Here is a 72,089-nt window from a genome sequence, read left to right as displayed (position 1 = left end):
GGACCAAAAGGGGTTATAATATGGGCATGGGTTGTAGGTGGTTGGGTGTTGGCATAGGTTGACCAATATTAGGTCATGTGCAAGTGTTGGGTATGGGTTTGTACCAAAAGGGGTTATAATATGGGTATGGGTTGCAGGTGGTCGTTTATTGGCATGGGTTGACCAATTTTCGGCTATGTACGGGTGTTGGGCATGGGTTAGGCCCAAAAGGGGTTATAATACGGGTATGTGTTGCAGGTGGTCGGGTGTTGGCACAGGTTAAACAATATTAGGTCATGTACGGGTGTTGGGGATGGGTTAGGACCAAAAGGGGTTATAATATGTGTATGGGTTCCAAGCGGTCGGGTGTTCGCAGGGGTTGACCAATATTAGGTCATGTACGGGTGTTGGGCATGGGTTAGGAACAAAGTGGTTATAATATGGGTTTGGGTTGCAGGTGGTCGGGTTTTGGCACGGGTTGACCAATATTGGGTCATGTATGGGTGTTGGGTATGGGTTAGGACCAAAAGGGGTTATAATATAGGTATGGGTTGCAGGGGGTCGGGTGTTGGCACGGGTTGACCAATATAAGGTCATGTACAGGTGTCGGGCATGGGCTAGGACCAAAAAGTGTTATAATATGGGTATGTGTGGCAGGTGGTCGGGTGTTGGCACGTGTTAACCAATATTAGGTCATGTACGGGTGTTGGAGATTAGTTAGGAACAAAAGGGGTTGTAATATGGGTTTGGGTTGCTGATGGTCGGGTGTTGGCTCAGATTTAGGACCAAAAGGGGTTATAATATTGGTACGGGTTGCAGGTGGTCAGGTGTTGGCATGGGTTGACCAATATTAGGTCATGTACGGGTGTTGGGCAAGGGTTATTACTAAAAGCGGTTATAATATGGGAATAGGTTGCAGGTGGTCGGGTGGTGGCACGGGTTGACAAATATTAGGTCATGTATCGGTGTTGGGCATGGGTTAGGACCAAATGGGATTATAGAATGGGTATGGGTTGAAAGTGGTCAGGTGTTGGCATGGGATGACCAACATTAGCTCATGTACAGGCGTTAGGCATGGGTTAGGACTAAAAGGGGTTATAATATGGGTATGGGTTGTAGGTGGTTGGGTGTTAGCACAGGTTGACCAATATTAGGTCATATACAGGTGTTGGGCATGGGTTTGGACCAAAAGCGGTTATAATATGGGTAAGGGTTGGAGGTGGTCGGGTGTCGGCACGGGATGACCAATATTAGCTCATGTACGGGTGTTGGGCATGGGTTAGGTCCAAAAGGGGTTAAAATATGGGTATGGGTTGCAGGTGGTCGGGTGTTGGCACAGGTAGTCCAATATGAGGTCATGTATGGGTGTTGGGCATGGGTTTGGACCAAAAAGGGGTTATAAAACGGGAATGGGTTGCAGGAGGTCAGATGTTGGCTGGGGTAGACAATTATTAGGTCATGTACGGGTGTTGGGCATGGGTTAGGACAAAAAGGGGTTATAATATGGGTATGGGTTGCGGGTGGTCCGGTGTTGGCACGGGTTGACCAATAATACGTCATGTATGGGTGTTGGGCATGTGTTAGGACCAAAAGGGGATATAATATGGGTATGGGTTCCAGGTGGTGGGGTGTTGGCACAGGTTGACCAACATTACATCATGTACAGGTGTTGGGCATGGGTTAGGACCAAAAGCGGTTACAATGTGGGAATTGGTTGCAGGTGGTTGGGTGTTGGCATGGGTTGACCAACATTGGGTCATGTATGGGTGTAGGGATTGGGTTATGACCAAAAGGGGTTATAATATGGGTATTGGTAGCAGTTGGTCGGGTGTTGGCATTGGTTGACGAATATTAGGTCATGTATGGGTGTTGGGCATGGGTTAGGACCAAAATGTGATATAATACGGGTATGGGTTGCAGGTGGTCGGGTCTTGGCACGAGTTGACCAATATTAAGTCATGTACGGGTGTTAGGAATGGGTAAGGACCAAAAGTGGTTATAATATGGGTATAGGCTGCAGGTGGTCGGTTGTTGGCACGGGTTGACAAATATTAGGTCATGTATGGGTGTTGGGCAAGCGTTAGGACCAAAAGGGGTTATAATATGGGTATAGGCTGCAGGTCGTCGGGTGTTGGCACGGGTTGACCAATATTAGGTCATGTACGGGTGTTGGTCATGGGTTAGGACCCAAAATGGTTTATAATATAAGTATGGGTTGTAGGTGGTCGGGTGTTGGCATGGAATGACCAATATTAGCACATGTACAAGCGTTGGGCATGGGTTAGGACCAAAACTGGTTAAAATATGGGTATGGGTTGCAGGTGTTCGGGTGTTGGTGTAGGTTTTCCAATATTAGGTCATGTACAGGTGTCGGGCATGGGTTAGGAGCAATAGGGTTTTAAATATGGGTATGGGTTGCAGGTGGTCGAATGTTGGCACGGTTGACAATTATTAGGTCATGTACGGGTGTTGGGCATGGATTAGGACCAAAAAGGGTTATAATATGGGTATGGGTTGCAGGTGGTCGTGTGTTGGCACAGGTTGAACAATATTACGTCATGTATGGGTGTTGGGCATGTGCTAGGTCCAAAAGGGGATATAATATGGGTATGGGTTCCAGGTGGTCGGGTGTTGGCACGGGTTGACCAACATTACATCATGTACGGGTGTTGGTCATGGGTTAGGACCAAAAGGGGTTACAATATGTGTATGGGTCATAGGTGGTCGGGTGTTGGCATGGGTTGACTAATATTAGGTCATGTACGGGTGTAGGGTATGGGTTATGATCAAAAGGGGTTATAATATGGGTACGGGTTGTAGGTGGTCGGGTGTTGGCATGGGTTGACAATTATTAGGTCATGTACATGTGTTGGGCATGGGTTAGGACCAAAATGGGATATAATAGGGGTATGGGTTGCAGATGGTCGGGTGTTGGCACAGGTCGACCAATATTAGGTCATATACGGGTGTTGGGCATGGGTTTGGACCAAAAGGGGTTATAATATGGTTATGGGTTGGAGGTGGTCGGGTGTTGGCATGGTATGACCAATATTAGGTCATGTTTGGGTGTTGGGCATCGGTTAGGACAAAAACAGGTTATAATATGGGTATGGGTTGCAGGTGGTCGGGTGTTGGCACGGGTTGACCAATATTAGATCATGTACGTGTGTTAGGCAAGCGTTAGGACCAAAAGGGGTTATAATATGGGTATGGGTTGCAGGTGGTCGGGTGTTGGCACGGGTTGACCAATATTAGGTCATGTACAGGTGATAGGCATGGGTTAGGACCCAAAGGGGTTATAATATGGGTATGGGTTGCAGGTAGTTGGGTGTTGGCATGGGATGACCAATATTAGGTCATGTACATGTGTTGGGCATGGGTTAGGACCAAAAGGGTTGATAATATGAGTATGGGTTGTAGGGGGTTAGGTGTTGGCATGGGATGGCCAATATTAGGTCATGTACAGGTGTTGGCCATGGGTTAGGACCAAAAAGGGTTTAAATATGGGTATGGGTTGCAGGTGGTCGGGTGTTGGCACAGGTTGGCCAATATTAGGTCATGTACGGGTGTTGGGCATAGGTTTGGACCAAAAGGGGTTATAAAATGGGTATGGGTTGCAGGTGGTCAGATGTTGGCAGGGGTTGACAATTATTAGGTTATCTATAGGTGTTGGGCATGGGTTAGGACCAAAAGGGGTTAAAATATGGGTGTGGGTTGCAGTGGTTGGGTGTTGGCACGGGTTGACCAATATTACGTCATGTATAGGTGTTAAGAATGTGTTACGTCATGTATAGGTGTGTCGGGTGTTGGCACGTGTTGACCAACATTACGTCATGTATGGGTGTTGGGCATGGATGAGGACCAAAAGGGGTTACAATATGGGTTGGGTCACAGGTGGTCGGGTGTTGGCATGGGTTGACCAATATTAGGTCATGTACGGGTGTAGGGTATGGGTTATGATCAAAAGGGGTTATAATATGGGTACGGGTTGCAGGTGGTCGGGTGTTGGCACAGGTTGACCAATATTAGGTCATGTACGGGTGTTGGGCATGGGTTAGGACTAAAATGGGATATAATATGTGTATGTGTTGCAGGTGGTCGGTTGTTGGCACGGGTTGACCAATATTAAGTCATGTACGGGTGTTGGGCAAGCGTTAGGACCAAAAGGGGTTATAATATGGGTATGGGTTGCAGGTGGTCGGGTGTTGGCACGGGTTGACCAATATTAGGTCATGAACGTGTGTTTGGCATGGGTTAGGACCCAAAGGGGTTATAATATGGGTATGGGTTGCAGGTGGTTGGGTGTTGGCATGGGATGATCAATATTAGGTCATGTACGGGTGTTGGGCATGGGTTAGGACCAAAAGGGTTTATAATATGAGTATGGGTTGTAGGTGGTTGGGTGTTGGCATGGTAAGAGCAATATTAGGTCATGTACAGGTGTTGGGCATGGGTTAGGACCAAAAGGGGTTTAAATATGGGTATGGGTTGCAGGTGGTCGGGTGTTCGCACAGGTTGGCCAATATTAAGTCATGTACGGGTGTATGGCATAGGGTTGCAGGTGGTCGGATGTTGGCAGGGGTTGACAATTATTAGGTTATCTACGGGTGTTGGGCATAGGTTAAGACAAAAAGGGGTTATAATATGGGTGTGGGTTGAAGGTGTTCGGGTGTTGGCACGCGTTGACCAATATTACGTCATGTACGGGTGTTGAGCATGTGTTAGGAACAAAAGGGGATATAATATCTGTATGGGTTGCAGGTGGTCGGGTGTTGGCACGGGTTGACCAACATTACATCATGTACGGGTGTTGGGCATGGGTTAGGACCAAAAGGGGTTACAATATGGGTATGGGTCGCAGGTGGTCGGGTGTTGGCATGGGTTGACCAATATTAGGTCATGTACGTGTGTAGGGTATGGGTTATGATCAAAAGGGGTTATAATTTGAGTACAGGTTGCAGGTGGTCGGGTGTTGGCACGGGTTGACCAATATTAAGTCATGTACGGGTGTTGGGCATGGGTTAGGACCAAAATGGGATATAATATGGGTATGGGTTGCAGGTGGTCGGGTGTTGGCAGAGGTCAACCAATATAAGGTCATATACGGGTGTTGGGCATGGGTTTGGACCAAAAGGGGTTATAATATGGGTATGGGTTGGAGGTGGTCGGGTGTTGGCATGGTATGACCAATATTAGGTCATGGACGGGTGTTGGGCATCAGTTAGGACTAAAAGGGGTTATAATATGGGTATGGGTTGCAGGTGGTCGGCTGTTGGCATGGGTTGACAAATATTAGGTCATGTACGGGTGTTAGGAAATGGTTAGAACCAAAAGGGGTTATAATACGGGTATGGGTTGCAGGTGGTCGGTTATTGGCACGGGTTGACCAATATTAGGTCATGTACGGGTGTTGGGCAAGCGTTAGGACCAAAAGGGGTTATAATATGGGTATGGGTTGCAGGTGGTCGGGTGTTGGCACGGGTTGACCAATATTAGGTCATGTACGGGTGTTGGGCATGGGTTAGGACCCAAAGGGGTTATAATATGGGTATGGGTTGGGTGTTGGCGCGGGTTGACCAATATTAGGTCATGTACTGGTGTTGGGCATGGGTTAGGACCAAAAGGGTTTATAATATGAGAATGATTTGTAGGTGCTTGGGTGTTGGCATGGGATGACCAATATTAGGTCATGTACAGGTGTCAGGCATGGGTTAGGACCATAAGGGGTTTAAATATGGGTATGGGTTGCAGGTGGTCGGGTGTTGGCACCGGTTGTCCAATATTAGGTTATGTACGGGTGTTGGGCATGGGTTTGGACCAAAAAAGGGGTTATAAAATGGTATGGGTTGTAGGTAGTCGGATGTTGGCAGGGGTTGACAATTATTAGGTTATCTACGGGTGTTGGCCATGGGTTTGGACCAAAAGGTGTTATAATATGGGTATGGGTTGCAGGTGGTCGGTTGTTGCCATGGGTTGTCCAATATTACATCATGTACGGGTGTTGGGGATGGGTTAGGACCAAACTGGGTTATAATATGGGTGTGGGTTGCAGGTGGTCGGGTGTTGGCACGGGATGACCAAGATTACGTCATGTACGAGTGTTGGGCATAGGTTGGGACCAAAAGGAGTTACAATATGGGATTGGGTTGCAGGTGGTCGGGTGTTGGCACGGGTTGACCAATATTAGGTCAAGTACGGGTGATGGGCATGGTTTAGGACCCAAAGGGGATATGATATGGGTATGGGTTGCAGGTGGTCAGATGTTGGCATGGGATGACCAATATTAGGTGATGTATGGGTATTGAGCATGGGTTAAGACCAAAAGAGGTTATAATATGGGCATGGGTTGCAGGTGGTTGGTTGTTGGCACAAGTTGACAATTATTATGACATGTAAAGGTGTTGGGCATGGGTTTGGACCAAAAGGTGTTATAATATGGGTATGGGTTGCTGGTGGTCGTCTGTTGGCATGGGTTGACCAATTTTAGGTTATGTACGGGTGTTGCGCATGGGTTAGGACAAAAAGGGGTTATAATACGGGTATGTGTTGCAGGTGGTCGGGTGTTGGCACGGGCTGAATAATATTAGGTCATGTACGGGTGTCGGGGATGTGTTAGCACCAAAAGGGGTTATAATAAGGGTATGGGTATCAAGTGGTCGGGTGTTGGTAGGTGCTGACATATATTAGCTCATGTACGGGTGTTGGGCATGGGTTAGGAACAAAGGGGTTATAAAATGGGTATGGGTTGCAGGTGGTCGGATGTTGGCACAGGTTGTCCAATATTAGGTCATGTACGGGTGTTGGGCATGGGTTTGGACCAAAGAGGGGTTATAAAATGGGTATGGGTTGCAGGATGTCGGATGTGGGTAGGGGTTGACAATTGTTAGGTCATGTATGGGTGTTGGGCAAGCGTTAGGACCAAAAGGGGTTATAATATGGGGTGGGTTGCAGGCGGTCGGGTGTTGGTACGGGTTGACCAACATTACGTCATGTACGAGTGTTGGGCATGGGTTATGACCAAAAGGGGTTACAATATGGGTATGGGTTGCAGGTGGTTGGCTGTTGGCACGGGTTGACCAATATTAGGTCATGTACGGGTGTTGGGTATGGGTTAGGACCAAAAGGGGTTATAATATGGGCATGTGTGGTAGGTGGTCGGGTGGTGGCACGGGTTCACCAATGTTAGGTCATGTACAGGTGTTGGAGATGGGTTAGGAACAAAAGGGGTTAGAATATGGGTTTGGTTTGCAGATGGTCGGGTGTTGGCACAGGTTCACCTATATTTGGTCATGTATGGGTGTTGGGCATGGGTTAGGACCAAAAAGGGTTCTAATATTGGTTCGGGTTGCAGGTGGTCAGGTGTAGGCACGGGTTGACCAATATTAGCTCATGTACGGGTGTTGGGAAAGGGTCAGGACCAAAAGGGGTTATAATGTGGGTATAGGTTGCAGGTGGTGGCACGGGTTGACAAATATTAAGTCATGTATGGCTATTGGGCATGGGTTAGGACCAAAAGGGGTTATAATATGCGTATGGGTTGAAAGTGGTCAGGTATTTTGATGGGATGACCAATATTAGGTCATTTATAGGCCTTGGGCATGGGTTAGGACCAAAAGGGGTTATAATATGGGTATGGGTTGTAGGTGGTCGGGTGTTGGCACAGGTTGACAATTATTAGGTCATGTACGTGTGTTGGGTATGGGTTTGAAACCAAAAGGGGTTATAATATGGCTATGGGTTGTAGGTGGTTGGGTGTTGGCACGGGATGACCAATATTAGGTCATGTACGGGTGTTGGGTGTGGGTTAGGACCAAAAGGGGTTACAATATGGGTATGGGTTGCAGGTGGTCGGGTGTTGGCACGGGTTGGCCAATATTAGGTCATGTACGGGTGTTGGGCATGGTTTAGCACCAAAATGGGTTATAATATGGGTATAGGTTGTAGGTGGTCAGGTGTTGGCACAGGTTGACCAACATTAGGTCATATACGGGTGTTGGGCATGGGTTTCGCCCAAAATAGGTTATAATATGGGTATGTCTTAGAGGTGGTCGGGTGTTGGCACGGTATGACCAATATTAGGTCATGTACGGGTGTTGCGCATGGGTTAGGACAAAAAGGGGCTATAATATGGCTATTGGTTGCAGGTGGTCGGGTGTTGGCACGGGTTGACCAATATTAGGTCATGTACGGGTCTTAGGAATGGGTTAGGACAAAAAGGGGTTATAATATGGGTATGGGTTGCAGGTGGTCAGTTGTTTGCACAGGTTGACCAATATTAGGTGATGTACGGGTGTTGGGCATGGGTTAGGACCCAAAGGGGTTATAATATGGGTATGGGTTGCAGGTGATCAGGTGTTGGCATGGGATGACCAATATTAAGTCACGTACGGGTGTTCGGCATGGGTTAGGACCAAAAGGGGTTATAATATGCACATGGGTTGTAGGTGGTTGGTTGTTGGCACAAGTTGACCAATATTAGGACACGTATAGGTGTTGGGAATGGGTTTGGACCAAAAGTCGTCATAATATGGGTATGGGTTGCCGGTGGTCGGCTGTTGGCATGGGTTGACCAATTTTTGGTTATGTTCGGGTGTTGGGCATGGGTTAGGACCAAAAGGGGTTATCATGCGGGTGTGTGTTGCAGGTGGTCGGGTGTTGGCACATGTTGAATAATATTAGGTCATGTATGGGTGTCGGGGATGGGTTAGGACCAAAAGCTGTTATAATATGGGTATGGGTTGCAAGTGGTCGAGTGTTGGCAGGGGTTGACATATATTAGCTCATGTACGGGTGTTGGGCATGGGTTAGGAACAAAGGGGTTATAATATGGGTTTGGGTTGCAGGTGGTCGGGTGTTGTCATGGGTTGACCAGTATTACGTCATGTACGGGTGTTGGGTATGGTTTAGGACCAAAAGGGGTTATAATATAGGTATGGGTTGTAGCGGGCCGGGTGATGGCACGGGTTGACCAATATTAGGTCATGTACAGGTGTTGTGCATCTAGACCAAAAGGGGTTATAATATGGGCATATGTGGCAGGTGGTCGGGTGTTGGCACGGGTTGACTAATATTAGGTCATGTACTAGTGTTGGAGATGGTTTAGGAACAAAAGGGGTTAGAATATGGGTTTGGGTTGCAGATGTTTGGGTGTTGGCACGGGTTGACCGATATTAGGTCATTATGGGTGTTGGGCATGGGTTAGGACCAAAAGGGGTTATAATACTGGTACGAGTTGCAGGTGGTCGGTTGTTGGCACGGATTGACCAATATTAGGTCATGTACGGGTGTTTGGCAAGGGTTACGACCAAAAGGTGTTATAATATGGGTATAGGTTGCAGGTGGTCGGGTGGTGTCACGGGTTGAAAAATATTAGGTCATGTATGGGTGTTGGGCATGGGTTAGGACAAAAAGGGGTTAGAATATGGGTATGGGTTGAAAGTGGTCAGGTATTGGCATGGGATGACCAATATTAGGTTATGTACAGGCGTTGGGTACGGGTTAGGACCAAAAGGGGTTATAATATGGGTATAGGTTGTAGGTGGTCGGGTGTTGGCACAGGTTGACCATTATTAGGTCATGTACGTGTGTTGGGTACGGTTTTGGACTTAAAGGGATTATAATATGGCTATGGGTTGTAGGTGGTTGGGTGTTGGCACGGAATGCCCAATATTTGGTCATGTACGAATGTTGGGCATGGGTTAGGACCAAAAGGGGTTACAATATGGGTATGGGTTGCAGGTGGTTGGGTGTTGGCACGGGTTGACCAATATTAGATCATGCACGGGTGTTGGGCATGGTTTAGGACCAAAATGGTTTATAATATTTCGGGTGTTGGCACACGTTGACCAATATTAGGTCATATACGAGTGTTGGGCATGGGTTTGGACCAAAATGGGTTAAATATGGGTATGTGTTGGAGGTGGCTGGGTGTTGGTACAGTATGATCAATATTAGGTCATGTACGGGTGTTGCGCATGGGTTAGGACAAAAAGGGACTATAATATGGGTATTGGTTGCAGGTGGTCGGGTGTTGGCACGGGTTGACCAATATTAGGTCATGTACGGGTGTTTGAAATGGGTTAGGACAAAAAGGGGTTATAATATGGGTATGGGTTGCAGGTGGTCGGTTGTTGGCACAGGTTGACCAATATTAGGTCATGTACGAATGTTGGGCATGGGTTAGGACCCAAAAGGGTTATAATATGGGTATGAGTTGCAGGTGGTCAGGTGTTGGCATGGGATGACCAATATTAAGTCATGTACGTGTGTTGGGCATGGGTTAGGACCAAAAGGGGTTATAATATGGGCATGGGTTGCAGGTGGTTGGCTTTTGGCATGGGTTGACCAATTTTAGGTTATGTTCGGGTGTTGGGCATGGGTTAGGACCAAAAGGGGTTATAATACGGGTATGTGTTGTAGGTGGTCGGGTGTGGCACAGGTTGAACAATATTAGGTCATGTACGGGTGTCGGGGATAGTTAGGACTAAACGGGGTTATGATATGGGTATGGGTTGCAAGTGGTCTGGTAGTGGCAGTGTTGACCAATATTAGCTCATGTCGGGTGTTGGGCATGGGTTTGGAACAAAGGGGTAATATTGGTCAACACTGCCACTACCAGACCACTTGCCACTACCCGACATGAGCTAATATTGGTCAACACTGCCACTACCAGACCACTTGCAACCATTAATATGGGTATGGGTTCCAGGTGGTTGGCTATTGGCATGGGTTGACCAATGTTTGGTTATGTTCGGGTGTTGGGCATGGGTTTGGAGAAAAAGGGGTTATAATATGGGTATGGGTTCCAGGTGGTTGGCTGTTGGCATGGGTTGACCAATGTTAGGTTATGTTCGGGTGTTGGGCATGGGTTAGGACCAAAAGGGGTTATAATACGGGTATGTGTTGTAGGTGGTCGGGTGTGGCACAGGTTGAACAATATTAGGTCATGTACGGGTGTTGGGGATGAGTTAGGACTAAACGGGGTTGCAAGTGGTCTGGTGTTGGCAGTGTTGACCAATATTAGCTCATGTCGGGTGTTGGGTATAGGTTAGGAACAAAGGGGTTATAATATGGGTTTGGGTTGCAGGTGGTCGGGTGTTGGCATGAGTTGACCAATATTAGGTCATGTACGGGTGTTGGGTATGGGTAAGGACCAAAAGGGGTTATAATATAGGTATGGGTTGCAGCGGGTCGGGTGTTCGAACGGGTTGACCATTATTAGGTCATGTACAGGTGTTGTGCATGGGCTAGGACCAAAAGGGGTTATAATATGGGCATGTGTGGCAGGTGGTCGGGCGTTGGCACGGGTTGACCAATATTAGGTCATGTACAGGTGTTGGAGATGGGTTAGGAACAAAAGGGGTTAGAATATGGGTTTGGGTTGCAGATGGTCGGGTGTTGGCACGGGTTGACCTATATTAGGTCATGTACGGGTGTTGGGTATGGGTTATGATCAAAAGGGGTCATGTACGAATGTTGGGCATGGGTTAGGACCCAAAAGGGTTATAATATGGGTATGAGTTGCAGGTAGTCAGGTGTTGGCATGGGATGACCAATATTAAGTCATGTACGTGTGTTGGGCATGGGTTAGGACCAAAAGGGGTTATAATATGGGCATGTGTGGCAGGTGGTCGGGCGTTGGCACGGGTTGACCAATATTAGGTCATGTACAGGTGTTGGAGATGGGTTAGGAACAAAAGGGGTTAGAGTATGGGTTTGGGTTGCAGATGGTCGGGTGTTGGCACGGGTTGACCTATATTAGGTCATGTACGGGTGTTGGGCATGGGTTAGGACCAATAGGGGTTATAATATTGGTACGGGTTGCAGGTGGTCGGGTGTTGGCACGGTTTGACCAATATTAGGTCATGTACGGGTGTTTGGCAAGGGTTAGGACCAAAAGGGGTTATAATATGGGTATAGGTTGCAGGTGGTCGGGTGGTGTCACGGGTTGACAAATATTAGGTCATGTACGGGTGTTGGGCATGGGTTAGGACAAAAAGGGGTTATAATAAGGGTATGGGTTGAAAGTTGTCAAGTATTGGCAAGCGATGACCAATCTTAGGTTATGTACAGGCATTGGGCATGGGTTAGGACCAAAAGGGGTTATAATATGGGTATGGGATGCAGGTGGTCGGGTGTTGGCACAAGTTGACAATTATTAGGTCATGTACGTGTGTTGGGTATGGTTTTGGACTAAAAGGGGTTATAATATGTCTATGGGTTGTAAGTGGTAGGGTGTTGGCGCAGGATGACCAATATTTGGTCATGTACGGATGTTGGGCGTGGGTTAGGACCAAAAGGGGTTACAATATGGGTATGGGTTGCAGGTGGTTGGGTGTTGGCACGGGTTGACCAATATTAGGTCATGCACGGGTGTTGGGCATGGTTTAGGACCAAAATGGGTTATAATATTGGTATGGGTTGCAGGTGGTCGGGTGTTGGCACAGGTTGACCGATATTAGGTCATATACGAGTGTTGGGCAGGGTTTGGACCAAAATTGGTTATAATATGGGTATATGTTGGAGGTGGTCGGGTGTTGACACGGTATGATCAATATTAGGTCTTGTACGAGTGTTGCGCATGGATTAGGACAAAAAGGGGCTATAATATAGGTATTGGTTGCAGGTGGTCGGGTGTTGCCATGGGTTAACCAATATTAGGTCACCTACGGGTGTTGGGCATGGTTTAGGACCAAATGGGTTACAATATGGGTATAGATTGCAAGTGGTCGGGTGTTGGCACGGGTGGACAGATATTAGATCATGTACGGTTGTTGGGCGTGGGTTAGGACCCAATGGGGTTATAATATGAGTATGGATTGCAAGTAGTCCGGCGTGGGTTAGGACCCAATGGGGTTATAATATTAGGTAATTTACGGGTGTTGGGCATGGGTTAGGACCAAAAGGGGTTGTAATATGGGCATCGGTTGCAGGTGGTTGGTTGTTGGCACAAGTTGACCAATATTAGGACATGTATAGGTGTTGGGCATGGGTTTGGACCAAAAGGGGTTATAATATGGGTATGGGTTGTAGGTGGTCGGCTGTTGGCATGGGTTGACCAATTTTAGGTTATGTTCGGGTTTTGGGCATGGGTTAGGACCAAAAGGGGTTATAATATGGGTATATGTTGCAGGTGGTTGGGTGTTGGCACATGTTGAACAATATTAGGTCATGTACGGGTGTCGGGGATGAGTTAGGACTAAAAGGGGTTAGAATATGGGTATGAGTTGCAAGTGGTCTGGTGTTGGTAGTGTTGACCAATATTAGCTCATGTCGGGTGTTGGGCATGGGTTACGAACGAAGGGGTTATAATATAGGTTTGGATTGCAGGTGGTCGGCTATTGGCACGGGTTGACCAATATTAGGTCATGTACGACTGTTGGGTATGGGTTAGGATCAAAGGGGTTATAATATGGGTATGGGTTGCAGAGGTTCGGTTGTTGGCACGGGTTGTCCAATATTAGGTCATGTACAGCTGTAGGGCATGGGCTAGGACCAAAAAGGGGTTATAATCTGGGCATGTGTGGCAGGTGGTCGGGTGTTGGCACGGGTTGACTAATATTAGGTTATGTACAGGTGTTGGAGATGGGTTAGGAACAAAAGGGGTTATAATATGGGTTTGGGTTGCAGATGGTCTGGTGTTGGCATGGGTTGACCTATATTAGGTCATGTACGGGTGTTGGGCTTGGGTTAGGACCAAAAGGGGTTATAATATTTGTACGGGTTGCAGGTGGTCGATTGTGGGCACAGGTTGACCAATATTAGGTTATGTACGGGTGTTGGGTGAGGGTTAAGACCAAAAGGGGTTATAATATGGGTATAGGTTGCAGGTGGTCAGGTAGTGGCAGGGGTTGACAAATATTAGGTCATGTATGGGTGTTGGGCGTGGGTTAGGACCAAAAGGGGTTATAATATGGGTATGGGTTGAAAGTGGTCAGGTATTGGCATGGGATGACCAATATTAGGTCATGTACTGGCGTTGGGCATGGTTTAGGACCAAAAGGGGTTATAATATGGGTATGGGTATGGGTTATAGGTGGTCGGGTGTAGGCACAAGTTGACCAATATTAGGTCATGTACGTGTGTTGGGCATGGTTTTGGAGCAAAATGGGTTATAATATGGCTATGGGCTGTAGGTGGTTGGGTGTTGGCACGGGATGACCAATATTAGGTCATGTACGAGTGTTGGGCATGGGTTAGGACCAAAAGGGGTTATAATATGCCTATAGGTTGCAGGTGGTCGGGTGTTGGCACAGGTTGACCAATATTAGGTCATGTACGGGAGTTCGGCATGGGTTAGGACCAAAAACGGTTATAATGTGGGTATGGGTTGCACGTGGTCAGGTGTTGGCTTGGGTTGACCGAAATTAGGTGATCTACGGGTGTTGGGCATGGGTTTGGACCAAAATGGGTTATAATATGGGTATGGGTTGCAGGTGGTCGGGTGTTGGCACGGGTTGACCAATATTAGGTCATATCGGGTCATGGGAATGGGTTAGGACCAAAAGGGGTTATAATATGGGTATTGGTTGCAGGTGTTCGGGAGTTGGCACTGGAAGACCAATATTAGGTCATGTACGGGTGTTGGGCAAGAGTTAGGACCAAAAGGGGTTATAATATCGGTATGGGTTACAGGTAGTCGGGTGTTAGCACGGGTTGACCAATATTAGGTCGTGTACGGGTGTTGCGCATGGGTTAGGACCCAAAGGGGTTATAATATGGGTATGGGTCGTAGGTGCTCGGGTGTTGGCATGGGATGACCAATATTAGATCATTTACAGGTGTTGTGCATGGGTTAGGACCAAAAGGGGTTAAAATATAGGTATGGGTATCAGGTGGTCGGGTGTTGGCACAGGTTGTCCAATATTATGTCATGTACGGGTGTTGGGCATGGGTTTAGACCAAAAAGGGGTATTAAAATGGGTATGGGTTGCAGGTGGACGGATGTTGGTAGGGGTTGACAATTATTAGGTCATGTATGGGTGTTGGGCATGGGTTAGGACCAAAATGGGTTATAATATGGGTCTGGGTTGCAGGTGGTAGGGTGTTGGGACGGGTTGACCAATCTTACGTCATATACGGGTGTTGGGCATGTGTTAGGACCAAATGGGGATATAATATGGGTATGGGTTGCAGGTGGTCGGGTGTTGGCATTGGTTGACCAACATTACATCATGTACGGGTGTTAGGCATGGGTTAGGATCAAAATGGGTTACAATATGGGTATGGGTTGCAGGTGGTCAGGTGTTGGCATGGGTTGACCACTATTAGGTCATGTACGGGTGTTGAGCATGGGTTAGGACCAAAAGGGGTTATAATATGGGCATGGGTTGCGGGTGGTTGGTTGTTGGCACAGGTTGACCAATATTAGGACATGTACAAGTGTTGGGCATGGGTTTGGACTAAAAGGGGTTATAATATGGGTATGCGTTGCAGGTGGTCAGCTGTTGGCGTGGGTTGACCAATTTTAAGTTTTGTACGGGTGTTGTGCATGGGTTAGGACCAAAAGGGGTTATAATATGGGTATGTGTTGCAGGTGGTCGGGTGTTAGCACAGGTTGAACAATATTAGGTCATGTACGGGTGTTGGGGATGGTTAAGGACTAAAAGGGGTTATAATATGGGTATGGGTTGCAAGTGGTCGGGTGTTGGCAGGGGTTGACCAATATTAGGTCATGTACGGGTGTTGTGAATGGGTTAGGAACAAAGGGGTTATAATATGGGTTTGGGTTGCAGGTGGCCGGGTGTTGGCACGGGTTGACCAATATTAGGTCATGTATGGGTGTTGGGTATGGGTTAGGACCAAAAGGGGTTATAATATATGTATAGGTTGCAGGGGGTCGGGTGTTGGCACGCGTTGACCAATATTAGGTCATGTACAGGTGTTGGGCATGGGCTAGGACCAAAAGGGGTTATAATACGGGCATAGGTAGCAGGTGGTCGGGTGTTGGCACGGGTTGACAAATATTTGGTCGTGTTCGGGTGTTGGAGATGGGTTAGGAAAAAAAGGGGTTAGAATATGGGTTTGGGGTTCAGATGGTCGGGTGTTGGTACGGTTTGACCTATATTAGGTCACGTACGGGTGTTGGGCATGGGTTAGGACCAAAAGGGGTTATTATATTGGTATGGGTTGCTGGTGGTCGGGTGTTGGCACGGGTTGACCAATATTAGGTCATGTACGGGTGTTGGGAATGGGTTAGGACCAAAAGGGGTTATAATATGGGTATAGGTTGCAGATGGTCGAGTGGTGGCACGGGTTGACAAATATTAGTTACTGTATGGGTGTTGGGCATAGGTTAGGACCAAGAGGGGTTATGATATGGGTATGGGTTAAAAGTGGTCAGGTGTTGCCATGGGATGACCAATATTAGCTCATGTACATGCGTTGGGCATGGTTTAGGACCAAAAGTGGTTATAATATGGGTATGGGTTGCAGGTGGTCGGGTGTTGGCACAGGTTGACCAATATTAGGTCATGTATGGGTGTTGGGCATGGGTTTGGACGAAAAGGGGTTATAATATGGCTATGGGTTGTAGGTGGTTGGGTCTTGGCACAGGACGACCAATATTTGGTCATGTTCGGGTATTGGGCATCGGTTAGGACCAAAATGGGTTATAATATGGGTATGGGTTGCAGGTGATCAGGTGTTTGCAGGGGTTGACCAATATTAGGTCATGTACGGGTGTTCGGCACGGGTTTGGACCAAAAAGGGTTATAATATGGGTATGGGTTGCAGGTGGTCTGGTGTTGGCATGTGTTGATCGAAATTAGGTTATCTACGGGTGTTGGGCATGGGTTTTGACCAAAAGCGGTTATAATATGGGTATGGGTTGCAGGTGGTTGGGTGTTGGCACGGGTTGACCAATATTAGGTCATGTACGGGTGTTAGGAATGGGTTAGGACCAAAAGGGGTTAAAATATGGGTATGGATTGCAGGTGTTCATGTGTTGGCACGGGATGACCAATATTAGGTCATGTACGGGTGTTGGGCAAGAGTTAGGACCAAAAGGGGTTATAATATGGGTATGGGTTGCAGGTGGTCAGGTGTTCGCACAGGTTGTCAATATTAGGTCATGTACGGGTGTTGGGCATGGGTTTGGTCCAAAAAGGGGTTATAAAATCGTATGGGTTGCAGGTGGTCGGGTGTTGGAACGGGTTGACCATTATTACGTCATGTACGGGTGTTGGGCATGTGTTAGGACCAAAAGGGGATATAATATGGGTATGGGTTGGAGGTGGTCGGGTGTTCGCACGGGTTGACAAACGTTACGTCATGTACGAGTGTTGGGCATGGGTTAGGACCAAAAGGGGTTAAAATATGGATATGGGTTGCAGGTGGTCGGGTGTTGGCATGGGTTGACCAATATTAGGTCATGTACAGGTATTAGGCATGGGTTTGGACCAAAAGGGGTTATAATATGGGTATGCGTTGCAGGTGGTCGGCTATTGGCATGGGTTGACCAATTTTAGGTTATGTACGGGTGTTGGGCATGGGTTAGCACCAAAAGGGGTTATAATACGGGTATGTGGTGCAGGTGGTCAGGTGTTGGCACATGTTGAACAATATTAGGTCATGTACGGGTGTTGGGCATGGGTTTGGACCAAAAGGGGTTATAATATATATATGGGTTGCAGGTGGTCGGGTGTTGGCATGGTTTGACCAATATTAGGTCATGTAGAGGTGTTGGGCATGGGCTAGGACCAAAAGGGGTTATAATATGGGTATGTGTGGCAGGTGGTCGGGTGTTGGCACGGGTTGACCAGTATTAGGTCATGTACGGGTGTTCGAGATGGGTTAGGAACAAAAGGGGTTAGAATATGGGTTTGGGTTGCAGATGGTCGGGTGTTGCACGGGTTGACCTATATTAGGTCATGTACGGGTGTTAGGCACGGGTTAGGACCAAAAAGGGTTATAACATGGGTATAGGTTGCAGGTGGTCGGGTGGTGGCACGAGTTGACAAATATTAGGTGGTGTATGGGTGTTGGCCATGGGTTAGGACCAAAAGGGGTTATAATATGGGTATGGGTTGAAAGTGGTAAGGTGTTGCCATGGAATGACCAATATTAGGTCATGTACAGGATTTGGGCATGGGTTAGGACCAAAAGTGGTTATAATATGGGTATGGGTTGCAGGTGGTCGGGTGTTGGCACAGGTTGACCAATATTAGGTCATGTACAGTTGTTGGGCATGGGTTTGGACCAAGAGGGGTTATAATATGGCTATGGGTTCTAGGTGGTTAGGTGTTGGCACAGGATGACCAATATTAGGTCATGTTCGGGTGTTGGGCATGGGTTAGGACCAAAAGGGGTTATAATATGGGTATGGGATGTAGGTGGTCGGGTGTTCACACGAGTTGACCAATATTAGGTCATGTACGGGTGTTCGGCTTGGGTTAGGACCAAAAGGGGTTATAATATGGGTATGGGTTGTAGGTGGTCGGGTGTTGGCATGGGTTGACTGAAATTAGGTCATCTGCGGGTGTTGGGCATGGGTTTGGAGCAAAAGGCATTATAATATGGGTATGGGTTGTAGGTGGTCGGGTGTTGGCCCGGGTTGACCAATATTAGGTCATGTACGGGTGTTGGGAAAGGGTTAGGACCAAAAGGGGTTTTAATATGGGTATGGGTTGCACGTTTTCGAGTGTTGGCGCAGGATGACCAATATTAGGTCATGTACGGTTGTTGGGCAAGAGTTAGGACCAAAAGGGGTTATAACATGGGTATGGGTTGCAGGTGGTCAGGTGTTGGGCATGGGTTAGTGCCCAAAGGGGTTATAATATGGGTATGGATTGCAGGTGGTTGCGTGTTTTCATGCGATGACCAATATTAGGTCATGTACGTGTGATGGGCATGGGTTAGGACCAAAAGGGTTTATAATATGAGTATGGGTTGTAAGTGTTCGGGTGTTTGCATGGGATGACCAATATTAGGTCATGTACAGGTGTTGGGCGTGGTTTTGGACCAAAAAGGGGTTATAAAATGAGTATGGGTTGTAGGTGGTCGGATGTTGGCAGGGGTTGACACTTGTTAGGTCATGTATGGGGGTTGGGCATGGGTTTGGACCAAAAGGGGTTATAATATGGGTATTGGTTGCATGTGGTCGGGTGTTGGCACGGGTTGACCAACATTACATCATGTACGGGTGTTGGGCATGGGTTAGGAACAAAAGGGGTTACAATATGGGTATGGGTTGCAGGTGGTCAGGTGTTGGCAAGGGTTGACCAATATTAGGTCATGTACAGGTGTTGGGCATGGGTTAGGACTAAAATGGGATATAATATTGGTATGGGTTGCAGGTGGTCACGTGTTGGCACAGGTTGACCAATATTCGGTCATATACGGTTGTTGGGAATGGATTTGGACCAAAAGGGGTTATAATATGGGTATGGGTTGGAGGTGGTCGGGTGTTGGCACGGTATGACCAATATTGGGTCATGTAAGGGTGTTGAGCATGGGTTAGGACAAAAAGGGGTTATAATATCGGTATGGGTTGCAGGTGGTCGGGTGTTTGCACGGGTTGACCAATATTAGGTCATGTACGGGTTTTAGGAATGGGTTATGACCAAAAGGGGTTATAATATGGGTATGGGTTGCAGGTGGTCGGTTGTTGGCACGGGTTGACCAATATCAGTTCATGTACAGGTGTTGGGCAAGCGTTTGGACCAAAAGGGGTTATAATATGGGTATGGGTTGCAGGTGGTCGGGTGTTGGAACGGGCTGACCAATCTTAGGTCATGTACAAGTATTGGGCTTGGGTTAGGACCCAAAGGGGTTATAATATAGGTATGGGTTGCAGTGGTTGGGTGTTGGCATGGGATGACCAATATTAGGTCATGTACGGGTGTTGGGCATGGGTTACGACCAAAAGGGTTTATAATATGAGTATGGGTTGTAGGTGGACGGGTTTTGGCATGGGATGACCAATATTAGGTCATGTAGAGGTGTTGGGCATGGGTTAGGACCAAAAGTGGTTCAAATATGGGTGTGGGTTGCAGGTGGTCGGGTGTTGGCAAAGGTTGTCCAATATTTAGGTCATGTATGGGTGTTGGGCATGGGTTTGATCCAAAAAGGGGTTATAAAATGTGTATGGGTCTCAAGTGGTCTGATGTTGGTAGGGGTTGACAATTATTAGGTCATTTATGGGTGTTAGGCATCGGTTAGGACCAAAAGGGGTTATAATATGGGTATGGGTTGCAGGTGGTCGGGTGTTGGCACAGGTTGAGCAATATTATGTCATGTATGGGTGTTGGGCATGTGTTAGGACCAAAAAGGGATATAATATGGGTATGGGTTGCAGGTGGTCGGGTGGTGGAACTGGTTGACCAACATTACGTCATGTATGGGTGTTGGGCACGGGTTAGGACCAAAAGGAGTTACAATATGGGTATCGGTTGCTGGTGGTCGGGTGTTGGCATGGGATGACCAATATTAGGTCATGGACGGTTGTTAGGCATGGGTTATGACCAAAAGGGGTTATAATATGGGTATAGGTTGCAGGTGGTCGGGTGTTAGCATAGGTTGTCCAATATTAGGTCATGTACGGGTGTTGGGCATGGGTTAGGCCCCAAAGGGGTTATAATATGGGTATGTGTTGCAGGTGGCTGGGTGTTGGCATGGGATGCCCAATATCAGGTCATGTACGGGTTTTGGGCATGGGTTAGGACCAAAAGGGTTTATAATATGAGTATGGGTTGTAGGTGGACGGGTGTTGGCATGGGATGACCAATATTAGCTGATGTACAGGTGTTGGGCATGGGTTAGGACCAAAAGGGGTTAAAATATGGGTGTGGGTTGCAGGTGGTCGGGTGTTGGCACAGGTTGTCCAATATTAGGTCATGTATAGTTGTTGGGCATGGGTTTGATCCAAAAAGGGGTTATAAAATGGGTATGGGTTTCAAGTGGTCGGATGTTGGTAGGGGTTGACAATTATTAGGTCATCTATGGGTGATGGGCATGGGTTAGGACCAAAAGGGGTTATAATATGGGTATGGGTTGCAGGTGGTCGGGTGTTGGCACGGGTTGACCAAGTGAGCATGGGTTTAATCCAATACTTTAATCTTATCAAAGCACTCACGAACTCTGCAGCAAACTTGTGCCATGTCTAAACACTTCAGACAATCTACAGACAGATTCATGACAGTCTTTATTCATACCTACTCCCAACGTATGACCAACTGTGGATGTTTGAATAACCTAGTTATTCTGGAAGTCAAAACATGCAAATTGAAACATAACAACAATACTTAATCCTATATGGCCCCAAACTTGTGAGAGTAAATAAAACCCTTCTATTTATCCACCATATTGATTACTCATTATTTATCATTTAATGTTTCGGATAATCAACTCATTGCTTGAATTACAACAACAATTGTCCCATGCTCTAAGCATGCACACCGTGTTTCCTATGGTCCATGCTTTGTGAAATAGATCAATTGAACACATTTCCAATCATTCTCATTTCACAACTCCAAATCCATTTTAATAAGTGTAAGAATATCAAATTCTCGTTACTTATAGAATATGCTAGATCTTAACACTTTATGCAACGATCCCTTCATAATGTCACTGCACTATTGCCAATGATATTACAAAGTCTTCTATCGGAGATTGTTACAAGACAATTCCTTAGATATGATGTCTCTCACTCAAAGTACATTCCTTTGAACATCCTTTTGCATAAAAGTTTCTAATCTAGACAAATATTTTCAATATTTACTTCCTAATATGAACACGCTTCCATATTTTCCTCATGACAACCCATTCTTAATAGAATCTTTTCTATTTGTAATGATGTCGATATGGTCCATCCAATATGGAAACATTTCCATACTTTCCAATACTATACTTCCAACTACTCACAAGCGACCAATTCTCGTCGAACTTGTGTCCTTTGATAGTTGTTTAATTATTTTAGTCAAAACCAATTCTAGTCCCTTTTTCCCTCTAAATGCGCTAGACATTTGGAAAATTTTAGAATGGTAAAATACTATAGCATTTGCAATCGATCCTATACCCAAAGCGTATGGGACACGATGCATAATGTCTTACATAAAGATATGATACTTTACCAATCTTTTGCCATAATATTTTATGTGTCATGTTCTCATAATTCGAACTATGAAGAGGGATGCCGTAATCATAATCGTTTTAAGAACACACAATGTATCCTTTGACTGAAAATATTAAAATTTCTTAATCTAAGCTTTAGATTTTGAAACGGAGTATAATATTCTCTCCCTTAATTATAGCAAAACAACTTTTCAACCCATGCAACTTTGCAAATTGAATCTTTGTTTTTCTATAATTAATATTGCTAACTTGCAATACTTTCCATAATAATCATACAATCATAACTTTTATGCTCCCACTATCATGATGATTACTATAAAACATAACACTTATGCTCCCACTAGCTTCGACATGTATTCATAAACATCTTAACTTTCAGAAAGACAATAACTATTGAATTTCTTAAGTCCATGTTTCTAATACTTAGTGCTTTGATAATCTTTTATCAAGGCTTCTTGAACTTATACACCTTTGCCTTAGATAGTTCATATGTGTGTCTTAACAATTAAGACTAATTGCCAAACCTCACAATTCAAATTATGGAAAGGGATACCGTAACCATGATCGAATTCGAGAATGCAATTTTACAATCACTATCTTCTTAAAATCTTTCTCAGTGAAAGCATTTCCTCACAATCATTTTCATGAAGGAGGAAATATTATGACACTTAGATTTAAATGGTGTATTTGTTCCTATCCATGTGAATTTGTTAAAACCAAAGTTTATGACAAATTCAAACTCATATGGACTGACCTTTCTTAATCTTGATTTCTTGCCTTATGGTAGCACAGCTGCCCACCACGTCTTCCAAGTAGTTAAGCAGCTCACCCTTTCTTATCAATGTACTTTCATTGATCAAGGTCCTTGCTTTTTATGCATTCAAATGAGAATTCATAGAACTCACATGCATAATTAACTCGATTGGATTGGCACAGAATCAAAATAATGTCAACACGATAGGTTGTAAACCTCAACTCGTGCGCTAGTGATGATCGATAAGGTTTATTTGATTTGTTCTTGAAACTTTTTCAAAACATTAAAACTCCCACTGACCTCTTGACATATATGATTCTCTTTGTCAAGAAACATTTCTTGACAATCAAATATTCAAGAGTGAGTGCAGTTATTATCAAGACAAGAACACTTCACAAGTTGGTCCTAGTTGGTCTTTGTCTTATCCAAGACATCACAACTTACCAATCTCAAATGTACAAGAATAAGAAAACTTTTCCAAGTTCCATATTTGATGAGTGTTATAAACCTACTTAAAACTTTTCACTCAATGTCACAATCTTGACTTTAAGACTTGATATTGGAACGAAGTGTGATTGACTTCTTGATTTAACCATTTCTACAATACTTGATTCCTCTTCTTAGACATGCAATTGCACTAAGACTCACTTAGAGGATCTATTGAGACATGGTTCTTAATCTTTAAGACTTATCATAAAACACAATAAAAGGTACTCTCCCTTCTTCCTAGAAAAGAGAAACTTTTATCTTTCTGCCTACTCGATTCTTCTTTATTCGTTCTACTATTCATTGAAACTCTTTCAATCAATCTCAGAATTACACTTAATCTTATAAGTATAATCACATTTACTAAACTTTAGTAAATCATGACGAATATCTTTGTCACTCTTGTGGTGGACTTGATCAACGCACAACCTAGTGTACTTGATCTCATAGTCCTTCAACTAACACTTTGCCAAAGAATTAGTCTAAGTTTCCCAAATGTGAAAGTTTTCCATTCATCATACAATACACATTGCATGATTCCAAGTTTCTGTCCAATTGAAACTTGGGCGATGAGAAAGTCTCCCTATTTGGTACACTTTTGACATTTCCATAATTAAGAATCAAATCCATTTTGCTAATAATAGAAGTACATGAACATCAATTTTTCATATATTTCATTGTAAGGATAAATAAATAAGACAAAATCAAAATTTATTTTATTGCGGAAAAAAACTTGTCCTTACAATGCAATTCAACTGAAAAACTATGTTAACAATCTATTCTAACTCCAAGTTGTAGCTCAAGAATCCATTCTTCAAGTAATGCGATCGAAATCCATTTCTTCATGATCAGATTCAACTCACTTCTTTTCTCAAGCTTCCTCTCTTTTCTTCGATCCTACAAAACATCAAAATGTAATATTATCACATCATGTATTAAGAATCTAGAATAGGAACTTAAAAGAGTTAGTTAATGGATTTTACCTGAAGCAGAGCCATACGTCTTGACTCTCCCATCTCTTAGATCTCTCAGGTAATTAGCGCAGCTTCGTCTCCAATGCCCCTTCTCTTGGCAATAAAAGCAAATAGACTCCTTTGGCACAACACATCGGACAATCACAGACTTAGTTCTTTCTGGACTTCCAATGTTGCCAGTGTCCATTGAAGTTTGGGAGTTTGATTCACTAGACAAATTTGCTTGACCAGCACGCCAAATCATTGCTGATTCAGCAGCTATAAGCAAATAGGTGAGATCAATTAGGGTCACGTCGTGGTCCATCATATAGTACTCTCTAACGAACTCACTATATGATTCAGGAAGTGACTGAAGAACCCAGTCAACAGCCAACTCACTTGAAATCTCGACACCCAACATGTTTAACCTATCAATGTATGACTTCATCTCTAAGACGTGCGCACACACAGGTTTCCCATCTTCATGTTTACTTGCCAAAAGGGCTTGAGTGAGCTTGAACTTTTCAAGCCTTTGAACTTGTGGGTCAGGCAGAATAATTGGAGGAGGTGGAGGAAGTGAAGCATGACTCTCATTTCCTTGATCGTATCTCGGAACGTCATCTTCATTTGGAAAGCTTGTTCCAAAGGATTTGGGAAGACCATTGTAAGATTCAGACATCTACAAAACGGGAGAAAATTCAAGTTAAGTTGATTAGAATTCTTGATGCAACACCCAAATGAAACATCAAGCTAGGATCCAACACAATACTCTACAACCTAGAAGAGGGATGTCGTAATCTAGTTGCAGAATATTTGAAGGTAGGTAAATGACGATTTACCAATTTCCACCATGAAAAACAAAAAAGAAGTTTAAGTTTTAAATGAATTGAAACTCCTAGATCTTTTGAGACTCATTGAACTCTTCAATGGCATGTTTAATCTCGATTATGCCCTACTATTCGTGACTGGGATGCCGAGGATCACAAACAAGGTGTAAATAACCATACGAATCACGTGGTGCACCCAATGCTACTATCACCTAATCAATGTGCCGGTTAGCCACACACGCTCCATTGATCTATGATAAGCATCGAGCCACCCTTTGCCACCAATGTCATCCCCAAATTAGTGTGCCGGTTAACCACACACGCTCCACTAACGTTTGACAAGGGTACGAAGTGTAATTCCATGGGTTAGCATACAATTTCACATTTTGCCTAAAGTAACTATGATTTGGGAATTTGAAAAAGCATTTAGTTACTTTGTACTTCATTATACTTATAATGGATGGTTTCTGTCCTATCCTACCCGTTCGGCTAACGACCCTCCACTAGTCAAGAGTGCGGTGGGTAAGAGTGGATACCCATTCAATCGCCATTTTATAGGCAATTTCCTTAAACACCCCTTATAGACTAGCTTCGTGAATGAGGCCTACTAACGGTAAGACTGAATTTTTAGTTATACATATATAATATTAAACTTTTAATGTTATATATAGTATAAGGGTGTATTTTACACTTTTAAAATACTAGGTGGTTTAAATTATACTTTTAATTAACCAAAATCATTATGGATTTATTAAATCTCTTTTAATTATACACTTAATTAATTTAATAAAACCATAAGGGTTTAATTTGAACTTTTCAAAATCAGGGTTTTGGAATTTAGACTTTCAAAATTAACTTTTAATCAACAATTTAAATTCCAAAACTTGAGGGCAAGTTTTGAAACTCTTCAAAACAATTAGGTTTTAATCTCACTTAAAATTTTCGAATTTAAGACATTTAAATTAAAATTTTAAATATTAAAACTCTTGATTTAATAATTACCATAAATTAAACAATTAATTTAAATTATTAAATCACAAGGGATTATCTAGATCATGAGGATAATTACCAATTATACATCTAAGATATCCTAATCCCTTAAATCCCTCTCTAAATCTCGAAAATAAGGGATGGGATAATTCAAGATCTTTAATTACCATATTTAACAATTAAAAGATAATTACAAGATATGGGATTATCCAAATCCCTAAAATTTAGGATCTAACCTTGGGGAAGGAGGTAATTTCGAAATCCAAGGGTTGGATAACCCTAGATTTCAAAATCTTGGAGGCTAAGGAAAGGATTTGGGAAACCCTAGCAAAAATCGCCATCTAGGGTTTTGCAACCCTAATTGCGAAAATTACCTAGCCTTTAGGGTTTATTAGCCATAAACCCTAATATGTCAAGTTCACAAATTTGAATAAAAGCTAATTGAAAACAAAAACCAATGGCTCTGATACCACTGATGGGTCTTATACAAACAATCCTATGTGTGCATGCAACCCTAGTATTGGATCTATGTTTTCACTATTAGTTATACAACTTTATGAACACAAAAAGAAACCTGGCATGCTACTATAATTTTCGAAATTCATATATAAAGCTAGAATACATACCTTTTGTTGTTATATAGCAATAACAACTAGTTCCTTGAATTTCCTTAGCTCTTGAAAGCAAGTACCACAAGTGTAGTACCTCTAATGGAGTCACAAACACCATATGCAACTTGGATGAAGAGGAGAAGAAAAAGAGGCACCAAAAACGGCTGGAAACCCTAATGGAAGTGTTGTTCACGTTTTTGGGGCTTAAGGGTCCCTTTTATACATGTAGGCTATTAGGGTTTACAACTAGGAAACCCTAATCTGACTGCTTAGGCCCTAAGCAGCCCATGGACTCCTTAAACATATCCCTTGGACGATTTCTAATGGGCTTCCCATAGAATTCGTTCAACCTATATATTATTAGGTGATCCATAGCCCAATTATAATTATCTTATAATTACAACTTCAGTCCCCTAAGTTTAATTAATCTCTTTTAACCACAAAATTAATTCTTAATTAATTCTTGACCAATATTAATTAACCAATATGATTTCTCCTTTAATATATTATTCTCATAATATATTAATAAATCATATTTAAACCTTTCTCTCCTTAAATCATCCTACATATTGCTATGGTGAAGGCAACCCAAAAGGACCATGCTCATAATCGGGTCAAGTACATACCAAAACAGTTATGGACTTAGACACTAATCCAACAGCTATGTGTTAGTGGAAGTAGGGGGAATAGTCCCCGTATTCGGACAATAGAGCCAAGGGGTAGGTTAGGCACCCCGGTATGTCTGACAGTATGTTTATGTTATGCTTTTAGCTTTTATATGGTAGTGGTAGGGGTGAAATAGTCCCCATAACCGGTTGAAATAAACTGGATGGGTAGGTCGGAAACCCCAGTATGTCTGACAGTGGTAGGTTAGGCACCCCGGTATGCCTAGTAGTGGTAGGTTGAGCACCCCGGTATGCTCAGCAGGGTAGGTCGGACACTCAAATATGTCTGGTAGTATGTGTTATGTATGGTATGTGGTATGATGGGGGAACTTACTAAGCTTTGTGCTTATAGTTTTTAGTTTTGTTTCAGGTACCTTTTCAGCGAAGGGGAAGGAGCCGGCGCGGTAGCTGCACCTCACACGCACACCAGATTTCCGCACTATGAGATTATTGGGATTGTACTCTGACATTATTATTATTATTCCACGACATGTTTTATGATATTTGACTTATGGGATTATGATTGATATGATACCGATGATGTTTTTCAGTAAAACATTTTACAAGTAACATAATTAAAATAAAAAATTTGGCATTGAAATTGAGATGTTACAGTCGATACCCACACACATTTGCACATATGTTTTCCTTTTCTAGCTTTAATTCTTATAATATGGATCCAACTCCGTACTAAGTGACCCTAAACTAGGGGTGAGCGTAGACGGGTACTCGCCTAATTTTAACAAAACAAGAACCGGCAAGTCCTAAGATCTAGGAACCGAAATCAGAACAAGTTGTATCAGTTCTAAATATTTTGGAACCGGAACCAGAACCGTCGGTTTCGGTTCCGGGTACCCGCTTTCAAAAAAAAAATTAAGAATTTAGTTACAAAAGCAAACAAATTATAAAACAAATTACTTTTAACATATTCTATAAAATTACTCAAAGATGTGGTATGACAGATTATATAAAATTAGAGTTGGCTTCGTTGTTTCTTAATTATTGTGATATCATAGATTATATAAAACTATTCATAGTGGTATTAAACTTAAGTACAATCTAGTGTTTTCTTGGAGCATAAATTAATAGAAAGAAAAAGATATCTACGCATGAAGAATGTGTTGGTTTCTTTTTTATTTTGTAATATAGATTGATTGTATAGACCCTATAAGTGGTGATACTAAAAGTTTTAATGGTATATATATATATATATATATATATATATATATATATATATATATATATATATATATATATATATATATAAACCGGTTCCGACAGATACCCAGCGGGAGCGGTTTTGAAACAATGAGAACCGGAACAGCTTAAGACGGTTCCAAAAAATTAGGAACTGAAACCGAAACCGCGGAAGACGGTTTCAGTTCCGAAATCAATGGTTCCAAAACGGTTCTGGTTCTTAAAGCGGGTACCTGATCCATTGCCCACCCCTACCTAAAACTAATCCCCTAAGCAAGATATCACTATTTATTTTTATCAAAAATGTAATCTTATATTTTGTTTCGAAAAATTCTATTCTTTTTCTTTCTAAATATGTGTAAATTCAATAAAAAAGTTAGGCTTTAACAGGTAAAAGTTTAATAAATGAATTTTAATTAAATGAAATTTTGTATTATTTTTCTTAAAAATAATAATACATTGCAAAAAATCAGTAAAATTATATTTTTGATCATATTATATAATTTACTTTCAAATTCCTTTGAAAAATCTACCAACCAAAAAAAAAACCACATTCCATTTTATCTCAACAAAAGGCATTACAAAATTCAATCCTTTTGTATTCCAATTCTAGATTTCATTCTTTCCAAAAAGATGCAATCTAAATAACTGAAAACCCGGTCTAACTATTTATAACTAGGTTATAATTCGTAGAAACCACGGTCGATATATTTAAAAATTTTATATAGATAAAAAATAATAAATGTAAAATAAAACCAAGACATTGTCGATTGTAATCAATTATGAATTAATTTTTTAAACACAAACATAATAATATTACTAGGATATGATTTTGTATTTTCAAATTTTGAATTGATTTTGATTTGTTACCAAAAAAAAATAATAAAAATCATAGAAAAATATCATGTATCAAAGAAACATTCTAAAAAACTATCCCGTGTTATTTTTACGTTTCATTTATTAGAAGAGGTAGATAAATTAACCATAATGCGCCTCCTAGTAGTTTAAGAAAACAATTAATAAAAAATTAAATCATATCAACCAATTATAATCAAAATAATACTAACTAGGTATAAAACCCACGTATTACACGGGTTGATTAAAAAAATATTAAATATCAAAAGATAAACAATAAATATTTTTTAAAATAAAATAAGAAATAAGAAATGAAGAAAACATCTTAATTGCAATTTACTATAACATTTATTATATTTAATACTATATATATATATATATATATATATATATATATATATATATATATATATATATATATATATATATATATGATGTGGCTTTTTAATTTTAAAATTTAAAATTTTACATGTGAATATTATATATTTTCAAAATTATCACAAAATAACAAAGTATCAAAACTCATGAGAGCTTGATATTTAGCAGAATGGATCTTTATTTATTATAGTAGATAGTAGATTCCTAACTATACTTTCAATACACATAACTAAAAAATGCCCAATATTAACAAAAATAGACTCAAAATGGCACCTCACCAAAACTCAAAAAGCCAAAGGAAGCAAACCAAACAATCATTGTTCAACAAGAAAATCAAAACCACTGAAAAAAAGTCGCCAAAACTCTTTTTTTTTTTTTTTAATTGAACTATTATATACTGTATAATAGTTAGGAATACAATCGTCCAAAAAAATGTCTATATTTACCATATCTACCTATCAAAATACCTCATCATGTTGCTTAATGCTGATTCACAAATGACCAAATAATAATCTTTTTCACTCTATTTGCATTTTCTTAATATCATGTTTTATCTGAAGAGCTGCCCTAACAACATCTCCCCTTGTAATAAGTCCAACCTATTTATCAAAATCACAACAAATAAATAAATAACTTTAGTCTTCACTAAATATTTATTGTTTATAGAGTAAATTACTGAAATTGTCCTGTGGTTTGGTTAAAATTGCATATTTGGTCCCTAACTTTTATTTTGCACTCGGATCGTCCCTATGGTTTGATTTTGTTGCATTTTTCGTCCCTGTGGTTTGGTCAAAATCACATGTTTGGTCCCTAACTTTATGTATGTAAGAGACGAAAAATGCAACAAAATCAAACCACAGGGACGAAAAATACAACAAAATCAAACCATAGGGACGATCCGAGTGTGAAAGAAAAGTTAGGGACTAAACGTGCAATTTTAACCAAACCATAGGGACGATTTTAGTAATTTACTCTTGTTTATAAAATCTCACCAGTTTCCCATTATCATCGACTACTGGCAGCCTACGGTATTTTGTTTCAAGCAACAACCTATTTTTATAAAAATCATTATAGTTAAAATAAAAAAAATTAATACCAGATTTAATTGGAAAGAAAAATTAAGAGTGATAAGATTAATACCTTACAGCTTCTTCAAGGTTTGTGGTGTCATGAACTACGAGTGGAGCAGGTGTCATTAAATCTCCCACAACTTTTCCATCAGTTTTACCAAGTAGTTTTTGAATCTCATTGAATGTCTATAAATAAAACAAATATGTTACTATATTTTATATAATAAATCAAGAACAAAAATAAAACAAAAGTGACATGAATCTTGAAAAATTAAGGATTTTTGACATACTTTCCAGGAACTATCAACATCAGGAAACAAGCTTGTGTCACTGTGACTACCACCTGAATATCAAAAAAAAAAGTTCAAAAAAATCAAAAATCATAAAACGAAAAATAAATAAATAAATAAAGATTCGTCAATCACATGGATTGTTATATTCATAAGGTCTGTTTCTTTTCTAAACTAAACAAATCGTCTGAACGAGACTAAATGACCATTTTACCCTTATATTCCAGAAAACAAGTTTTAGGGTATTCATCGATTAAAACGAAAAAAAGGGGTTGGGAGGAAAAAGAAGGGAAATTAGGTAAAAGTCAAGTGTCTTAGTATATTAACTATTAAGCTTAGTTTTTTTTTTTTTTGGCTTAACCCATTAAGTCAATATGTCCAGATTAAGTCAAGAAGAAATAGCCCTTAATGATAAAAATAGTACCTGATATTGAATCAAGTGCTAACAAGTCATAATCTGAAACGACACCAACCTGAAGACGTTTAGAAAGAGAAAAAGTAATGATAAGTTCTTAATTCGGTGACCAATTCTATTGCTTTAACTCAAGTTACAAAAAGATGGAGATATGAAGGACATAACATACCAAATTCCAATCAGCATCAACCACTGGAAAGCCTGTGATTCTTTTCTCCACAAGAATCTCTAATGCTGTTGATATAGAACATAAAAATGAGATGAAATGTTTAATCTGTAAATTTCAATAGCAAAACTTTGAAACTATCATTATGCATACCCTTATCAACTGTAGTTGTTGGTTCTACCACAAGTAAGCTGGCTTTTCTTGTCATAAAATCAGCAACTGTATATGTTCCATCTCTTGTCTGCAAATTGATGTAATGAAACATATTAAAGAAGGAATTATGCTGACGTGACATGTAGAACAAGTTTGTTAACTCTTCCCCTAACAGGCTAAAATCATCTCATCTACTAACAATCAGCCTACTAGAATCTGTCAAATAAAATAGCTAGTAAGATGCATGTTTATGGAGATGAAGTGTTAAAATATTAGGTATAGAAGTAACAAGCATATTGAAATTTACAAAAAACTTCAGCACCTAAAACACTATCTAACCAAAAGCTCTGTGATTTAGTTTTGAAGTGAAGATCACCATTTAATCAAAGCTCTGTGATTTAGTTTTGAAGTGAAGATCCCTTGCTACAAATTCTAGAGCTGTAAAAGTTGCTTCACAACTGCTACAAACTTTAGGTGTTATAGGTTTGTAACCAAATTTGGTTCATTTTCGAGAATCATGTAAGCTTGTAATACATCTGGTTCAAGTTCCCTGTCGTTCACTATTACAGAGAAGATAATATCACAAGTACAAGCAAGAATGGCCATCGTATTACACAGAGACATGAAAGTAATGCGAAAACGATTGAAAAAGACTTTAACGAATGAAATCGCTCTTCATACAAACTCTATAGCACCTGACACAAATCATTCACTATAAAATAAAACAGAAACTACAAGTCACTTTTAATTTGCATATCAGATCTGAAAGGTAAAGCTGACAACGACATCACATTAACACATAAACAAATTCCGAGTAAAAAATCCTACAACAAACATCATCCTTACAGGCGTGGAATTAGTCTTATCAGCAGCGACAGAATGAATGGCAGCCAAACGGCTATGATCGCGATCGGAGAACCGTGGCAACGAACGAGTAGAGAGAAATAGCCGCACGCTAGTCTTTGAGGTTGTACACGGTATTCGACGACGATCTCCTACAGTGGATACAACGCCGGAAATACAGCCCGCCGGTAGGATGATCGAGTCCATTAGAAATTTCGCGAATCAAAGAGAAATTGCGTGTGTAATTGTGTCACAGAGAGAGAGAGAGAGAGAAAGAGAGAGAGTCACATTATGTGCGCTGAAGGTGTGAAAGTAAAGTGGGGTTTGAACAGAGAATTGGATGCGTTTCCGTGGTGAAGGTGGACACCTATCGACAGTGAAAGCCTCCAATTAGGTCGCTGAAAATTCAAACCGCCAAACAACAAAAGTTTCTTTGGATCATCATTATATCACAATATTATAAGTAAATTACACAAACTGTCCCTATGGTTTGGTTTAGTTTGCATGTTTGGTTCTAAATTTATTTTTTTAACTTGGAAGGGTTTTCATGTTTGTTTTTGTTGTCCGTTTGATCTTTGTCTTATCTATAATGATTATTTTTCCCTTAAGTTTTTAATTTATTTAAATAAATGCATTTCAACCCCACTTTCACATCACCTTACATTATCTTACCTACCTTATTTTATTTAAATAAATTAAAAAATCAATGATAAAATAATCTTTTTAGTTAAAACAGTGACCAACCATACAATAAAAACAATCTGTAGGGATATTTTGAATTAAAAAAATAAGTTAATGACCATACATATAAATTACTCTAAACCATAAGGACCATTTGTGTAATTTACTCCAATACTATATATACAATCTTCATAGAACCACAAGAAAGAATAAAAATGTAAGAATCGTTGATCTTGTTTTGGTATAACAAGTTATATTTTGATATTTATATATGTATATGAAATGTCATATTAAATTGATTTTTATCTGTCACACGTTTTTGTTTCAAGAAAAAAGACAAATTTAGTCTAATCTCATTCGTCGTAAGCGTATTCCAAACATATAGCCAAATATTAGTGGTTGACCCAAAACAGCTAGGTGGGCTTCCTACTAAAATACATTTTTGCTGTAAAATTGTTGTAATTTCATATTTTATTTAGGTAGTATTTGTTTTTTATCTGCAGATCTGCGTACCTTCTTATGTCTGCGCCGCGCAAACATTAGCCTTCGCAGACTGTTTGTTCTTTTGAAGACTGCAGACCTAAAAATGTATGCGCATCCTCTTTTTGGCGCAGATGTGAACCAGAGTTTTCTAACATCTTCAAACATCTTCTAACCTAAAAAAACATATATATCTTTATTTTTTTCAAGTTTTTTTTTTTTTTTTTAATTTCTATTTTTTTCAACTTTATTAATGATAAACAATTTGAAAAAAAAATTACAAAACTTAAGAAAAAAACGTTCCACGATACAAACATGATATTTTGACAAATTTATAAATATAAATTTATTACAATAACAGTCGTTGAAGTTGTTTATATAAATATGAAAAAAAAAATCATAATATATTCTAATATTTTTTTGCCAAATTTTGTAAAACATTATTTAATACAATATCGTCAATTTCTCGAGAAAATATTTATGGTACGTTTTTAATGAATTTAATTGAAAAAATCGAAATTTATTTTCATTCATTTATCTATCAAATTTTTTGATCACTAATTATAATGTTTAGTTATAGCTTTGCAAGCAAATTTGTTAGTTTTTATCAAATATATACGTTAATTTAGTATCATTTTTATTTTTATTTTTTATACAACAATATGTAAAAATTGATATTGATTCGTTAATTATTTATAAGAAAATCATAAAAATATTAAAAAATCATTTTGAAGTTAAAAAAAATCAGTTTATTTAGATTTAAGTTTATTTTAGTAGGCCGCAGATGTTAAAAAAACAAACAGTCTTTTTTTTTCACACTGCAGACGTTTGGTCCACCTCTTTTACTGCAGATGTCTACAGATGTGGTCCGCAAACTACAAACTTTTTACCTCAGAAAAAACAAACAGCACCTTATTCTCATAAGGTTTCTACAAAAATATAGTGGACCTATAATTTTTAAGTATAAAAAACAAAAAATTTATATTTTAACTTTTCTTTTAAAAAAAATGAACTTAGAAATTCTCTCATGCAAGGCCGAAACACTTACACGAGAAGGTCAATCACAAACACTTATCTCACAAATTGTAAAGTTGCATTCGGCAGAAACACCAAAATCACTACAAAAATGTAGTGTTTCAAATTTTAATTAATGGTGTGGTCATAGTGTAGTGGGGTTATGGGACTTGTATGCCTCATAGCCTAATAGTCGTTTCAAATTTGATAGAAATGATATAAAAAAAAATTAATGTTGTTAGATCCGGTACACAAATTATTTTTGAATATCATCCAAATAAAACAATAAATTGCAGGACCAAATTTGCAGTAACTTTAAATTTATTTAAATTTATGATGATTAGGATGATACATGATATTTTATTATTCATAATTAATCAAAGTTTTTCATATTTAGATTTCACGATATCATGATGATTCACATAAGGTTACATAGTAGGTTAGGCGATGTTACAAATTGGAAACGATTATAAAGTGTGACGATAAATCAAGTTCTTCGTGATCATATTGTTTATGATATTTTATAATAGTTTGACCTTATATTCGCTCGAATATCATAGATTTTGTAGTAGCATAGTCCAAACAAATGATAAATTCTTTTTTAATCAAAAAACAAGAAATCCTTCCTTTTGGAGATTCTTATGCTTCTAACAGAATCCGGTCATTTATTCTAATACTTTACAACAAAACAAAATAAAACCCATCATTTCAAAACTATACCAATAAAAATAAATAAATAAATAAAAGATGAACATATCTCATGACTCATAATCATTACCATTGCCCAACAAGGAAACTAACTGCACAGTTACACAAGATGTAAATAGTTACCCTTTTTATATCACTTCCAAATTACATAAACATTTTATATATTTATGCTCTTTCCCTACCCTCCCACAACACAAACCATATTCACACAAACTAACATTTACAACAATATCAAAAAACCAACTTAAATTATGGTTTAATCATGATAAACAACTAGTCTTTTGTTTATCTTCGCCAAATTTACGAAACCTCCACCAATCAAATGTCGGCAATTTCAGTCTTCTTAATAATCGAATTATGAAGGTTAGTAAACCACACATGAACTACTTCACACAAAGCATAAGAAACTAAACCCAAGGCATCCTAACCATGTGTACCTAAAGACCTTTGAGTTGATCACTAAAAGGTATCCAAATACACGAAATACCCCTACATAAGGCATGCATCGTGTAACACCCAAAATTCATGGAGCCGTGAGAAGTTGTTGTCTTGTATGCGTTCGAATTTTAGTACTCATCAGGTGGCATTCACTACGGGCAACACGTGGTCCATCGTTACTAGTCGGGTCCAGATTTTGAGGAAAATGAGACAGAGGGCCCAATCTTGGTATAGTAGGAAAACGAAGCTTTCATCCAATGGGACTCATTTTGGTACGATAATTAAAAGCTCAAAGATGGGACCAATTAATAATGGGAATATGATATTTTTTTGGGCGTTTCTTGTTTTTATTTGTTTAAATATACATAACGAGGGTATTTGGTATTTTACTTAAAAAAAGGAATAGAATGTTGAAATCCTTTAAACATGGAAATTGAAAGATTTTGAAGTAATTGAATTGTATCCACATCCAACTAAACATGTTATAGAATGAAACCTTGAATTTCAGCTCCGTCAAATTTCATCATAATCCCAACCAAGCACACCTTAAGGGACGTTTAGTTTGTGGATTCAAATAGAATTTTGCGGAATTGGAATTCAAGATTCCATTCATGACATGTTTGGTTGCTAATTGACAAAATTCAATTCCTTCACTCTTAGATTCAACTGTTCGTGCAATTTATCATTTCTTCCAAGTTTCGAAGGAATTCAATTTTATTCTTTCCCTTGTTTGTTAAAAAACCAAAATACCCTTCATACTAAAAAAAGAATCTATCATAAATTATATCGGGCCATGTAAAAGTAAGATACTTGAGAGCTCCAACTAAGTTGCGATGGATCCTCAACATGTTATCCAAAGTCGTCAAGTTTGGCGAAAGAGTTAGAAGACGTGATAAACAATAGATGTGGAGACACATTTTGTATTAGAAATTATAGTATTTCAAAAACATATTCTAGTGTATTATTTTTATTCATAATGGAGGTGATATTTATGTTATATATTGTTTTCTACTATTCAATATATGTTCAATATCTGTGATCCAACGTTCTAACGTTGCCCAGCCCAACGTTTACACCGCCGTCAAGGATGCTCCCATCCCTTCTCAAGTGCTTCATACCTTTCTCAGATGCTACATTCCTTTCGGAGGTGCTCCACAACCTTCTAAGGTGCTCTATTAATTTCTCATGTGCTTCATTCTCTTTTTATGATGATCCGTTCCTTTGTCATTGTCATATGATCTGTTCATTTGTTACATGATCCATTCCATTGTCATATGATCTGTTTCTTTGTCGCACTCTTCCTGAAGTCCAAGTATTCTATTGAATTCCAAGTGTTTCACTGAACTCAAATGCTCCATGTGAATGATTCAAATACCTCAAGTCACAATTAACAAATATATTTTATTTGAGGCTTGTTATTTTACCAAAAAAAAAATACCCGGATCATTGCTATCAAAATACTTTTAACTATGAATAATCCATTTTCAAAAACCTTTAGGTGCATTTAAAACTCAATTGGGATTTTTAACACCAAAGAACAACACCTTAACCAAACCAAAATGACTATAGACTATTCGGTTCAATTCCCTACTTTAGTTAGAAACACAGTTTTCGGTTTAATTGTCAATCAAACATTTTTCTTCAAAAACCAATTGTTGTTCGTGCCAATAAAGAACCAAGATCGAATCATCAATTTATTTCTCAAATAGTAAACAACATTATTTTAAGTTTAAAGAGAGACCAAATCAATACCTAATCAATGTAGATCGATTCGATTTTCGCTTCCAACATCTTCCATTTTTCGAATCCAGTATAATTTAGTTCTAACTAGATACATGGCCTTGAAATTCCTTTGTTTAGTAAAAGTAGATATAAACGTTAGAGGTCATGATTTTGTTGGTTCCACCTTTCTCATTTTAATTTCATTCCTTTTCACTTTTTGACCATTTCAGCTTACAAAAGCTCATGATTTATATCGTCTACATGGACATAAAGTAGCGATGCCTCATAAAAGTTTTAAGTAGTGAAATTTACTCAAAAAAGAAAAATAATGATACATATTTTTATTATTCTTTTAATAAAACAAATCATTAAATTCGAACATTTGTAACACACAATTATATAAAAACAAAACTAGCAAGATTATTATCATATATACTTTAAAAAGCATAATGTGGGTCTCCGCAAGAAATAAGAACAGGGCTGAGAAAAGACAATGTATGTTATGTTTTATAATAAAAGTCTTTAAAGGCTTCAAAAGATAAGCAAAATGTCGAGTCTTACTATTTTTACAAATATATATGATTATTCTGTAACATATGAAAATGTTTTTGTAAGACCATATCTTTATTATTGGTCTCATAATAGTCGACGTTCATTAAAGTTATTATTTTATTACTTATATATGAATATGAATTCGTTTATTATATTAATTTACTATAAAATAGATATATATTAATATTTAATTAAATTTAAATTTTATCTTTTTAAAAGTTTAAACGATACATTAAGTATGAAATAAAATCTATCTTTTGATCTATGTTATAACTTTTGTCATTATTAAAGTATTAGTCATAAAATATAATTATATTGTAAATAATTAAGTTATACAAAATTATATACTTTTGTTAAATCTTTTTGTATTTGTATCGAGGGCCTAAAATACTCGTACACTTAGCTGAGTGACGCTCCATGATGATAACAAACTGACACGTAGCTGCGCCTACTGTCCCCTCCTTTTTGTTTCACTCCAACACTTCCTTTCTCTTTTTTCTTTTCATTTTTACCGATTTTGGTTCATAAAATTAAAAATGAATAACACATTTAAATTAAATGAATGGTCCCCATAAAATACTAAAGTAAATTACGGGATTGGTCTCCATGTTATTAAGTTTTGTACAAGTTTAGTTTAATTTCTAAAATTTGACCCCACTCATTTTAATGGTTGGCAATTATATATATATATATATATATATATATATATATATATATATATATATATATATATATATATATATATATATATATATATATATACCCTTAAGGATATATAAGCTTAGGTACCCAAACTCACTATAATTAGTTGTTTTGTTTGATATATAATCATTATAATGTTATTAAACTTCAATCTTAACTTGATTTACTTTCAAGATTTTCGAAATTTCACTATTGTTTTCCTTTTATATCACTTCTTTTTACCGAACGCCTATTAGACTATGTATATTAGAGTTTAAAATGAAAATTATGTAAGAGGAAGATAAATGTGAAATTTATAAAAATCTTAGAAATAAATCAAGTTAGAAGTTGAATTATAAGAACATTAGACAATTACAATGTACACATATGATACAAAACAACATACTATTGCGAGTTTAGGTACCTAAGGTTATATACACTTAAGGGTATATTCACTTTTCCCATATATATATATATATATATATATATATATATATATATATATATATATATATATATATATATATATATATATATATATATATATAAGTTACCGTTAATGTCATTGCTTTAAGTACATAAAAACCACTAAAATGTCCACATTTTTGTCTTTTTCTTTAAATTAGTATTTCTTATTTTTATAACTATTTTTATTAAAAAATAAAATAATTACAATAAAAAAATAATTGGGATCCATTGATGGTACCACTACCAATACAATCACCCCTACCACCAACATATACCACTACTATCATCATTTTTTTATCGAACCGAATATTCAAACAGAATATTAGCGAATGTAAAACCTAAAACTAAAACAAATAAAAATTTAGAAACAAAATCTCTAAAAAGCGACTATGGGAAGATAAGAATGAGTTCAATGGTGGGAAGTAAATGATATCGAAAAGAAGTTTAGGGTGCGTTTAGTTGTGGAAAAATGGGCCGTTTTCCGGAAAATTTTTCTAAGAAAAATGAGAATTTTGAAAACGCGTTTAGTTCGTCTATTTTTCTAAATTTTTTACGGAAAATGAAAATTTTCCGTTTTCTAAAATTACAAAGAAGTTGCAAAATTTTGGAAAACTGATAATAATTGTTTTCCACATTTTTCTAATTCCAAAATTTTTCTAAAATATAAACACACACCCACTTCACCCCATCCACCTCTACCTACCCCCACCCCCCCCCCCCACACACACACACACACATACATACCCACCCCCACACACATTCACCTGCACACCCACAAACACACACACATACATACATACCCACTCACACATACACACACACACACACCAACCCACACACACAAACATACATACCCCCCCCCCCCCCACACACCCACCCACCCACCCATAAACACTCACACACACACACATACATACATACCCACACACACACCCACAAACACACACATACATACATACCCACCCCCACACACACACCAACCCACACATACATATCCACCCACCCACAAACACAAACATACATACCCACACACACACACACACCCACACCCGCACACACACACACCTGCACACACACATACACACACATACACATACACATACATACCCATCCACACACACACACATACATACCCACCCCCCACACACACACCCACCCGCACACACACATACATACCCACCCATACACACACACACACCAATCCACACATACACACATACATACCCACCCACCTATACACAAACCCACACCTACCCCCACCCCCACCCTTATAGACACACACACATAAAAAACTACACCTACCTCCACAAACAAACACTCGCACCCCCACGCACCCAACACCACCACGACAATCACCGACCTACCATCACCACCACAACCACCACCACTAACCCGTCACTAGCACCACCACTACCGCTGCCGCCACCATCACCACCACTGACACAATTGCCGCCGCCCCCACCCACACCCTACCACCGCTACCGTTTTTAAAAAATGAAAACCGATAGAAAAGTACACACTTAAACACGTTTTCTAATTTTCTAAAACTGAAAATGAAAAATGAATAAGTTTAACTAAACGTGTTTTCTAAATTTTTCAATGAAAAATGAAAACGGAAAACGAAAATTGAAAACGGAAAACAAAAAACGGAAAATGAAAATTGTTTTTCTGTAACTAAACGCAACCTTAGTAGTTGTATGGAGAGAATGAGATCGACAACATTGTAGAGAGAGAGAGAGGCTGTGAAAATGATCGATTAGATATCATCAGAAAAAAGATATTGTTTGACAATATAATGAAGCCGGTAACCGATATGGGCTCCAATGTTAGCAATGGCATCAACATGGTGATAGAGATGATATAGTTAATATTATGTTACATGTCAATATTCAAATATAACAACCTCATTTACACGAATTTCGTCTTCTTTTCATTTCATGCTTCTTAGTTTCTAATATTAGGATAAACCAACAACGATTTAGAGTTATTTAATATATTATTAATAATAAATAATTAGATGTTCAACAAAATTATAATTATCCTTTTGTCAATTCTTATGATATACATATATCTGTATTTCACTTCGCTAATAAACAACAATTTAATAACCGAAAACATACAGAGCTACACAACCGGGCACCGCTTGGGTTCACTCGCAGGGGCTCTGTGTCTGAGACACTGTACTAAGAGATGACTTTTATTTGTCGAGCCTTTTCCTTTTTCTCTCCTTTCGCCATGGCCACACTCTTTTTTTCCCACTCAATTCTTCCACCACTTTCTTCACCCTTATCAAAACAATCCATCTGTCGGTGGGTTTGTCTCATTTCCACCAGAAGTTCTTCACAAAATCGTATCAATTCTCTGCTGCACTCTAAGTGTTTGTTGAAAGTCCTCTACCAAATTTTAACTTATATCGTAGCTGTACATGGTTGTTTGAAGGTGAAGACACGCTCAATCTTATCTCATTTGGGTTCATACAGGTAACCTTTTAATTAATTTGTCTACATTTGTAGATTTCTATTTCTATTTTTTGTTTCGTTTTACTGCATTCATTTTTTTCCTCCTGGGTTTATATGATCATCAAGATCTTCCCAACTTGTTCAGAAATGGCTGAAACATTGTGATGCGTTCTTGTTTTCTTTTTCCTTTCATGGATGCTTTGAGTGAGTATCGTGGAAAGCTTTTGGGTTCTTTTAACTCAAAGTTTCTACAAACCAGACATCAACGATGAACAGAGAATAATCTTTATATAATTAAATACACTAAAAATGAAGATGAAGAGGTTACATCAAGTCATTCGATACAGACAAATCAGTTATTTTTAGTGTTTATATTAATATATCTTAATGCAGTAGGGACACTTAAATGGAGAAATTCTTGGAATATGAGTTCTTTTTCTTTATATATCTTTCTTCTTCTATATGGATCCAAAGTGATAGCCTAAGCTAAAGCAACCTAACAATTCTTTGATCTTTATGTACTTTTCTTTTTCTATTTGTATAAGAACTTTGAGTTAAAACTTAATATCCGGTTTTAACGAGTTGCAACATTTTTCCCTTTATAAAGGTGCAACCTTTTTATTAATTAAGAATTATTTTTTAAAATTTCGTACTTTATTTCCCTTTTTTTTCTTTTCTCCTTGTATTTAGTTGGAAATTTGTGGTGTTATTATCATCAGATCAGTAAATCATGGACCAAAAAACATGGTCTTGGAGAAAAAGATCTGTCCATAAATCCATCGACAGTGAAGCTGGAATCTCTATAAAAGGAAATGAAGAAGAGGTATATTTAATATAATATAATATCTCATTAATTTTTACTTCAAATTTAATGTAATAATATAGTTCTTCTTCCTTACCAAAAAGGACGACAAAGTTTACTTGTCAAAATCAATAATTCCCACAAAATATATAGTTTTTAACTGTTTTTAATTTTGTTGTTTGTGTTTTACATAACACAGAGGATTCAGTATGATAAAGAAGCAGCTTTAGAGAGGACTGTGAAAAACCTCCATGAAAAGATAGCTTCTCTCTTATGTGAATGCAATTCCAAAGATGCCCTCATATCTAAACATGCAAAAACTGCACAAGAAGCCATTACAGGTTATCATTACCTCTCTTATTCTAAATATTTCAAAGATCTTAACCCGTGTTTGTTACACTGAACTCAACTGAATTAGACCCGATAAACCTTTTCGGAGAAGGGGTATTTTCGTCTTTTGCCCTTACAAAAGATCCGGATTGAGTCCCTACCCTACCTTTTCCATCTTTTAGGTTACACTGAACAGAACTGAACTGAGTTTGACAAACTTTTTAGGAGAAGGGGTATTTTCGTCTTTTGCCCTTACAAAAGATCCGGATTGAATCCCTACCCTACCTTTTCCATCTTTTTTGGTGAGACAAAAAAGCTACAACTTTTATTACACTGAAACCGAACTGAACTGAATTTGACAAACTTGACAAACATTTTAGGAGAAGGGTATTTTCGTCTTTTGCCCTTACAAAAGATCCGGATTGAGTCCCTACCCTACCTTTTCCATCTTTTTTTGGTGGGGCAAAAAGCTGCAACTTTTATTACACTGAACCGAACCGAACTGAATTTGACAAACTTTTTAGGAGAAGGGTATTTTCGCCTTTTGCCCATACAAAAGATCCGGATTGAGTCCCTACCCTACCTTTTCCATCTTTTTAGGTGAGACAAAAAAGCTGCAGCTTTTACTGAACCGAGTTTGACAAACTTTTTAGGAGAAGGGTATTTTCGTCTTTTTCCCTTACAAAAGATCCGGATTGAGTCCCTACTTTACCTTTTCCATCTTTTTTGGTGAGACAAAAAAGCTGCAACTTTTATTACACTGAACCGAACCGAACTGAATTTGACAAACTTTTTAGGAGAAGGGGTATTTTCGTCTTTTGCCCTTACAAAAGATCCCGAGTGAGTTCCCACCCCTCCTCTTCCACCTTTTAGGGCAACTTCTTTGTCTTTTTACATCAATCTAGTACTTCATGTCAAGTTATGTCATGTCCGTTTTTTATTTTTGTTTAAACAGCGAGGGAGAAAGTTGTTGCAGAATTGGCTCTGCGAAATCAAGAACTAGAATCCACAATTAAACAAAAATTAGAGGCTAACGAGAGATTAATCCACTTAAATTCTGCATTAAAAGATTATCGACAACAACTAACTTCTTTAAAAGAAGAGCAAGATCAAAAAATGGCAAATGAATCCATTGAAGAGCTCAAAAGGGCAAATAAAAGATTAGAAGACAAAGTCAACGAGTCAAACAAAGATCTCGCAGATCTAACGGTCCAAAACGCTCGACTTTCCAACACCCTCATGATCAAAGATGAATTAATCGAAGACATAAGCCATCAAATGTCACAAGCCACGATCGAATTCAACGACCTAATCACACGCCTCGATTCAATCGAAAAAGAAAACGGGATTTTGAAATACGAATATCGGGTCTTAGAAAGAGAGCTTGAGGTACAAACCCGGTGTGCTGACGTGGCGTCCGGGCAGCAGAGAGAAAGCATGAAACGGGCAGCGAAGTTGGAATCGGAATGTCAGAAGCTTCGATTGTTGGTGAAAAAGCAAATCACCGGGTCAGGTCTTGAAGGTTTGGATAAACGAATGGGGTTTTTGATAAATCGGTTATACGAAGTGGAAGAAGAAAACAAGATTTTAAAAGAAATAATAAGAAAAAAAGACGACGAGATTTCCATTTTGCAAAGTCAAAATAATCGCGTGGGTCAAAGTCAACGTTCGATGATCGGAGACACGGATATGAGTTTGATGGATGATTTTGTCGAGATGGAGAAATTAGCAATCGTTACTTCCGACACAAGTAATCTTGATTCCGTAGGGAAAGAAATCGTTTCTTGTGACGCAAGTAATCTAGTCCACGTGGCATCGGGTGATTGGTTAACAAGCATTGTAAACGCGATTACGGAACAAACCCGTGTTTCCGAAAGAAGTTTCGATCAAGTATTGAACGAGATTAGAAAATCTTTACAATGTGAGGATTCCGTTAGCGGTTACATTACATGGAAATCTCCGGAACCGGAAAGAGGGATTCCGGAGGTGGAAACAGAATTGGAAAGGGTGAAAGAGTCCAAAGCAATGATTGAGGAGCAATTGGAGAATCAAAAGTTGGTCAACGAGGATCTTGACCATCAAATTTCGGTTGCTAGATATGAGATAAACGAAGCGAATCAAAAGATATCGTCTCTTAAAGTCGAGTTGGAAGATAGATGTCATTGTTGTGAAGAATTAGAAGCAACATGTCTCGAATTACAACTTCAATTAGCAAGGTGAAAATTACTATTTTACCCTTTATCCGATTTTTCACTTTTGATTTATTTAATATTTAAATTATGCAGTTTGTCCGACAATGATACGGAAAATGTAGAAGTCAAGCAAGAGGCGAAGCCACTCCAAACTGTAAGAAACTTTTTAATTAATTTCTTTTGTATGTATAAATTCATATTACACTTCAATAACATAATTTTTAAATATTTTACGTCTATTTATTTTGTAAAAATAATACAAAATTTTAAGTCATTTTTTTACAGGGATTGGAGATAACAGCGGCTTCTGCAAAACTAGCAGAGTGTCAAGAAACAATATTTAGCATCGGCCGCCAGTTAAAAGCACTAGCACCGCCACCGCCACCGGTGGCGGCAGAGTTGACCGGTGGTCAGAAGTCAAGGCGGCATTCATGTTTACGTGACCATATGGAGGCGGCAGAAGGCGGTGGTGAGGAGGATCCGGTGAGCTCTCCGAAGACGAAAGAGATGGTGAGTGTGACAGAGAGAAAAGCGGGACCGGTTGTTCGTGTTGGAAGTTGTAAGACACGAGTTGTACCTGGTGCTTTGGCGATTGTACCTAGTAAGAAGAGGGGTAAAGGAACTGAGATATTGAGGAAGCTTTTGTTTAGAAAGAAGAAGGTGCTTACAATTGGTGTGTAAACTATGGGAAATGTGGTTGGTTGTGTATTTGGTGACTTTGTTTGTGAGTTCGGTTATATTTAGTATTGAATAAAAAAAACTTTGAGGAAAACACAATTGACATGTAGGTCGTTGGTCTTTTGTTTGTTGTTAATTGCTTAATCTTGTGTTCATTAAACTTAGATATCATCAAACCAAGAGGAGTGTTATATATATATATATATATATATATATATATATATATATATATATATATATATATATATATATATATATATATACTAGTAAACTTAATTGGGCCGTGATTACAAGAATCAATTGTGAGGGCGGAGTTTGATCTCCGTAAAGACAAAGTGTAAATTGAACCGTAAAATGTCTAAATCTACCACACCTATGTCAAAATTTTGTCTATGTGATTGTCTTGACCCGTCAGAGTGTAAATATAATCAAAGAAGCATACGTATCTGTAATGTAATTTGAATATAACAAATAAAATCAACAGAAATACAACAACCTACAACAAACTTTGAGCTGGTCAGTGAGGGACATAACCAAGAGACTTTGAGCTAATCACAAGGATTCAACTGGATACCCAAGATCATTCAAGTGAAAGAGGAGCCTACAAGTCTTGGGTTTTCCCTTTTCAATCCAAACATGTCAAAAATTTTACACCATTTCTTCCCAAACTTCAAATTTACCATCAATCGACATAGCCAGTCTTGGATGACAGATCCCATCTTGGAAGACAATGAGTAAAGATCGTGTCACACCCCTTTTTTGTCTTCCACAATTCAACATATGTTTTCTAAAAACAATACATGTAACCCAATTTGCATAGAAGCAAACATGATCCTCAATTTGTTTCATGCCTTTGATGAGTTGATCTTTACTACCTTCATATCAGAAGGTCATGGCTGGAACTTGTTTCCTTCTTGCCGTGTTTCTACAATGCTTCAAATATTGGTGATCCAACCCCATTATCAGTGAAATTTTCGATGATGAAACAAGTGGATAGTCTTAGCAGCAGACCTGAAAAATAAACATTTTAAAGCTCGTTTTGTCATAATATAGTAAGGGACTTAAAAGTAGGTAATAAGATGGAAAAGACATACCAGTTCCTGTTGGTGCTTCAAACTTTATTTAAGAATGTAACATAAATAAATTCCATGGCAACAATGGAGAATATATACCGCCTCAAATGGCCTACGAATGTATACACGCTAGGCATGCTTGTTAAGGTCCATAACATTGCCTTTTTTTTTTTTTTTTTTTTTTTCTTTTTTGTAGGTTGTCATTTTAGGCATTTGACAAAAAATCAAACTATTTAACACCAAACCAAGAAAATAATCTGGTTCATGAATCATGCAGTAAATTACATTTTTGGTCTTTGATTTTATTTGATTTTTTCATTTTTTTTTTTGTACCAAAAGGTTATCTATTGTAATTTGGTCATTTTATGAGGCTTTAGTAATGGTCTTAGTCCTTGTTCTAAATAAAATGACTATATTTGTGGGACCAAATTTGCAAATAACAGTTATATTTGGGGACCAAAAATAATAATTTTACTTGGAACATGAATCAAAAACGTTATAAGAATCTCAAGTAAGTACCAAAGTTGCAAGAGAAAACTTTATGGAAATAAAATTGCAAAAATCGGCCATAATTAGGGACCAAAAGATGTAACTTACTCTAATATAAATGCATGCCAATATTTAAGTCTTTATTTTCCTTTTACTTAGTCATAAAAATACAAGCTTGGTTTGATTTTTACCCTTTGTTTCCATTTTTGCAAATTGGAATCTTCTTTTTAATTTAAAATTTTTTACCCTTAGAATAAGAAATAAGAAAATAAGCATTTTATAGAATAAAAAACCTTCCAGGCTTTGTAGAAGAATGAAATATATAATCACCTCCAAAGAGAGTTTCTCCTTGGGCTCCATGGATCTTGGTTTCTAGCATTGATATAGTCAAATAAATACAAAGCTTTTATAAATAATTCAATAATAAATGAATTTAGACAACGAAAGAATGCTTACAACATCATGTCATGAAGAATACGACTTCCATCTTCACCCTTAGGTGAAGAAACCTTTTTCGGATTCTTCAGGAACAAGTGATGGAGGATTAGCAGGAACGATTACAACCCTCAATTTGAACTCCTCAACAACATTTTTCTCCTCTTCACTGAACTACAAAATCTAAAGATAGTTTTAGATTTCAAGTCATTATCAAAAGTTCATGAAAAAAAAGGATGACTCACCATGTTAGCAGTTATGACCTTATTAGTTACCCCATTAGATGCAATAACTGCTTGCACGAGAAACTAATCTTTGCATTGCATATCAGGAACTGTAACTAAGACAGTCATAGTTTAAATTTTTAATCCATATTAGGAATACAATTCCAGTGTTCCACCGAACACAATATTTCTTGGGGTTCGTTGTTTTAACCTTCAATTACATAATAAAAATTTGTCAAACTTTATGCAGGAGAAATTAAGTCAAAAGTCACTGAAGATAATGTACCTTGAAGTCAATATATTGATCCATCTTGTTGGTCAACTGTAAGAAACATGAGCTCTGCTTCTTTAATTCAACTATCACAAACAAAAATGAATCCTAAATTCATATAAACTTAAAAAGCCACAGATTAAAGTTGTGTTATAGAAGAATGCAAGAACTAATCTAAAAACTACATTAGTGAGTTAATTTATATCACAAGTCGTACCAAAAAAACTACATAATTCACAAGAAAACTGATGCTTCAATAAAACTTGAGGAGAAAACTATTGTTTTTATTGCTCCTCCTGTCAAATCGTGTTCATGGATTAATGGTAGAGATTATATCTGTTAATTACCTGGTTAATATAAGATTTTCACGCATCGAATCCTAATAAACACGGTGAAGATGGATATTATATGCTTTTCTAACCTGCAAAGGAACCATAAAAGTAAATTATCACAGTGCTTAATTTTTTCCGGTCATGCTTGAAGTGTAATCTATTTTTTTATTCACATCAGATACCCTAGTTCAAATTTTAATACTTCATATATACTGAAATAACAAGGAACTTCCCAATCACCTATGAAATACAGATTTCTTTCAAAACAAGCGATATCAATTGACAAATAATTGAGACGATTAGAACACCTGAATCTAAGTCCGCTATTTAGAACCCATATCAAACAGGGTGGGAATTAGACCAACAATGAAATTAAATGGTACCTGATTTTGATACCCCTTAATGATCGATCCCTAATTCATAAATCAAAGAAAGAGGCGATATCAACTATGCAACATCCAATATTATCGCCCTTGAATTTACAAGCATCATAAAGCATAAAGTGCTTATATATACAACAGAGCACACGTTATAACTCATAAAATGGGTAAGTTGGTTATAAATACTACATCCAAACCAATTACTGCATAAGCAAATTCTATATGATTACAAACAATGTAAAATTCTCACTTAATCCTAGATACAAATGACAGAATAAACCCAAATTGACGAAGAACAAGGCAAAGAAACTCATTTCAAACAGATTAACTCTATATTGTATTCCTATATTTCATCTGATTACCTGAACAAAAAGGAATAGGAACGATGATAAAGAAAGCGCACCTGATTGGAATTATCCCCCAATGGTAATTCACGCATCAACATAAGAGTATTTGAAATTAGGAATGGTAAAATCGGTAAGAGAGAAGACGCTTCACAACAATAGCATCAACATTTAATTACTTAACCCTAGCTCCGATTTTGGCTGAGACATGAAAAAAAATCAAATTATCTCACCTGCCTTTTTCTTTGCTAGAAAATCAATAACCATAGCCGACTGTGCTTAATTGGAAATCCTTCAATCGTCTTCTTTAGCTAGCACGGACCTCTAAAGAACATTGAGGAAGTCTAGCAAATCACTGGTATCGATTAATCCCAAATTGAAAAAAAAAATAAATCACCAAATTAGAAAATTCATACCCTAATAAACTATAAGATTGTTTTCTTAGATTGAACTTATATTAGTTACAGTGAGAAGAAGGAGAAGAAAATCAATATAGAAGGATAGAGTAAGGTATGAAGAAGAAGAGACTCAAAGGATAGACACACCTGCGAAAGTTGGAGGTGTCATATGGAGTAAAAGCGGTGCAATATAAGATATATCGGTGAAGCACCACGTTTCATAATGGCGCCTGAAACCAAGCAATAGGTGGCGAGCAGCTTTGGGGGAAACGTCGGGGAGGAACCAAACCCAACAAGGAAGTATGCAGACGGGATGAGGTCAGGAAAGGTAACTGTGATTTGGTTGGTGCGAACAGTATACGTTAAAAATGGCCGCCCAATGCCAGTTCTATTGGAGGAGGAAAGAGCTTATCGACATGGATCGGGGAGTCGTTTATTGTACTGGTGATTGAGAATAGTAGATTCAAAATTTCAGAAGATGGAGCCATGGTGTCGGCGTGAAGAAGAAAGAGTTTTTCAAATATACAGTAAAATAAACAAAAGAGGCGGTGGTATAGGAGATTAGTGGAAAAACGTGTATCTGGCTAAGGCTATCAACCTGGAGTTGGAAAGTCTAGGAGGAAAACCCCATGTGAAGTCTTTTGTTAATGATCGGAAGAGTATGATGGAAGCTATGGACGGCAACAGCCCTCTAATTGGAAGATGATGGCAAGCAAGCACGCACGTTGGTGACACAAGCAGGCACCTCGATAAGGTAGGCAACCAAGTTGCTCACTGTCGTATATGTTAAAAATAGCCGACTCCAATCTTTCTATTCTATTGGAGACATAAGCAGGGACAGAAACAGCTCATCGACGTGTAGCAAAGTTGAAACCTTGGATTATGTGAAGTAACTCGGCGAGTTTTATATATATATATATATATATGAAAGAATTGATTATTGACTAATTTGTGGTTGTATGTAACATCCGGAATCCCAGGTATATTATTTTAATAATTATTTTTGGATTATGTGAAGGAACTCGGCGAGTTATATATATATATATATATATATATATATATATATATATATATATATATGAAAGAATTGATTATTGACTAATTTGTGGTTGTATGTAACATCTGGAATCCCATGTATATTATTTTAATAATTATTTTTGGATTATGTGAAGGAACTCGGCGAGTTATATATATATATATATATATATATATATATATATATATATATATATATATATATATATATATATATATATATATGAAAGAATTGATTATTGACTAATTTGTGGTTGTATGTAACATCTGGAATCCCATGTATATTATTTTAATAATTATTTTTGGATTATGTGAAGGAACTCAGCGATGTTGGGGTTGCAAAGTTATTCATTCATGACTTTGTAAATATTTGACTTGTGTAAACCTACTTGCATGTGGTGCTTTAGCCTTTAGACCCATTTATTAGTTAGAGTGAGAGAGAGAGACATGTAAACACCTCTATATAAGGTGGGTTTGTCCACTTGTAGAGGTGTGCTTGAGAGGCGTAGAAGTGAGTGTGTAAGTGTGTGTTAATTATGTAGTCTAGATCTAGATCCTTTTTGTAACACCAGATACATTCAATATATCTCTTAAACACCCAAATCACCATGTTCAATTGTGTAAGCTTTAATTTCACATGCCAAACCATGTTCTTTATCACTACAATTGGTATCAGAGATTGGTTTTTACGATCAACGTGATTTTTGAAGAACGATTCTAAGTTTGGCAACATTTGTCACAATTTTGAGCAATTTTGGTGAGTCTCTCTATATGATCTCTTGTAATGATTGAATTCGTGCGTTGCGTTTTTGAATTGTGATCATTTGACTCGTTGGATCTAAATTTTGTTGAAAAACCCGTTTGTTATGATCCAATAAAATTATCATTGATCAAGCCCAATCCAATCTCATATTCGTTTGGTTGATTCGATTCTAAATTAGCAAATGTTCATTCGAATCAAAATTTGACCCAAAAACAATCAATTCCAGTTTACTGTTCATTTGATTAAAGCTGAGCCCAAATTGTATCTAATTGTTCTTGTTCTTTCTCGGACCGATTCGCAAATATGTTTGCACTTTCAATATTCAATAAGATAGATATTGTTCACAATCGGCCCATTAATATGCATTTTAATCCAATATCTGTTAATCGAACCCAAAGATTCATCCAAATCATATATATGATTCGATTATTCAGTGTTCTTCATCATGTGCATAAACGAGTTGTACACTCGTGTGTGAGTTCATCATTCTTGAGTTCTTGTCTGATATTGAGTCAAAATTCTTCGATCGGATATATCTTCCAACCGATTTTGATTTTGTTATTCAATTGAGTGAACGATTGAATACATTGTAATGTCAATTTATGTTTGTTCGCTAATGAAACTAGAGAAGTCAAAAATGCTAAAAGTCAAAATCGTATCTTTCAATCATAGTCGATTTGAATGAATTGATTTGGGAGTCGAATAGATTCAATTCTAATAACATATGAGATTTTTGATGTCTGAGGAGTTGTTGATCGAAGGAGAAATATGGATCAATTTGAAAGTATTCGATTTGTTGTTTGTTGACTAAAGCACTGATAGTCGATCAAAAGACAAAATCGAAATCTGAAAGTCAAAATTCGATTTCTTCTTGAAGATGTGTTTGTTTGTTGAAATTGATTTCAAAGATCTGTGAGTTCGAGTTTGAATCGATGAACAAAGAAAGAAGTATCAACAGGTTTTTGTTGGCACACTAAAAGTAAAGGAACGAAGCCTTGGTTTTTTTATCGATGATTTTGGAGTTGCAATTTCGATTTTGGAGTAGATCGATCAGAGTCTTTGGTGTGATAGATCTATAATTTCGGTTTGGTTAATTTTGATTTCGCATGGTTGAAGAACTGAACAATAGTGTTATTGTGTTCGCATCTATGAAATCAGTTCGCATTTATGAATTGAGTTTCGCATTTAGTGATACATTTGATTTGTTGATGCGAAGCCAAACTATATTCGCATTTGTGTGAATCAAACTCAGATTCGCATTTGTATAAATGGAGTTCGCATTTGATGGTTTGTTCAATTTTGGAGTCAAAATGCGAACAAAATGAAAAATGTGCGAAGCATGCGAAGTCTTTCACAGTAGAATGCGAATTGGGGAAAAAAGCTAAGAGTTTCGCATTTGGTCCCTGCTCTTTTCAAGAAATAATATAAGTGGTCCAACTTCGCAAATGGGGTCATAAAATGATGAAATTGCAGAATTTTCAAATCTGGTCCCTGCAGTTTGTGCGAATTTACACATTCTACCTAGTTTCGCAAATGGGAGTGTGTTTCGCATATTTGGCTGTTTTGGGTGCAACGGTTCACTGCAGAATTTTGAAATTGACAATTTCTACCCATTTTTGAGAAATTTTGTCAAAGGCAATCAGTGAACGACAATAAAAATTGAATATTTTTTGGGTTTTCCGGATTGAAGCACAAAGTTTATGCCACATGTTAAGGGGAAGTTTTAACATGAAAAATTCCGAATAAAGCACGTTCTTTTTCCTTGGAGTTTTATAATCAAATTTCGATTATAAAAAGGGGGAGAAGTTTTATATGGAAATTCAAACTTGAATTTTTCATATTACGCGAATTTGAAGTTCGAAGTGATCTTGGAGTTTTGAAGCTACGAGATGATACAATTGGATGTTCGGAAGTGATGTGTTTGAAATGGGTTTGGAATTATTGAAGATTTTTGGGGTGTGTTTTTATGCGCAACTTTTGGGTGATTATTCGGAGTTTGGAATACTCTTAATCATTCGTTGCTGCTTGGATTGTATGGCCTCACATCCTAGAGCCCAAAATTGAAGAGTCATGGAAGAATTGAAGATTGAAGTTCGTTTCAACATGTTTCATCTTTGAGGCTCGAACTGCGTAGTGCTTGATTTTGGAAGATTTGAAGTGGTTCATTCATTCCTAACTTTGAGGGGGAGAATGTTGGGGTTGCAAAGTTATTCATTCATGACTTTGTAAATGTTTGACTTGTGTAAACCCACTTGCATGTGGTGCTTTAGCCTTTAGACCCATTTGTTAGTTAGAGTGAGAGAGAGAGACATGTAAATACCTCTATATAAGGTGGGTTTGTCCACTTGTAGAGGTGTGCTTGAGAGATGTAGAAGTGAGTGTGTAAGCGTGTGTTAATTATGTAGTCTAGATCTAGATCCTTTTTGTAACACCATATACATTCAATATATCTCTTAAACACCCAAATCACCATGTTCAATTGTGTAAGCTTTAATTCCGCATGCCAAACCATGTTCTTTATCACTACAGTTGATGCGTAGACTCGCCGAGTAGGGTCATGGTTGATCATCCGGGTTCGCATTGGACTCGACGAGTCCATGAGTGGACTCGGCGAGTCCACGCTGTTTAATGAAACCCTAATCCTCCGGGGTTAGAGCCTATTTAAGGGCATTCTTAGCCTTCCATTGCGGCTACCAGTCCCTTGAGAGCACCCTTAGTGAGCCATATCGTTTGGGAGGAAGGAGAAGCCATAATTGATCTTTCTACCCTTGGTTTGGCAAAAAGAAGGTGATCAAGAGCAAGAGGAGACTGAACGAGGTGTGATTCAAGTGGTTTCAGAGTCCAGATACTTCAACTTAAGGTATTCATTCGGACCTTCTTCAGTTTTGGTATTAAACTTAGAGATTAGGGTTTTCTAACCTCTTTTGAGGATGTTTATGTGGAATAATTGCCTTGGATCTGGACTCAAAGAGGTCCAAAGACTCCAATCCATTAAGCTTTATGAGTCCTCGTGGGGTGATTGGACTTAGGTTGCCATTTTTGGGACTAAATCACCATTTGATGCCATTATGTATATATATAAGCATCAAGTTTCGAGCTTTACGTGATTATATTGCTTGGGAAGGTCAGATCTATAGATTTGAGGAACAGATATGACCTTAGGAGGTCAATAGAACTTGTACATGGCATGTACTCGCTGAGTTGTTCTTGAGACTTGGCGAGTTGAGTCAGGGTAGCCCCACGATTCTTGCCTGGGGGCTCGTCGAGTAAAGGGAGTGACTCGACGTGTTAAATGAGACTAAAGAGTTAAGTGGACATAGGTGGACTCGCCGAGTTGCCCAAGTGCACTCGCCGAGTCGGGCCAAAGTTTGACCGTCGACTTTGGTTGACTTTTAGGGTTTGGTTAGCAGTGAGGCCTTTTGAGCCAGAAGAGGGGTAAAATGGTCTTTTACCCTTCTGAGGATGTTAACAAAGGGTGGAGTATAGTTATATTTGTGGGAATATTTGCTTTATATGTTTAGGCGGAGGCTAGATCGTATTTCTACCGAGTCAGTGATTTACCGAGATATCAGAGGTGAGTCTTCTCACTATACTGTACTTGGAAGGGTACATATGTGTGATCGGAAGGTCTGATGTAACGACCCAAAATTCAAGACCAAAAAATTTCTTTTAATAAAACATTACTTTAAGCAAAGTCATCATTCCAAAACATAATCAGAGTATTAATTTTCGAAACACATGTTCATTATCAGAGTAAACATTCCCAGGCTGTCTAATCTATGGTGTGTGCCATGCGATCACCCCGAGCTCTTCCCTACGCTACCGGAAGTACCTGAAACCAAAACTGAAAATCGTAAGCACGAAGCTTAGTGAGTTCCCCACCCTACCACATACCATGCATAATAACATATTGCACATACTGGGCCACGCCCGCTATCCTCGGCCTCGCCCCCTGCCTCGGGCCTCGCCCGCTATAACGGCCCCGCCGCTCCAGCGCTCGGATACAGATCTGTTTCACTTAGGCCTCGCTTGTTACAGGGCATCGCCCGCCAATCCTGGGCCTCGCCCCTGTCCTGCTACTGATGAGCCATGGAACCCCGTCGACGCTCCTACTGGTAGTGAGATACGGGCCCAACCCACTCTCACTCCTTCCCTAACTTGGGCCTCGCCACTGTTCTGCTACTAATGAGATATGTAACCCCATCCACACTCTGCTATTGATGAGATACGGGACCTCTCCCACACTCACCTCCCTACCAGGCACATACATGTATCACACAGACAACAAGTATAAACTATCATATAAACAAATCCTTGGGCACCCACCCGCTATTTATGGACCTCGTCCTGAATATCATACTAGCATATTGTGCCTAGGGCTAACCCCCGGGTCTTCTACTCATAACTACATGGGCCGGCATTGTGGCCTTACACCCATTCACACAAAGGGAAACTCACCTGCACTGGCTGAACTTGCTGATGAACTCACTAGCTGCTGGCCAACAACTCTCTGAACTCCTGCTCCCCTTGCTCCCCGAACTACCAATATCAATGCAACACTGAGTCTAAGTGACCCCCGAAAGACAACCAAGTCAACCCTGGTCCAAGTCAAAGTCCTGGTCAAGGTCAACCTTCCAAGTCAACCCTACTCACCGAGTCACCCTACTGACTCGTCGAGTTCATATATTCAGAATCCTTCCTTTCGTGCCTCGACTCGCCGAGTCTACCGATTTCTGAGTCCTAGCCTGTCCAACTCACCGAGTCTCCATCCGACTCACTAATTCGAGTCTCAACTTGAAGGGTTTGGGGTTTCGCAACCTGACTCGTCGAGTCCAAGAACAGACTCGCCGAGTACAAGGCAATCTTCATCTGACTCGACGAGCTGTTCATCCCACTCGTCGAGTTGCTCTTCACCTTTATGCTACTCGCCGAGTCCACTTTAAAGGACTCGCCGAGTCCATTCAGATCCCCTTACATGCAGAGGGCTTTTGAGTCATGCATGGACTCCAAACTATAGATCTACCCTTCCCAAGCCTATTCCTCACGTAAATTTGCAAACTTTACGTGTAGAGAAGGATATCTAGGCAAAATACACCATAAAATAGGGTTTAAGGCAAAGAGGCTCCATAATCAACTCAAGGGCTGCTACTTTATGCTTCTCAAGACCATAATATGCTTAGATCTGAAGTAGCAACTTCAGATCTGACTTCTAACTTGAAAGAATAACATTATGGCTAAAAAGCCCCAACAACCACACATAGATCAAGGTGCAAAAAGGGTCCAAGAACTAGTTTATTACCTCCAAATGCTCAGAAATGAACTCACAATCCCAGATGTATAGTCCTTTCTTGCTCCTCCAAATTCCTTCTTCCTTCTCCAAGCTTTAATGTACCTTCCAAGGCAACAAATCGCTCAATCAATGGATATGGCGGCTAGGTTTTGATGTTCTGGGTGAAAGAGGCAGTAAAGGAACCTTAGGGGAGAGAATGAGGCGTTTAAATAGGCTCCAAGTCCCGATTTTAGGGTTTTCCTCGCACAGACTAGACTCGCCGAGTCCCCTTTCCTGACTCGTCGAGTCGGTCACTTACTCCTCGACCCGGATCCCGCTCGGACTCGCTGAGTTCATCCTTGGACTCGCCGAGTCGCCCTTAAAATTAGAGTTTTCTTTCCTTTCTTGGCCTTCCAAACTTTGGGTGTTACATTTGATATGCTATATGATATATACATTGTATGTGATTAGTTACCCGTTTTGTATGGGCTATGTATGCCATGTTTGTTATGGGCCGGAAGGCATTATGTTATGGGCTGGAAGGCATTATGATGTAGACCGGAAGGTCAGGGAGTTTTGCATCGGAAGGTCGACACGGTAGGACCGGAAGGTTTACCTGGTTGGGACGGAAGTCCCCTGAGACACATGGACCGGAAGGGCGTATGTGTGTAAGTGGTATTTTGGGGAACGTACTAAGCATTTATGCTTACAATTGTTGTGTTATGTGTTTCAGGTACTAGCGAGGACCGTGGGAAGGCGCCGACATGATCTGTACACACTGACGGAAGATTTATTTTATGATCTTGGGATGTTTTTTTTTACTAAGATGACATTTGCTAAACATGAGATTTGAGAATATTAAATGATGGTTTATGTTGTTTGAAAAATGAAAAATTGTTTTGAAAATTCACGTTGTTACATTGTACAACGGTTTTATTGTATGGTTATTGAAATTTAATTTAATGATTCTACATAACATAAATAAACCTGCATAAAATATGGAAATTACTTTTACATTTAAGAAAATTGAAAACACAAGTAAATGTCAAGTTGAAAAAGAAAAATTCAAAAAATTCTACAAAATAACATGTATCAAACTAAAGGAAAATATGACATTTGTTGAAAAAAATTTCATTTACTAGGATAGATTATGAAAGAATTGATTATTGCATAATTTGTAGTTGTACAATTGTTTTTTTTGTATGGTTATTGAAATTTAATTTAATGATTTTGAATACCATAAATAATCACACATAAAATATGGAATTTACTTTTAAATTTAAGAAAATTGAAAACACAAGTAAATGCCATGTGGAGAAAGAAAAATTCAAAAAATCCTACAAAATGACATGAGTCAAACTAAATGACAATTTGATATTTGTCAAAAATACATTTTCATTTATTAGGATAGACATCTCATAAAAGAATCATATTTATCGAATTAAACATTTATATATCAATATATTATTAATTATCTTTTGAAACTATTGAATTTGAAGCCAAAAGTTTCGATGTCTTTGGATTTTAGCTTCCAGAGTCTTCCAACGTAAAAATATGATTTGGGGTTTTTTTTGTTTTGTGAAGAAAAACTATAAAAATCTCTTTACATCAACACTGACAAGTGTTAAAATTTCTGTAATAAAATATCAAATCTATAAAGAAGTTGTGTTTCTTGGATATCAACAATCAAAAAAGGGATATTAGTTTTACTAAAACTCTACACTTATATTTAACGGTTTAGTCATAAGGATTATTGGTGCAATGTTTTAATTCAAGAACCATCTATGTTAAAAATTTTCAAAATGACATATGGTTGTATTTTCTGCCAATCACAAGGACCACTTATGTAATTTTTTCTTGTAAAGAGGTTTAAAACTTTGGAAAAAAATATAAATTTGTAAATAACATGGTAAAACTTGCAATACCAATTTAAAACACATAAATCTTAAGTTTGCTACCTTTTACACCAGGCCGGCTCTATGATTTTAAGGCTACTGTGTTAAAAAGAAAATGGAACCCTAAATACAATTTTTTAATAAATAAGAAAAATAAATTTAAGACGGTGAATTATCGTTACGGAAAACTTAAAATTAAATAAATTAATTAAAAAAGAACATATGAAATTTTATAAAATGTTCAAGGGTTAATTATGTAACTTCTGAAGACTGATTTATTAAACATATTAAAAGAGAGTTGATTATGAAATGTATAGCATAAATAAATGGTCAAATGTTTAACTTGAATTTAAAACGTCAAAATATTATGAAAGAGGATCGAACCTACATTGCTTTTGAATAAAATATAAACTCTATGAAATATTTTGAATAAATTCATATATATCAAAGTAATTTATATATCAACGGGTTACATATAATAAAGTTAAATATCAAAGTAATTGATGTTTCCGGACGTACTCAATGGCATTTATTTATTAGTTTAAGCATGTAAGTATGTAACTATTTTTGTTTGTTTGTGTATAAATTTAGTTGCTATGCATTAATGATATCTCAACCTCTATATAAGATCCAAACACAAAACCATGTTCAAATCAGATTGTGAATATTAAATCATGAATACTAAGAGAAATACTTGTCACATCTTCTTTATCCTTTTTACTTCAATTTGTTACTTGACTACTATTACATCAGGTTGCTTTTTCACCAAATGGACGACATATATTGCTAATGGAATCTCGGATCCAATTGAAGTTCATATCAAATCAACAGATCATGATCTTGGAGAGCATACTATTCCATTTAATATGGTTTATAATTGGACATTTTGTGAAAAATTTATCGGTTCACGTTTTACTGGTAATTTCTCATGGGGGCCACGATTTCAAACTTTAGCGCTCATGGATGCCGAAATTATGGACCGTTGTCGCGTTAGGGAAAATGGTAGTAAATCGTGTTTCTGGTTAGTCAAGCCTGATGGATTTTATCTTTCGTCTATTAATGCTCCATTTCCAAATGGTTGGGTGAAAAAGAAATCATGGTAATAAATTGTAATCATCTTTTTATATTTCCATACGCCGGAGGCAGGTTTATAACTATATAATAAAAATATTATTATGCTTATCTTAATATTATTATTGTTATTATTTTAATATTATTATGCTTATCTTAGTATTATTATTGTTATTATTTTCATATGCGTACGTAGTTAGCTTATGACCATTTAGATATAGATCTTTATCAACACACGAAAGAATGGAATGAAAAAAAAAACAGAGAAATCACATTGCTATTGTAATGGATTCTTCTTTCTATAGACATCAAATAAGTATTTTTCCAACCGAATGGATCCCTTCATTCCAATCCTCTATTTATGTGATACTAAAGAGACACGTGTTAGTTTTTGGAACCACATTCCATTGCTACTAAAGGAGGCGGGTACCCTAGTGGGTTGCACAAACGGTACCAGCGGTGAACTAAACCTTATACCTGGGTTCGGTAGGTTCAGCGAGTTAATGGCATGAATCGATTTCACCAACCCATTTGTCTATATTCACTTCAAGGTATATATTCAATTCAAATACATAGAAATAAAGGCTATAAGAAGAAATAAAAGCTGACAACTTTTAAATTTTGCGTTTTAACTTTTACATTGAATAAATAATGAATACGATTGTTTTTTTCTTTACATTTTTTTTTGGTACAAATCATGTTTCCAATTTAAATCATGGCAAGTTAACTGAATGCATGTAACTAAATTTATTATAGAGAATTGAATTAATGTTATTTTTAATATTATTTTAGATTTTTTTTTTGTTTTAAATTAGCAACAAAATAAGCATTGAATTTATTTGTCGTTTACTGCATGTGACATTTCACTTTATTTATCGAATGTATGGACATTTTCAATGCATGTAGAGATTCTTCGCAGAGATTCTTTTTCAATTTTATTTGAATTCATTGACGACATTTTAATGTATTTTGAGTATATTCATACGATTTCTTTTCTTTATTTTATGTTTATTTTATTTGTTTTATTTAAGTTTATAAAGATGAATACATGTTCCATTCATTTGTAGTGTGTTTTTCTTCTGAAAAAATTTATATTCCTTTAATTATCTCGGTTACATTTAATGGATTCCCGAGGCAAAACTAAACAAATTGGTTCTAGCCAAAGATGCAAAGCCACACAAGGTGGTTCAAGTCAAGATGTTCCATTTTTTTTCTTAAGATTTTCAAAATCCAAACTAACAGCAATACCAAAACTACCAAAACTATCAACAAAACCAAAATTTCCAATAACAATATTTTCCAGTGCAACAATCTTACAACACATTCAGGCTTCCAGAAGAAAATCAGAGTTATAATCCATGGAATCAGTTTTCTCAAAGAGTTCCCAGAAACCCAATTCCAATATTCTCAACCCGAGAATTTCTAGCTCCGTGATGCTCAGAATGAAGAATCTGACAGTTCTAGTGACGACCCTGTTAGATAAGGTGTCTACCTCTATAACAATATTTAGTATGTACTTGACCCGACTTGACATGGTCCATTTGGGTTGCATGGCATCTCAACAAATGGATAGACAAAAATGAGAATAAGGACACTTATGATTTGTTAATATATTCTAATATATATATATATATATATATATATATATATATATATATATATATATTAATATGAAATCATATTATTTAATTAGTATTGATCAAGAATTAATTTAGAATTAAATTTGTGATCAAAAGAGACTAATTAAATATATGAGGATTGATTATGTAAATCTTTCATTCTTATATAGTGGGATTTTGGTCCATGATTCACTAGATTGGGCTAGGACCCATTGAGTGCTCCATGGATGCTCCATGGAGGTGAAAACCCATGGATCATGGGGGATATGAAAAGCCATGCACATTAGGGTTTACATGGTGTAACCCTACACGTGACACATTATATAAGGAACCTCATATGGAGAAAAATTGACCACTAAGACAACAAGAGTGAGGGCTAGCCGATTTTGTGATTAAGTGCTCTTCTCTCAAGTTATTCCAAGAGTTGTGGTGTTGTGTGAAGCATTTGACGCCTCACATTTGGGGTGCTAGGCTCACAAGGTCTTTAGGAATCCAAGCAACAACAAAGGTATGTCATTCTACTAATTTTTATATTACAAGTACCCCATTGTATGCTAGTTAGAATGAGAACCTTGGAAAAATCATATTTGCATGTATATTAGAGAAAACATAGATCCAAGGTTTCTAGGGTTGCATGTACACCATAAGAGTGTTAGAATGCTCAAAACCCATCAGACCCGACTCTTGAAAGAAACGAAGAAGAAACCAACGAGAAGTTGCAACCCATTACTAAGAAAAAACACAACTATACACACCGCAAGAAGTGAAAGAACTGGGTGGAACGAGAAGAGTTGACTTTGGCTAGGGTATATGTCGATGTTTCTAAAGATAAACAATGCGAAAATCAACAAAGGTTCGATGCATTTTGGGAGAGGGTTCTAGAGCATTTTAGTTTTCAAATGGGAGGTTCAGATCGGTCACGACACCAAGTAAAATTAAAATGGAAAGACTTCCAAAAGAAATGTAATGCTTTCAACGACATCTATAACCATAAGATGAACAGTGTGGCTAGCAGGAGATCTGAGGCTGATGTTCTACAATCTTCACTAAGTGAGTATCAGAGGACTATTAACCAGAAAGGTTTTTGTAACAATGAGATTTTCAAAACAAAATTTTCATTTTTCAACGACCAAATTTATATATAAAATATTCTCAAAAAGTATTCCACAATAGTTATCAAATCAAAACATGTCCCAAGATCACAAATCAAATATCCTCTCTGTGTATATGGGTCATCCCGGTGCCTTTCCACGGTCCTTGCTAGTACTTGAAACACATACCACAACAACTGTAAGCATAAATGCTTAGTGAGTTCCCTAAAATACCAGATACAACACATACACCACTCGAGGCTACTGTACGACCCTCTAGCCGATGTGTCTCAGTGGGACCCACCGGTCCCGTAGCTCATTGGACCCTCTGGTCCGGTCATAGCTCGTTGGGCCCTCCGGCCCGGTCTGTCTCGTTGGACCCTCCGGTCCGGTCTAAATCGTTGGACCGTCTGGTCCGGTCTATACAATTATATAACATACATATATCACATAGCACACAACTCATTCGTAACACATAATCTCATACATAGCACATAGGACCCTCCGGTCAACATATAAATACCACTCTAGGTAACGTATAGTGAGAACACCACTGCCCCCAACTCCAGATCGTGGGTGGGATACCTCGACTCATGAGGTTTCAGCTGCCTCGATGCATATGCTATCACATGCCCCCTCTGCATAAGCACTGCTCCCAACCCTGATATCGATGCATCATAGTAAACCACAAAGTCCTCCATCCCTTCCGGGAGTGCGAGCACCGGAGCTTCGCACAATCTCTGGCGAAGTGTCTCAAATGAGGTCTACTGGTACAGACCCCATGAAAAAGTAACACCCTTCCGGGTTAACTTGGTGAGTGGCACGAAGATCTTAGAGAAATCTATGATAGATCTCTGATAATAACCAGCCAACCTAAGGAAACTCCTGATCTCGGTAGGTGACCTCGGCACCTCCCAACTCATCACCGCGTCGATCTTTGCCGGATTGACCAATATCCCCTTCTGGTTAATGAGGTGCCTTAGGAACTAGACCTCCCATAACCAAAAATCACACTTGGAGAATTTGGCGTAAAGCCTCTCCGATCTCAGAACTCCGAGGATCTCCCTCAAATGCTCCTCATGCTGCTCTTTGGATCTCGAATACACCAAGATATCATCAATGAATACGATCACCGAACGATCCAACATCAACCTGCACACCCTGTTCATGAGATCCATGAACGCTGCTGGTGCATTGGTGAGCCCGAAAGGCATCACCACGAACTCGTAATACCCGTAATGAGTCCTGAACACTGTCTTCTGGATATCTTCATCCCGAACCCTCATCTAGTGATACCCCGACCTCAAGTCTATCTTGGAGAACCAGGACGCTCCCTGCAACTGATCAAACAGATCGTCGATCCTCGGTAACGGATAACGGTTCTTAACCGTCAACTTGTTCAACTCCCGGTAATCAATACACATCCGGTGCGAACCATCCTTCTTCTTTACAAAAAGGATCGGCGCTCCCCAAGGTGAGCTACTCGGTCTGATAAACCCCTTTCCCAGTAGCTCCTAAAGCTGCGAGGATAAATCCTACATCTCGGGCGGAGTAAGGCGATAGGGTGCCTTGGCAATAGGAACCGCCCCTGGGCCAAGTCGATACGAAACTCCACCTACCTCTCGGGAGGCACACTGAACAACTCTTCGGGGAAAACATCAGGGAACTCCCTCACAATCCGGACCTCATCAATCGAACTTGGCCTCCCAGCGGCCACTCGCATGTCCATCACATAGGCCACAAATACCCTATAGTCCTGTTGTAAACTCTGCCTCGCCCTAGCAGCCGAACAAAATGCTGACTCAGGACGGGTACCCTCACCGTACACCGTAAGTACTCCCCCACTAGGGTCCCAAATCGTCACCAACTGTCGCTCACAGTCTATAATAGCTCCAAATTGGCTCAACTAATCCATGCCCACTATGACACATACATCCCCCATCGCAATCGGGACTAGATCAATCGGGAACCCCACACCGAAGATCTCAAGTCTACATCCTCGAATCACCTCCGTGGCATACACTGCTCGATCGTTAGCTATAAAAACTTGTAGAGTTCGACTCAAAGCCTCTCTACAAATACTGATATGACGACTAAAAGCTAACGAGACAAAATATCAAATCGCTACCGAGTCAAATAGTACTAAGGCAGGTACAGAATTCACAAGAAAGGTACCTACGCATAACATAGTATAAGCATAATATCTCAGACTTTAATAAATAAAGAGAGGAATACATACCAGCCACAATGTCAGGTGCTGTGCGGACCTCCTCCGCTATCAGCTGGAAGGATCTCCCACGAGCCTTTGGTGCCTCGGCCTTCACTGGCCGAACCTCGGTAGCCCTAGTAGCAGGCACAGATCCCTGATGTAGTTGAGGGCACTCGGCCTTCCAATGGCCGGTCTGGTTGCTTCGCCTTCACTGGCCGAACCTCGGTAGCCCTAGCAGCAGACGCAGATCCCTGATGTAGCTGAGGGCACTCGACCTTCCAATGGCCGGTCTGGTTGCAATGGAAGCAAACATAAAATCCCTTGGGGCAATCCCTCGTGATATGCCCCTCCTTCCCGCACTTGTAGCATACTCCAGCTCTGCACGAACCCTCGTGACTCTTGCCACATTTCCCACAAGCACGACCCTTCGCGCTCCTAGATCTCAAATCAGCGAGCCTGGCCCGCTTGGCTTCCAACAGAGACTGAGCCGGCCGCCGATCCATCCTCTGTAACTCGGCCTCCTCCCTGACCTGAGTCTCCAACTCTATCTCCCTCTTCCGGGCATTTTCTTGGAGCTCGGAAAATGTTCGGTAAGTCGAGTTCGCCACGAACTCCCGAATATCTCTCCTCAGAACACTCAGATAATGGCTCATGTGAGCCTGCTCGGTAGACACCTGCTCAGGGCAAAACATCGCCTTCTCATGAAACTTCCACGTAATCACAATAACTGAATCAGTACCCTGCTTGAGGGTCAAAAACTCCTAAGCCAGTCGTTCCCTTTCCACAGGGGGAACGTACTCATCACGAAACATGGTGATGAACTTTTCTCAGGTCACCTCAGAAATCTCTGCCATAGTGAAGCTCGCCGTTACGAACTTCCACCAATCCTTCGCTCCCAAGCGGAGTTGGTTCAGAGCGAACCGTACTCTCAAGTGCTCTGGACAAGTACACGTGTAGAAACATCCCTCGATGTCAAAGATCCACCTCATCGCAACAATCGGGTCCTGGGTCCCATCGAACTCTGGTGGCTTCATGTTGCTGTACTCCTGAAACAACAACGAGTCACCTCCTTGTGGTTTAGCAGTAGCAACAGCAACAGTAGCTGCATCAGCCTCAGCCTCAATCAATGTTGCATATCGCTCATCAAAGGTCTCAGTCAATGTGATCTTGATGTCCCCGAACATCTCTAGAATCTCGGCCCGAATGGTAGCAGCCACCTCCTCATGAATCAATCGACGGATCTCCTCGTCGCTGACACCACTGCTCCCAGGTGTGTGTCATGTCCTGACCATGATGTCTCTGAAATACAACATAAAAATATCAGAGACTTGATTGAGCATACTCGCACTCGATAACGCAACCCTTATCGTCCTCTAATATCCAAAGGATTCTTACTTGGACTGCTCACTGATCCGGTGTCTTCAGTAGTACGGGCCCTATAGTACTGACCACACTGCATCAACATTCACCCCAAGTCCTCCTCCTTGGATCCCGGATCGCAAGTACTCTACTCTCGCTATGCATTGGCTACCCTCCGATAGACCTCTCATGAGCTCCTAACTGCTATCTACTCACTCTCAGGACATCTCATAGCAGCAGTAATCTCCTAGGCTAAGGCATCACAAATCAGGCCACTCTAGTCCTAATATGAATACCTAGCCTACTCTAGCATGCATAAAATAACATATCATATCTCATAACACATAATGTAAGGGTATTTTGGGGATTCACCGTTCGGGCGCTGGCTGACCGTACACACTATTCCGCTCTCGTTGTTTCAAAACCTATTACTCTTTTTAGAAAATCAGTTCTTATTTGTTGAAAATTTCCCAAATCCCCAGTTTGAGCTCAGAGACGCCCGAAGGTGCATCCGAGTCCCTCAAACCAAGTCTCTGATACCAACTTGTAACGATGAGATTTTCCAAACAAAATTTTCATTTTTCAACAACCAAATTTATATATAAAATATTCTCAAAAAGTATTCCAAAATAGTTATCAAATCAAAATATATCCCAAGATCACAAATCAAATCTCCTCTCTGTGTGTACGGGTCATGCCGGTGCCTTTCCACGGTCCTCGTTAGTACCTGAAACACATAACACAACAACTGTAAGCATAAATGCTTAGTGAGTTCCCCAAAATACCAGATACAACACATACGCCACTCGAGGGTACTGTATGACCCTCCGGCCAGCTCGTTGGACCCTCTGGTCCGGTAATACCGGTCTGTCTCGTTGGACCCTCCTGTCCGGTCTGAATCATTGGACCCTTTGGTCCGGTCTGAATCATTGGACCCTTTGGTCCGGTCTATACAATTATATAACATATATATATATATATATATATATATATATATATATATCACATAGTACACAACTCATTCGTAACACATAATCTCATACATAGTTCATAGGACCCTCCAGTCAACATATAAATATCACTCTAGGTAACGTATAGTGAGAAGCCTCACCTCGTGTAACTCGGTAACTTGGAAATCTTGGACTCCGTGAAAATAGGATCTAGCCTTCGCCTAATCATACGAAATAAACACTCGACATCAACACATTTTCCAAGGATAGACCATTCCCTCTCTTAGTACTCTCAGGAGGGTAAAAGACCATTTTACCCCTCTCAAGGCTCAAATACTCTAAAGTTGACCAAACCTTAAAAGTCAACAAAAGTCAACCTTCTGGGGTACGCGGTGCGTACCAGATCTCTACGCTAAGCGTACCCAATGGCTTCACAGAATCGGGGTACGCGACCCCTTATGCCACGTGTACTGGGATTACACCCAGCGTAACTCCCAACTTTCTCCTCCTCTTCATTCAGGTCTTAATCGTTTATGTCTTGCGTCCAAAATCCATATCTGACTTCTCTAACATGACTTAATCCATAAAGTTGGTGACTTTAAGCCTTTGCATGGCTGTGGAAGTCACAAACACCCAAAACACTCTATTTCCAACCTTAAAAGGTCCATATCTCATGCATGAACAACTTTTAACAACCAAGACTGGATTTTTATCAAATAACAACACTAAATGAGCTAGTATGGGACAGATCTCAGCTTCAAGAGCTCAACCACTCAAAAAGCTATGAACTTGGGGACCAAAAACCCTAAAACTTCTCTTTACAAAGTATAAACTGAAAAGATGCAAAGCTTGAAGCTTTTTACCTCAAAAGGTATCTCCAACCACTGTAGAACTCAAATCTACTCTTTCTCTTCCACTTCTAGCTCCAACAATGGCTTCCTGTTCTCCTTCATCACCTTAAAAGGGTACCTTCAAGCTCAAGAACACACACACACAAGCTTAAACACAGATTTATGCACTCTAAGGGCTCACTCAAGGGGGTATCGTGGCTGGGGAAAAGTACTAGACGTTCCTTTTATAGTGCACAAGCCATAATTTAGGGTTTGCATCTGGGCACACTACGCCCAGCGTACCTGGGCGAGTCCGCGTCCAAAATAAGCGCGTAAGTACGCGCGGCGTACGCTTCTTTACGCCCAACGTACTCACAAATCCAACACATAATTTAAAGGACCCACCTTGCCAACTCTCAAAGTAGAAGGGTCATCAGGCTTACCTGAATCTCGGGTTGTTATAGTTTTCCTCACCAACAAGCTTGGGAGTGGTTGAAAGAGAACGTGAAATGGGAATTTATTGCAAAAGCGGGTGAAGAATCCCAACCTCCTTCTTCAAAACGAACCAAAACATCTTCATCCAATGCCTACACATCATCATCTGATCCAAAGTATCCTCCTGACAGTCGTTTAGTGTTGAAGACTCACCACCTCAGAGAAAAAGAAAAGGAAAGAAATCAGCATCGACATCATCACCAGAAAATGAAATGTTTGATCTTGTCAAACAAATTGCCGACATCAAGACTGCAACCGAAACAGAGGCGGAACAGAGACAATGATACTGGGAACAAAAATTGCACATTCTCGAAGCTAATAAACAATGAAAAGCTCAACTATTGGATCAAGAGATAGAGAACCAAGATATGGAGTATTTTCTTCGGCCGCATGATCATTTAACTGGAGGTATTTTTCGCATGGTGCTTGAAAGGAAACGACAAATTACAACTACGTATGGTTGAAAGTTGGAGAACCCGTGAAGTTCAAAATGTCGACATCATATGATTGGAGAAGCTTTATCTTTATTATTATGTTTTTTAATTTTAATTTTGTTTTATTTTCATTTTTATTTTTATTAAGGTTCTCTATATGTATCCTTGTTTCATTATCGATATATAATTATGCTTGTTTCATTATCTATATATGTATGTTTATTTCATTTTCTCTCAATCTTTTCATTTTTGTCAAAATGAATCCAAACATTCAAAAAATAGTAATGGAACTTAACGATGGTAGTTCATCATCTGAGGATGAACTTATCAACAATAATTTGTTACCTATATTGTCTCGTACTGCACAACTGCTTCTTCAGTATAATTGTAACGACGAAATTTTCATAACAAAATTTTCATTTTTCAACAACCACATTTTAAATATAAAACATTCTCAAAAAGTGTTTCACAATAGTTATTAATTAAACATGTTCCCAAGATCATAAATCAAATCTCCTCTCGGTGTGTATAGTTCACACCGGTGCCTTTCCGCGGTCCTCGCTAGTACCTGAAACGCATAACACAACAACTGTAAGCATAAATGCTTAGTGAGTTCCCCAAAATACTACATACAACACATACACCACTCGAGGCTACTGTACAACCCTTCGTTCGATGTGTCTCAGCGGGAACCTCCAGTCCTGTAGTTCGTTGGACGGTCCGGTCATAGCTCGTTGGGCCCTCCAGCCCGATCTGAATCGTTAGACTCTCCAATCCGGTCTATACAATTATATATCATACATACATCACATAACACATAATCTCACACATGGCACACAATCTCATACATAGCACATAAGACTCTCCGGTCAACTCATAATACCACTCTAGGTAACGTATAGTGAGAAGACTCACCTCGTGTAGCTCGGTAACTCGGAATCTCGGTCTCCGTGAAATAGGATCTAGCCTTCACCTAATCATACGAAAATAAACACTCGGTACAACACAATTTCCAAGACTAGACTATTCCCTCCCTTAGCACTCTTAGAAGGGTAAAAGACCATTTTACTCCTCTCTTGACTCAAATACCCCATTGTTGACCAACCCTAAAAGTCAACAAAGTCAACGGTCAAACCTTGACCCGACTCGTCGAGTGCACTTGGGCGACTCGGCGAGTGTACACGTGTTCACTATTTCTCTAGCCTCTCATGACACATCGAGCCTTTCCCATGTTCGAAGGGTTACACCTGACATGAATCGCGGGGCCATCCCGCCTCAACTCATCAAGTTCAATTATGAACTCGGCGAGTTCCACCTTCAATCTTCTACCCCCTTCTAACTCACTGAGTCATTCCCCCAACTCGACAAGTTACTCACTGAGTGACTTACGGGAGACCCTAGCCCTAGTCTCTGAGTCTGTTCTTGGGACTCGGTGAGTTCATGCCATGCTTATTCAGAAACGACCTTCTGAGGTCAGATCTGTTCCTCTAATCCATAGATCTGCCCCCTTTGATCATAATAAGCACGTAAAGTTTGGATCTTGATGCCCATGCAAAGACCCTATGACTCTATTTGACAAAATGACCTCAACATGCCATCCAAAACTCATATCTCTAACGTGGTTCCAACGTATGGCAGAGCGAATTAGAAGAATCAAATTAGGCAGAAGGATAGAAGTCTCTCAAATCTGAAAAGATGGGAGAGTACTTTCGTATCAGTTTTTATGATCGTATTAATGATTTAGAGACCTTATCACAATTCATCCTCTAAGTTCTTTCTTATAGCTAAGAAGAGGAACTATAAATTGTTGAAGTGGTTAAATCAAGAAGATGATTCATACTTCGTTCCAATACAAGTCTTGGAGTTATACTCTAAAATTGTAACTTGAGTGACATGTCTTAAAGAAGGTTTAAAACACTTGTCAAATGTAAGAGTAAAAGTTTTCTACTCTTGTACATTTGAAATTGGTAAGTTGTGATGTTTTGGATAAAACAAAGACCAACTTAGGCCAATTGTGTGAAGTGTTTGTCTTGGTTAGAATCCACACTATCTCTTGGATGTTTGACAAGGGAGTCTTATAGGTCAAGAGGAAAGTGGGAGTCTTAAAGGTCTTGAAAGTCTCAAGAACTAATCAAGAATAAAACCTGAAGTTCTTCACTAGCACACGACTTGAGGTTTATAACCTATCGTGTTGACATATTTTGTGCCCATTCCAGTTAAAGTTGGCTTTGCATATGAGTTCTTAGAGTTCTCAATGTGTTGCACAACAACTTGGACGCAATGGTAGGCCCTTGAGCTGTCAGGTGGCAAGAAGTTAAGATTGAGTTCAGTCCATATGAGTTTGGATTTGTCGTTATCCTTGTCTTGTGACTATGGTTTTGACAATTCACATAGATAAGAACACATACACCATTAAATCTAAGTGTCATAAGGTTTCTCTCCAATTCATGAAAATGATGGTGAGGAAACACTTTTACTAAGTAGATTTTAGCTAGATAGCAATTGTGATATTTGCATTCTCAAAGTCGTTAGTGGAGAGTGTGTGGTTTACCGGCACACTAACCTGGACTTGTGAGAAGTGGCAAAAAGGTCTAACCATTATGATTACGGCATCCCTCTTCATAATTGTGTAGACACACAAGTGTGCTATCTAAGGGAAGGTGTATGATTTTGATAAAGTTTTATCAAAACAATCTGGTGTCATAATCTGAACTTTGGTAAGAAAGTCAGCTGATTTCTGAGAACATGTCAGAGCTAGTGGGAGCATAAGTGTTATGCTAATAATCATCATGTTAGTGGGAGCATGATAATTATGATAAAGGTTGCAAGTTAGCAATGTTAATTATAGAAAACAAAAGGTTTCAATTGGGAAAAAGTTGTTTTGCTATAATTAAGGGAGAGGAAATTATACTTCATCTCAAATCTATAAGCTTAGATCGTGAGGCTTTAATCATTTAGTCAAGGAAATATATATGAATTTCATGTTGGAATGTCTCAACATAAGGAAATTCTGTATATGGGTCCATTATTTGCATTCTAAAATTCGATTATGATTACGGCATCCCGTTTCATAATCAGAATTATGAGAACTTGGCAAATAGAAAAGGAAATGTTATAGCAAAAGACTGGTTTAGTCTTTATGTGAGACATCATGAATCGTGTCCCATATGCTTCGGATATAGGATCGATTACACGTGCTATATTAATCATTTCTA

At 38.9% G+C, this 72,089-nt stretch overlaps 2 protein-coding genes and 1 long non-coding RNA gene across 12 annotated transcripts; 1 reads left to right on the top strand and 2 right to left on the bottom strand.

Annotated features, from left to right (window-relative positions):
• Positions 1–30,024: 30,024 nt before the first annotated feature.
• Positions 30,025–33,116, bottom strand: LOC145018105 (CBS domain-containing protein CBSX1, chloroplastic-like). Of its 2 annotated transcripts, XM_078976024.1 has the most exons (8): positions 32,707–33,116; positions 31,861–31,948; positions 31,711–31,775; positions 31,551–31,599; positions 31,127–31,179; positions 30,907–31,022; positions 30,759–30,816; positions 30,025–30,365 (listed from the first exon to the last, which is right to left on the bottom strand). In XM_078976024.1, exons 1-8 carry the CDS (start codon positions 32,908–32,910, stop codon positions 30,285–30,287), a joined length of 714 nt encoding a protein of 237 aa, XP_078832150.1. In that variant the 5' UTR covers positions 32,911–33,116; the 3' UTR covers positions 30,025–30,284. The 2 variants fall into 2 exon arrangements, with proteins under 2 accessions (XP_078832150.1, XP_078832151.1); XM_078976025.1 differs by lacking the exon at positions 30,759–30,816.
• Positions 33,117–41,580: 8,464 nt separating this feature from the next.
• Positions 41,581–46,007, top strand: LOC145015514 (filament-like protein (DUF869)). Of its 2 annotated transcripts, none has more exons than XM_078973997.1 (6): positions 41,581–41,927; positions 42,626–42,729; positions 42,908–43,049; positions 43,994–45,254; positions 45,353–45,384; positions 45,516–45,718. In XM_078973997.1, exons 2-6 carry the CDS (start codon positions 42,637–42,639, stop codon positions 45,572–45,574), a joined length of 1,587 nt encoding a protein of 528 aa, XP_078830123.1. In that variant the 5' UTR covers positions 41,581–41,927; positions 42,626–42,636; the 3' UTR covers positions 45,575–45,718. The 2 variants fall into 2 exon arrangements, with proteins under 2 accessions (XP_078830123.1, XP_078830122.1); XM_078973996.1 differs by having other exon boundaries at positions 41,585–41,927; positions 45,324–45,384; positions 45,516–46,007.
• A 344-nt stretch (positions 46,008–46,351) lies between these two features.
• On the bottom strand, positions 46,352–50,721 carry LOC145015786 (uncharacterized). 8 transcript variants are annotated; one of them, XR_013666025.1, is made up of 8 exons: positions 50,002–50,721; positions 49,690–49,811; positions 49,516–49,604; positions 48,748–48,821; positions 48,416–48,486; positions 48,151–48,340; positions 47,927–48,088; positions 46,352–47,842 (listed from the first exon to the last, which is right to left on the bottom strand). It is a non-coding gene; the product is annotated as an uncharacterized LOC145015786 (long non-coding RNA). The 8 variants fall into 8 exon arrangements; XR_013666026.1 differs by having other exon boundaries at positions 46,352–46,919; positions 47,003–47,842; positions 48,748–49,811; XR_013666024.1 differs by having other exon boundaries at positions 49,516–49,811.
• Between the last annotated feature and the right edge of the window lie 21,368 nt (positions 50,722–72,089).

The sequence above is a fragment of the Lactuca saligna genome, chromosome 9, assembly GCF_052625555.1.
Source record: "Lactuca saligna cultivar CGN05327 chromosome 9, ASM5262555v1, whole genome shotgun sequence".
Classification (NCBI taxonomy): domain Eukaryota; kingdom Viridiplantae; phylum Streptophyta; class Magnoliopsida; order Asterales; family Asteraceae; genus Lactuca; species Lactuca saligna.
Note: the sequence above shows the minus strand (reverse complement) of the source record. Positions and strands in the feature narration are given on the sequence as shown.

What these genes read in the sequence shown, in the direction of transcription:
- LOC145018105 (XM_078976024.1), bottom strand. Translation starts at nt 32,910, where the DNA reads ATGGACTCGATCATCCTACCGGCGGGCTGTATTTCCGGCGTTGTATCC. An exon ending in ATAAGACTAATTCCACGCCT is followed by an intron (nt 31,949 to 32,706) that starts GTAAGGATGATG and finishes ATCAATTTGCAG; the next exon opens with ACAAGAGATGGAACATATAC. An exon ending in TTGATGCTGATTGGAATTTG is followed by an intron (nt 31,600 to 31,710) that starts GTATGTTATGTC and finishes AAACGTCTTCAG; the next exon opens with GTTGGTGTCGTTTCAGATTA.
- LOC145015514 (XM_078973996.1), top strand. Translation starts at nt 42,637, where the DNA reads ATGGACCAAAAAACATGGTCTTGGAGAAAAAGATCTGTCCATAAATCC. An exon ending in TTACAACTTCAATTAGCAAG is followed by an intron (nt 45,255 to 45,323) that starts GTGAAAATTACT and finishes TAAATTATGCAG; the next exon opens with TTTGTCCGACAATGATACGG. An exon ending in AGGCGAAGCCACTCCAAACT is followed by an intron (nt 45,385 to 45,515) that starts GTAAGAAACTTT and finishes ATTTTTTTACAG; the next exon opens with GGATTGGAGATAACAGCGGC.